The sequence below is a fragment of the Lolium perenne genome, chromosome 2 (assembly GCF_019359855.2).
Source record: "Lolium perenne isolate Kyuss_39 chromosome 2, Kyuss_2.0, whole genome shotgun sequence".
In the NCBI taxonomy this organism is placed as follows: domain Eukaryota; kingdom Viridiplantae; phylum Streptophyta; class Magnoliopsida; order Poales; family Poaceae; genus Lolium; species Lolium perenne.
In genome coordinates, this window is record NC_067245.2 from 104,496,335 (window position 1) to 104,568,423 (window position 72,089).

Below are 72,089 nucleotides of genomic sequence, written 5' to 3' on the forward strand. Positions count from 1 at the left end.
CAACAGACACGAGATTCCATGGTATCACACCAGAGAAGCCAAGTTAACCGTTGGGGAAGATTAATCTCGATTTTCAGTTTGGGACCCGAGAAAACTACAGAATCGAAAGGCTGGAGTTTGAAGTCGTAGATTTCCCATCACAGTATCACGCTTTGTTCGGACGACCAGCATACGCTAGGTTTATGGCGGTACCACATTACACGTACCTGTTGTGGAGGATGCCTGGACCTAAGGGACCAATCATAGTCAAAGGAAGCTTTGCCCTAGCCGATAAGTGTGATAAGGATTTTCATCGACTGTCAGAAACTTTCGGGATGCAAGCAGAGTATATGGCGTCAAGACTCACGACTGACTACGACGTGCTACCAGATGTTGGAAGGCCAAATAAAGAATCAACTTTCAACACTGAGAAAAATTCTAAGGAGGTGCAGATTCACCCGACAGACCCGAAAAAGATGACATCCATCGCAAACGACATGGACCTCGCATAGGAAAGCGCGCTCGTCGAGTTCCTCCGTGAGAACTGGAAAATCTTTGCATGGTGTCCAGCTGACATGCCAGGAGTACCCAGGGAACTTGCCGAGCACCACCTAAACTTGGATCCACTAGCGAGACCAATCAAACAACCTTTGCGGCGTTTTTCGGAGCCAAACCGCAAAGCTATGCTGTCAGAAATAGATCGACTACGAGAAGCTGGTTTTATAAAAGAGCTGCATACAGAGGCCACATGGGTAGCAAACCCAGTGTTGGTGCCGAAGAAAAACACTAAAGTCCTTCGCATGTGCGTCGATTTTACGTGTCTCAATAAACATTGCCCAAAGGATCACTTTCCCCTCCCGAGGATCGATCAAATTATCGACTCCACGGCAGGATGTGAACGTCTTTCCTTCTTGGATGCATATTCTGGTTATAACCAGATCAGATTGAAAGAAGAAGATGAGGTCAAAACAGCATTCATCACACCGTACGGCATATTTTGCTACAGAACAATGCCTTTCGGCTTGAAAAACGCGGGAGCAACATACCAGAGGATGATGCAGAAGTGTTTGGCGACACAGATTGGGAAAAACATACAAGTATACATCGATGATGTCGTCATAACATCAAAGAAGGGGACGACGTTAATCGAAGATCTGAAGGAAACTTTCGACAACCTCGACAAATTCTGCCTCAAATTGAACCCGACGAAGTGTTCCTTCGGCGTCCCAGCAGGAGAACTTCTTGGGTTTCTAGTTTCAGCAAGAGGGATTGAAGCAAATCCCGATAAAATACAAGCTATCGTAACAATGAGGAAGCTAACAAAGTTGAAAGAAATACAGCAGCTAACTGGGCGAGTCGCAGCTTTAAGCAGATTTGTCGCCAGGCTAGGAGAAAAAGCATTACCGTTCTATGCTCTAATCAAGCAAGGGGAGAAATTCCAGTGGAACGAAGAGGCTGATAGAGCCTTCGAGGATTTGAAGCGTACAATTTCGACACCACCAATCCTGGTGGCGCCGAAAGAGAAGGAACCTCTCCTGCTATACATCGCAGCCACACCCCAGGTGGTGAGCACGGTGCTAGTCGTTGAAAGAGAAGAAGAAGGAAAACTCCATGGAGTGCAAAGGCTGGTATATTTTATTAGTGAAGTCTTATCTCCTTCAAAACAGGGGTACCCGCAGTACCAGAAATTAGCATATGGAGTATTCACGACAGCAAGAAAATTGCGCCACTATTTTTCGGCACACCCGATCATAGTGGTCAATGAAGCACCTCTATCGCATATACTGAACAATCCAGAAGCCACAGGACGTGTCTCCCTTTGGGGAATAGAACTCTCTCCTCGGGACATCACGTATGAAAAAAGAAAAGCAATCAAGTCGCAAATTTTGCCAGATTTCATTGCAGAGTGGATGGAACTACAAAATACAGGACCCCCAGATTTGTCGAGAACCTGGACCATGAACTTCGATGGTTCCAAGAGAGTAGAAGGAGCTGGTGCAGGGGTGATACTCATATCACCTGAAGGCGACAAATTAAAGTACGTCCTGCGGATGACGTTCCCAAACGCATCTAACAATGAAGCAGAATATGAAGCCCTTATACACGGGATGAAGATGGCGAAAGCTTGTGGTGCAACTCGACTAAAAATCTTCGGTGACTCGCAATTAGTAGCTCAGCAGGTTATGAACCAATGTGATGCAGTCAACGACAGTATGGTGGCGTACAAGGAGGTATACAACGAACTCGAGAAGCTGTTTGATGGATGTGAAGTAAATCACATCAGTAGGATGAGCAACGATGAAGCCGATGTTCTTGCAAACATCGGGTCGCAGTGCCTTGCAATACCATCAGGAGTGTTTTGGGAAGAAATAGCTGAGAGATCCACAAAGCCAACGAAGGCGCAGAAGAAAACGAGGGAGGAGAAAACTTCAGCGCCTCTCAAAGAAGTTCCAGACGAAGAAGAGGACCAGGAGCTGGTGATGATGATAGAAGTTCCATGGATGCAAGCGTACATATCGTATATCCTAAGGAAAGAAATACCCGAAGATCCAGTTGAAGCAAGGCAAGTTATTCGACGATCCAAAGCCTTCACAGTGGTCAAAGGGGAATTATACAAGCGAAGTATTTCGGGCGTGCTGCAAAGATGCGTTACACCCGAAGAAGGAAGGAAAATCCTAAAAGACGTACACGAAGGAATATGCGGTCACCACGCAAGCAGTCGAGCTATCGCAGCTAAGGTCTTTCAGGCTGGATTTCAGTGGTTGTCAACAATTGAGGACGCAAAAGAGATCGTACGAACCTGCGATGTGTGCCAAAGATTTGCCGCAAAACCCCACTCTCCGGCGGCAGAGCTGATGCCAATACCATTGTCTTGGCCGTTTGCCCAATGGGGACTCGATATGGTGGGAAAATTGCATAAAGCTTCGCCAGGAGGATACGAGTACATGTTGGTTGTTGTCGATAAGTTCACCAAGTGGATAGAAGCAAAGCCGATAAATTCACCAGATGGAGAATCAGCAGTCAAATTCGTAAAGGGCATCGTTTTCCGGTTTGGGGTACCTCACAGCATCGTGACAGACAATGGCAGTAACTTTACGTCCAAGGAATTCAAGGAATACTGCGCAGAAGTAGGCATCAAATTGCACTTCGCGTCAGTTGGGCACCCGCAAACCAATGGCCAGGTCGAGAAAGCCAATGGTATCATCTGCAATGGTATCAAAAAGCATCTGCTGGGACCACTTGAAAAGGCTCGACATACTTGGCCAGAAGAATTTCTAAGTGTTTTGTGGAGTATCCGAACAACACCAAATACGGCGACACAAGAAACTCCGTTCTTCCTCGTCCACGGAGCTGAGGCATTATTGCCAATTGAGATAGAGCATGATTCTCCAAGAGTGACAGAGTATGACGAGGAAACTTCAAGAAAGGCTTTGGAGGACGACGTAGATGCACTCGATGAAGCTCGAGACGAAGTACTTTCACGAGTCACCAAGTACCAGCAGGACCTCAAAAACTACCACAGTCGACGGTTAAGGCCAAGATCTTTCCAGGTCGGAGATTTGGTCCTACGGCTAAATCAAAAAAGTACTGAAAAGCTTGAGTCGCCATGGCTAGGCCCTTACGTCGTCACAGAAGTAATCGAAGGAGGTGCATACAGGATCAAGGACAAGAAGACAGGGGTTCCCGAGAAAAACCCCTGGAACGTGGCGCAGCTCAGGCGGTTCTACGCCTAGAGTTGAAATATAGTCCTACTCTGTAAAAATACAATATACTGAAATGCCCGCGAGTTTTCAGACGCACTCTTTTCCTTTTCAGGGCACCGAGTGGGGCTGGAAAGGTTTTTAATGAGGCGGGCTCGCGGTGCTGCAATATAATAAAGATAGTGGAGATATACTTCTTGTTTTTCGACATGCTCGGGGGCTAAATGCCTTCAAGGGTACAAAATATACACAATATAGATGAACTAGACTTGCAAAAATATTTCGCCTTGGTACAGAATACCTCGCCAAATAGAAAACTAGGGGATTAACACCCATAAATGTAGTATACTCGTTCAAATTCTATTGCTTTGGCCTGAAAACCTCGCAACAAAAATATAGAATGTCGCCACCAAGACACTCGAGGGCTCATAACCCATCGACAGCAAGATATATGTATTCTCTCAGCAAAGAAAAATCTTTGAGATAACAAAATAGTATAAGCTCCAGCCAAAGGCTCGGGGGCTTCATAACATAGCCTACACCATGCAATATAAACAACTTCATCAATACAAAAGGGTTCGACAAAAAATATAGACATAATTCCTCGCAATATAGTACAACTCAGTCAAGTCCTAGTATACTATCTATGGATAAACCTTTGGTTGTCTTGTGTTCAGCATAGGTCCCCTTGACGAAGAATTCTGAATCCATCCGAAGAAGTTCATCCATCATCGCTTCAGCCACAGGAGTCACCATCTCATTGATTGAGTCAATGTTATTTTTTCGCCGCGATTTCTTGGCTAAGCAGTCAGCAACAATCTTCGTCAGGTCCAATTTGGGATGGCAAATATGTATCATGATCATGGCGAATCTCGCCCCAGCAGTTAACTGAGCTCGCACAAAGTTATGAATACGGGGGGCATCTCTGAATTTCTCCATCAATCCAAGAAGAGTTTCGGGAGCCTCGTCTCGAGGGAACAGAGTCTTGTAAAGAAGGGTCAAGGTTCTCGTACAGAAGTTAAGAAATTCGCGAACCTGACAGGCGCGATCTTGAAACCTGACAATCTGTTGGGTTCGCTCGGGAGTGGCCCAGAAAAGACAGCCATGGTTAAGTGAAAGATTGACGAGGAGGTTCGTTCTCACATTCACTCTCTCATCTTCAGCAGCAGCGTCGAGAACCGAACCTATTGAGCGACAGAGCAAGAAATTTAAGGAGAGATACAGCAAAAAGCAGAAGCAGTGCTAAGTTGGAAAAACATACCTAACATATCCACACTAGCTTCAGTCATTAGCTCGAGCATACTATTTTCTCGAGTCTTTGCTTTCTCAGCTTCTGAAACAGCAGCGTCCTTAGCAGCTATGGCTTCTTTCGCTTGTTGAAGAGCAACCTTTTCTCTTTCGGATGCTTTTCGAGATTGTTCCATCATTGTCAGAGTTTGTTTCTTCATGGATTGAAGTTGTTGGCGAAGTTCTTGCAAATCTTGCGACAAGTGTTTACTTGAAGAACCTTCGATAAGGTTATCATCGACAAGAGTTTTCTTCGAGAAAGAAGAAGCAGGCGAAGTGTCGGCAGGACAAGGATTGGCGGAGTAGTTATCAAATATCAACTGGAAAAGAAAATTTCAACATCAAATGATCGCGCAAGATAAGAATTCCATTGATCTTCAGGAAATTTACAAGGATATTATAGGAGTTCTTCAAAAGGATTACTATGACAATTATCGCCAAAGCTATTGTGGTAACAACGGCAAAAGAAACAGGAAAAACAAAAAAGAAAAAGAAGGGGCATTCAACTAGACCTCCGGCTTCGACGAGCTAGGAGTCGAAGTTGGCTTGATCCCGAGATAGGCTAAGATCTTCTTCGTGTTGGGTTTTGCCGCCCTGATCAGTGCTCGCCACTTCGTGGTCTCCATCTCTTCTATGTCGCCCACTTTTGTCCAGTCGATAGTTTATTGGCTGTCAGCAACCAATGTGACAGTGCTTTCGACAGCAATCTTCATATTTTCTTGGCGCATCTTCAGTCCAAGATCTTCTGGTGGATTGAAGTCCTTGGCAAGAGCAAGAAAAGTCTTGGGTTCTGTTTTCTTCGGGAAGAAGTAGGGGAACAGCCGTGACAACCCTGCGTCAGCCTGTTCAATGCCTTCATGAGTTTCTGTTCCATGAAACTCAAGGACAGAGAGTGCGTCGAGAAGAGGATCGTTGTCGGGATCTTCAAGCTCAAATTCTTGGTTTGTTTTACCTGTCGAAGAAAATATATGTTGGTCGACAAGCAAGTAAAGAAAAGTAAGTCTAAGGAGGACAGAATAGATCGAAAAACTTACTGACAAAGCGCCGATTCTGTGAGTTCAAGCGCTTGATGATCGCTTTTTCACGAGCAGCCTGTGCGGCCTTATGCTCGTTTAAAGAAGTTTCGGCATCATGAAGCCTTTTCTGCAGATCTTCGACACCAGCAGCTTCTGCCTTGGCCTTCTCAGCCTCTGCTTTAGCTTTGCCAGCATCAAGCTCGGCCTTCTTGCGAGTCGCCTCACTTTGCTCTAATTTCTGAGCAAGCGTGTCGGCAAGTTTGTTGGCCTCCGCAAGTTTTTCTGCCAAAATAGTTACAAATAGTCAAAATATCGATAAAATAGGAGTAACAAGTCATGAACAAAGGCAAGCAAGGAGTCAATACCTTCGGTTTTGCTGGCGTACTCACGGTACCCAATGAATTGGGCACCAATGCGAATAAGTTCTTTGATCATAGGCTATCAAAGAAGGATAAAGAAAGAGAACGTCGGTATGGGAAAAATATGATGGCACAAAGAAGCAAACAGAGGAAATATAGACAATGACAGCAAGAAATTAAAGACTTACATCATCCAGAAGAGGACTCGAGGAGCTGCCCAATTGTGGGGCAGGCTCCGTGATTGCGTATACCCTTGTCCTTTTTGGTGAAGGGACAAGGGGGCTTGAAGGAGGAGTAGGAGCGTCGAGGTTTTCTTGAGGAGGCGAACATTCTTCTCCTTCCACTTGCACCTCAGAAACAACCAGTGTGTGCGACGTACTCGTTCGAGCAGTCGCATCAAAAGCTGGTACTTCTTCCTCGTCACCACTACGATTAAATGGCGGCAGCATCAAAAGCAAGATAGACAAAAATCTTCGAGTACAAAAATAAGGGGAAGTAAAAGGTGACTTACGAGCTGATGAGGGCCTCAAGGTATGGATCAAAAGCTGCCTTCCAGCGTGAAGGAGCAGCTTCTTCGGCTTTGGAGGTGCCGGAATCTTCGACTTCAGTCCTCTTCCTTTTGTTCTTTGGAGAAACAGCAGGAGGAGGAGACTGTGCCGAGGTGGTACCCTCGGATTCCGCTTCCTTTTCAGAGGATCCCGCAGATTTTCGAGAACCTGCGGGATCACTATCAGGGACAGGAGCATCTTGGCTGTCTTCAATGACAATAGCTCGTTCTTCGACTTCTCCACCTTCAGGAAGGGGAGGAAGCGAGACAAGGTCTGGATGGTTCTATATGAAAACAAGGAGAAGCGTCAGTGTAACACCCCAACTTTTGCAACCTTGATTAGTTGTCCTTATTGCAAAAATTAGGGGGAACAAAAACTTTTTCTAAAGACTAATTAGATGAATTGCCTTGATCTGTTGGTCGATGAATTATCTTGATTTGCTTGTGAGTTTTGTCTTGAGCTACCTCATAGAACAACACCCCTGGTGGTTAAACAAGCAACTCACCAAATAAAACACATGTGTGACTTAGGAAAAATTGTTTTCCTTTTTACTACATAAAACTCTTCTCCTGATGACAACATGAGTGTGCCATCTTGATTTTTCTCTTTGTGGTACAAGATAGCTCAATCATCCTTAATTCAAAACTTGGGATCATCTACCCCTAGCTACATCCCTCTCTTATACCCACTCATCCTTGTTGGTTTTGAGGCCATGTCGACCATCTGTGTTGACAGGCTTAAAATGTCCAGGCTTTGGCAGTTAATTTCTAAGCAACCACCACTATTATTGTTGACTTCAATGCATGGATCTCACCTATGCAACATCCTCTTTGACCTCCACGTCCTGCATGTCTCAGTCAATCCTTGCAACTCATATATTCAACTTGATCTTGTATCCTATTCAATGATTCACCACTTGATCACTTCCTTCAATTTTACCTCTTGTTCTTATTCAAGTTTAATCTTCAAAAAACCAAGAATGGGAATGGTGGGTACATTTTGTAGCCACCATCTACCCTTGAGAACACTTCTCCCTAAGTTAGTTTTCTCTCTCAAAGATCCTATTGATTTTCCTTCTCTAGTTTTGATCACAAAACTACTTCTAATTCTACAAAATATTTTCAAGATTTTTCTTCAAGGAAAACAAGGAACTGAAATGGGTTTTGTTTTATCCCATTTCTACCAATTACTGATTTCTAAAACATTATTTTCTATCTTGCTTTCTTTTCAGCAAAAGGCTTGATTATGGTACCTATACCATTTCTTGTTTGCTTTAAATTTGAGAAAAACTCTACCTTACTTGAGAAAGTAAGTAGAATATTTTGAACTCCTATGTTCCAACTAGTTTCCTCTCAACCTTTTCAAATTCCATTCCACTTGGGTTCATCCCCCAATTGTCTCTAGACAATTGAGGTGTGTCCCATACCTTTCAATTAAACTCTTTTTCAAATGGCAACTCTTGCACATCTCTGATCCACCACATTGTATCCCCTCCATCCTCCAATTTTTGATCAAATGGATGATCATTTGATACTTTCAAATCACTCCCAATTGACCTCTTATTTGAAGAGCAAGTTATATTTCATCATACCCATCTCAATCATCTATTCTTTTCCATCACCACCTTGACCTCATGAATTGATGATTTGTGCCACCATATTCATCATTGTTATTGTATCATTATTTCCATCACTATCCTTCTAAACCTTAGACTCTTTATCCTTTGAAGAAACCTATTTTCTTTGCATAACACAAGTGGTGTCGTGTGTCTTGCATAGGCACTTGAGCACCATGTGTCTCATCTTGTTTGAAGTAGTCAAGTCTCAAAATCTTGTGGCGGCCATCTCCAAAATAGCTTGCACATGAAAACTTGTACACCACCATCACCATCACACTCTTCCTCCATCTCTAGATCTTTTATATTTTCATACACATCATATAAGCCACCATCTTGGCAAGAAATAATGTGGCCCCACTATACTCAACATGCATGTTGGAAACTCCCTTTGGTGATTCATTTTAGAGTGGCACATGAAGGAGCCGGCCATGGCAAGAATTTCGGCCAGCCATTGTGCTTCTCACTTTCTTCCTCCACAAGCCTTGACTCCCACCTAACCCAATCAATAAATGGGCAGCCACCCACCTTGGCCAATCAAAAAAGGAGGCAGCCACCCTTCCCCCTCTATAAATTGGCCCTAGCCGGCCACCTCCTCCCCTTTGCTTCATTTTTTCTCACTCACCACTCCTTCACACTCTCCTCCACATCTCCACCACGAGCTGCTGCTCCTCCCTAGCTCCATGGCCGGCCATGGCCATGGAAAGCCACCAAGATGAAGCTCCCCCCCTTCCTCAAGCTTCCCCTCACCATGAGAGCATCCCTCTCACTCTCTTCTCTCCTAATCTTTGATGAATCCAGCCCTATTTCTCATTTCTCCTCTCACAATATTGGATCTTGATGCAGGTGCATGTTGGTCCAAGCATGGAGAAGGTTGAGCGATCCTCAGATCTGAAGCTCTTGACCAAAGTTCGTCCAAAAACTTGCTGTAATTTCTGCTATCTTCTGTTTCAGATTCTGGTACGATCTTGTAAAATCCGCCAAATCTCGTGTGCAGATCCAAATCGAGTAATTCAAAGTTCCACAGATAGGAATTGAAAGGATCTACAACTTGGCGTTGGTCTCATCCTCAAATTCGTTACGGATTTTTCATGGTAAATAAAGTTCTGCAAACATGCAGAATCACTGTTTGTTAGATTTCTTCCGTTTTACAAAACCTTTTTGAGCAAACTCAACTGTGGGTGAAAGCCCTCTCCAGTACCTTCATTTTGGCGTTGGTTTCACTTCAAATGACCTCCTGAAATTGAAATGGTTCACAGATCAAGATCTGGTCAGATCTGACTTTGTCGAATTAAACCAGGAGCTTGGAAACGAATTTTTGAATGAAAACAATTGGGTAAGAAACACCTATTCAATACCTTTAAGATGCAGCTGACCTCATATTTTTGTGATTTGTGTATGATTTTTGGTGAATTAAACTTGTTCTGTGTGTTCTGCAGACATGGCTGTTAGCTTTTAAATCACCAAAAATCCATATTTGAACCTAATGGAGTGATTCTAATTCTGTAGGACTACTGAATGTTTTATTAATCATCTCAAACAAGTTTCAAACATTTATCTGTTGTGTAAATCCATAGAGAAAGAAAATGGTACAGACATGCAGTAAACTTGTCAATCCATTTGTGAGAGTTTCAGAAACAATTTGAACCCAAATCCAATTGTGTATGCTTCTCTGTTTAAATATATTTCAAATGCCGGTGGTCCCATATTTTTAGGATTTTTCTACGATTTATGGCTTACAGATCTTGTTTTCTGTACAGTCAGATTCAAAGAAATTCCTAAAATTGTAGGTTTAATATTTTTGGGTGATTCCAATTGGGTTAGTCTTGTATTAGTACTGGCTATATAGGAAAAATATTATTAGTCTCTGTTCATACATATTTGTTGCTGTTAGTAATGTTTATGTGTGACATGCATTGTTGAAGCAAAACTTTTCGGTTTATTTAAAACCCTTGACCAACTCTTTTTAGTAGAAATGGGCAACCTTTGTTTTATGCTTGCAAAACAAAACCTCTGCAACCTAACATTGGCTCTTTTGTTTTGCTTAAGTTTTCAAATGATGTGGTATATGGTTTGCTTCCTATTTTTGTATAGTGTTAAGTGAGCAAATTAAATTGGGAAAACTGATTTCTACTTTTCCAAAAATGTTTGAAAATGTTTTGTGAATGTTTGTGATGCCAAACTAATGCACTTCTCATGTTTATGATGTTATCTACCAGGGGATAATTGGTTTATACCATGGGGATAACCGAGAGAGGCAATTGCTAAGTTGTGATGCACTCATGCCTCTACTAGGTAAATAAATGGAGTTTTCTAGAATAAAACTCTTAAATTTGTTTTGTGGTGTCTATAAGTCCTTAGTATGTTATATCTTGGCTGCATGATTGATTGTTGAATGTTGTCTTGTTGATGCAAAGTGATTGATTGTGTTCCTTTTATATTTTCCGGCGATAGATGCGAACAATTCCGGAGAAGAAGAAGAAGTGGAATCGGACGAGGATTTTATTTATATATGTTGTTGGAATTCTTATATTGATGGAGTTGAAGAAGTCCGGGGACAAATTAAGCCAAGGCAAGCCATCTTTTGATCTCTGACTTGGTGTCTAGTTGGATGTCATTTGTTGATGTCCAAAGCACCTTAATTCTATGTGTGTTGTTCTCTCTATATATGTCGTCTATGTATGGTTGCAAGTGGGATACTCCCTAGTGGTGCTATTCCACCTTTGCTCACATGTTGGAGGGATGCATGGTATCATGGCCGTGTTGTCCCCTTTGGTCCACTTGAATGCTCAACTTGAGCATATTCTATTCCAAGATGGAAACTTACATCACACCCACCACTTTGGTGAATCTAGTGGTATCAAAGTCATGAATCTTGGTGTAATTCTCAACTTGAGAGAAGTACGCCGTGTACCCTTGTGATTATTGGTTGGATAGTGAATCTTCACCATCCAAGTGGTATAGTAGTACCCCAAATCTGAAAGTTTGATCCACCCTATGTTGTCTTTATACATGCTTACCTTAAGCAAGTATAATCCTCTTTGAGCCACTCACACATACCCCTCATGGCGTGATGACCCTCATCTCGGCCATGGTGTTGTATTAGTTCCTTCTCATGAAACTATAGGTTGGGAACCCCTCAAGGTTTACCTTGTTGTAAATGTTTATGAAAACCTTGGGTGAGTTAACCCAAGTGTATGGTTTGAGAAAACAAAGGATCTTGGTAAGAATGTTTGGGAAAGTGGTGTATGGCTGTTTGTTGAACAACCAAGGTGTTGTGGGAAAAATGGTTTTAAAAAGGAGCACTGCGTATAAGTGTACACCAGCCCAACTTTTATCGCGCAACCACTCTACCCTGGTGTGGGACGGGGCTTAGCCCGTAGTTCGTTGAAGCTGGCAGGAGCACCCTTCACAACTTTCTAGGGAGGGTCATGACGACCTCGGACGCCGGGTTGCGCTCTGGAGGAGGCAATACACTGTCTTAACTGATAGCCGGACGATTACTGAGGGTCTTCTGTCATGGCGCCGGAGATACGCTCAAAAGGAGGTATGCTGCCGGGGTGCCGGGAAGGGGTAAGCCCGCAGGGAAGGACTCGTGCCAGTGGAGATGGACGAAAGGTTATGTCCGGGTATCCGTCGTGGCATATGTTGTTATGCGCGGATGATGCCCACACGATAGGTATCCAGATAGTTGTGGGGAAAGTGTGCAAACTCTGCAGAGTCAAATCTATTCGAATAGCCGCGTCCGCGGTCATGGACGGGTTGCAAAGGTCTACCTTTACCGGGGCTTGTGTTTTGTTTTCGAACAAATGTTTTGCAAAGGAAGTGTTGTGTTTATGTGTACCGGAAGGGTACGGAAAAAGGGCGTGTGTTGACCATATGGAGATGGTCGTGGAAAAATGAAGGCTAAGTGGGGAACTCTTTCCTAAATGTTTCTTGAAGAGGAACTCTTCTTTAACAAAGATATAGAGATGTCATAAGTATCTTTTGAAGTATCTTCTTCAATAAAGATATAGGTATGTCATAGGAATCCTCTAGCATTTCCATCAACTGAGATGGACTTATGCTACCTCATCTCCAATAAAAATATAGATATGTCATAGAACTTCCTAAGCGTCCCCATCAATTGAGATGGCGGCATGCTATGTCCACAAGAGAAACTGACGCTCTTGTGCATGCTATATCCACGAGAGAAACTATGTCTCTTCCACATGCTATATCCACAAGAGAAACTGATTCTCTTCCTCATGCTATTTCCACTAGTGAAATTAGCTCTTCCCTCTTGTCATCTTAGATTAGCACTTGTTATCTTGCACTCTTGCAAAGTACCTTTCTTGATGGTTTGCGAGTACAATTCCAAATGTACTCACGGCTTTGTCCCTGGCTATTTACTTGGCCAGACTTGGAGGAACATGATGAATGAAGAAGGAGTTGGCGACGTCTATGCGAGCTAGGAACGTCTTCCCAGTCAGTTGCATGTAGGGTTATGGCAGATGACTTGGGTACTGCGCTGCTGAAGTGATGATGCTACTCTGATGTTTTAGTTAGGCCCTTCGAGGCTATTAGTAAGTATTGGTCATGTGACCATGTTGTAATTTTCTTATTCCGCTTTGTAATGGATGGTGTAATTTGATATCAGTTCAGTTATGTGTTCACGGCGCACTGATCATGGGATCGTGAACTGTATACATAACAGGGAATTTCGGACAGCTAGTTGATACGTCTCCAACGTATCCATAATTTCTGACGGTCCATGCTTGTTTTATTACAATACTTACATGTTTTGCTTGCACTTTATGATGATTTCATGCGTTTTCCGGAACTAACCTATTAACAAGATGCCACAGTGCCAGTTCCTGTTTTCTGCTGTTTTTGGTTCCAGAAAGGCTGTTCGGGCAATATTCTCAGAATTGGACGAAATCAACGCCAAACATCCTATTTTTCCCGGAAGCATCCAGAACACCGAAGGAGAGTCGGAGGAGAGCCAGGGGCCACCACACGGGTGGGCCGCGCGGGCCACACCCTGGCCGCACCCCCCTATGGGGAGGCCACCCTGTCGACCCTCCTACGCCGCCTCTTCGCCTATATAACCCCTTTCGACCTAAAAACGCAGTACCAATTGACGAAACTCCAGAAAGACTCCAGGGGCGCCGCCGCCATCGCGAAACTCCAATTCGGGGGACAGAAGTCTCTGTTCCGGCACCCTGCCGGGACGGGGAAGTGCCCCCGGAAGCCATCTCCATCAACGCCACCGCCTCCATCATGCTCCGTGAGTAGTTTACCCATGGACTACGGGTTCTAGCAGTAGCTAGTTGGTATTCTCTCCTCTATGTACTTCAATACAATGATCTCATGAGCTGCCTTACATGATTGAGATCCATCTGATGTAATCGGTGTTGTGTTTGTTGGGATCCGATGGATGATACATTATGATTAGTCTATCTATAAAGTTTGTGAAGTTATTGTTGCTGCAATCTTGTTATGCTTAATGCTTGTCATTAGGGCCCGAGTGGCATGATCTTAGATTTAAGCTCTATACTTATTGCTTAGATTGTATCTACAAGTTGTATGCACATGTCACTGTCCGGAACCAAAGGCCCCGAAGTGACAAGGACAACCGGAGGGGATGGCGGTGATGTGAGGGACACATGTTTTCACGGAGTGTTAATGCTTTGCTCCGGTGCTCTATTAAAAGGAGTACCTTAATATCCAGTAGATTCCCTTGAGGCCCGGCTGCCACCGGCTGGTAGGACAAAAGATGTTGTGCAAGTTTCTCATTGCGAGCACGTACGACTATATATGGAAAACATGCCTACATGATTAATGAATTGATGTTCTATCTTAATGCTTTATCAATCCTATCAATTGCCCAACTGTAATTTGTTCACCCAACACTTGTCACTTATTGGAGAGTTACCACTAGTGTAGATCGCTGGGAACCCCGGTCCATCTCTCATCATTATATACTCGTTCTATATGTCATTGGAAGTAGTATTAACTATTTTCCGGTGTCATCGCCTCTGTGTTACTATTACTGCTGCTGTGTTACTTTTACTATTGCTTTCATATTACAGCTGCTTTCACATCACCCCTGTTGCTAGTGCTTTTCCAGGTGCAGCTGAATTGACAACTCGGTTGTTAAGGCTTATAAGTATTCTTTACCTCCCCTTGTGTCGAATCAATAAATTTGGGTTTTACTTCCCTCGAAGACTATCGCGATCCCCTATACTTGTGGGTTATCAAGACTGTTTTTTGGCGCCGTTGCCGGGGAGGCATAGCTCTACTCATAAGTTCACCTGGGGAGTACACTCTACCTCTCTCTCTGTTTTTATTTTCTTTTATTTTGTTTTGCTTAGTTTACTTTTGTTTAGTTTATTTGTGCTTAGTTTATTTTTGTCTAGTATTATTTTTCTTAGTTTACTTTTGCTTAGTTTCTTTTTGTCTTGTTTTACTTTTCTCATATACCCAAAAATCCATAAAAATTTGAAAAACCAAAAAATTAAAAACTGCTGTTATGGGAGAACCTACAACTTACTTGGAGCTCATAGAATATTATAATAATTATAGAGAATCAAGAACTGGTAAAGTAATGAGTGCTGTGATAGAAAAATTGAATACAATTGCTAAAATTTTGCTTAAACGCCATGATATAAATTGTTGCTCTAAAGAGGACACTAAACATCTAAAATTTCAATGTGGCTTTAGTGAGGAATTTTTAATTAAGAACTATAATCGGAATAGCTATATTCATTTTGGGTTCGAAGAGGTAGAACAATTTGTCTTATTTATGGGAGCCTCTGAGATAGAATCCTTCATGGTTAAGAATTATGAAACTTGTGTTGTTTGTAAGGACCTTAAAGATTATGTCTCTTATATCCTTAATTGTTCCATAGAATGTTACAGTGATAATCCTTATATCATTGATTATAAAGAGAGACTCATTAATGCACAAGAAAGCACTCACAATTTGCAGGAACCTGTGGAAGAAGAAATTGATGAACCTGAAAGCTCATTGGATGAAAAAGAGGAGGAAATTGATGAACCTGAAAGCTCATTGGATGAAAAAGAAGAGGAGAGCGATGAACAAAAGGAGGAAGAATGGATTAGCTACCCATGCCAACCTTCTAATGAGAGTAACTCTTTATCTCTTACACTATTTGATTGTCCTCCATGCTTACCGAAGGAGGTTGAATGTTATGTTCCTGTGGATTCTCTTGAAATATTCCCTATGAGTAATACTTGTGAGAATAATTATGCTACTGTTATTTATGATAATCCATGCTACTTTGATAAATCTTATGATAATGCTTTGTTTGTGCCTGATGTCGAAATGCATGGTACTAAAGAATTTTGCTTAGCAAATGTTTATGATAAATCTTTAGATGATGGTCCTATGTTACTTGATAATATTAATTGTACTACTAATGAAAATGGGATTGGAGAGTTCTTGACTTTATCTATGAGTCCCATATCTCTTGAGATTGATCAATCATCTTGTCATATTATTGATAAAAGTGAGTTTGAAAGTTTTAATTCCACTATTTTTGAGCTTGATAAAAATTATATGTTTGTGGATCACGAAAAGTATGCTGCATGTGATAGTTATATTGTTGAGTTTATTCATGAAGCTACTGGAAATTATTATGAGAGAGGAAAATATGGTTGTAGAAATTTGCATGGTACTAAAACACCTCTCTATATGCTGAAAATTTTGAAGTTACTCTTGTTTTATCTTCTTATGCTTGTCAATTTGCTCTTCATGAATTTATTTGTGTACAAGATTCCTATGCATAGGAAGTGGGTTAGACTTAAATGTGTTATGGATTTGCTTTTTTATGCTCTCTTTTGCTTCAACTCTTATTTCTTGCGAGTGCATCATTAAAACTGCTGAGCCCATCTTAATGGCTATAAAGAAAGAACTTTTTGGGAGATAACCCATGTGCTTATTTTGCTACTGTTGTGTTGTGTTTTGGAAGTTGTTACTACTGTAGCAACCTCTCCTTATCTTTATTTTATTGCAATGTTGTGCCAAGTGAAGCCTCTAATCGAAGGTTGATACTAGATTTGGATTTCTGCGCAGAAACAGATTTCTATCTGTCACGAATCTGGGCTGTTTTCTCTGTAGGTAACTCAGAAAAATATGCTAATTTACGTGCGTGTTCCTCAGATATGTACGCAACTTTCATTAGTTTTGAGTTTTCTGATTTGAGCAACGGAAGTATTTCTTTAAAATTCGTCTTTACTGGCTGTTCTGTTTTGGCAGATTCTGTCTCTGTTTTTTTTTTTTTTGCATTGTCTCTTGTGGACTTTAAGCAAGGCTTTCTACACATGGAGAGCTGTAGCTAATGTTTTATTGAGTTCTTGCAATGTGTCACTACAGGACCAAGGTGGATTCAAATTTTTTGACTACTAACCCCTCTAATGAAGTTTATGAGAAGTTTGGTGTGAAGGAAGTTTTCAAGGGTCAAGAGAGGAGGATGATATATGATCAAGAAGATTGAAAAGTCTAAGCTTGGGGATGCCCCCGTGGTTCATCCCTGCATATTTCAAGAAGACTCAAGCGTCTAAGCTTGGGGATGCCCAAGGCATCCCCTTCTTCATCAACTTATCAGGTTTCTTCTATTGAAACTATATTTTTATTCGGTCACATCATATGTGCTTTACTTGGAGCGTCTGTGTGTTTATTTTCGTTTTTTTTGTGTTTGAATAAATTCGGATCCTAGCAATCCTTGTTTGGGAGAGAGACACGCTCCGCTTTTTCATATGAACACTTGTTCTTCGTTTTACTTTTAATGTTCAATGATAAAAGTTGGAAGCTACAATACTTATTTGGTTGGAAACAGAAAATGCCTCATAATGTCTCGGATAATTTGACACTTGGCAATTGTTTTGAGCTCTCAAGTAGATCATGATTAAGTTTTTTCATGTAGTTTAAACCTATTAGTGGAGAACTACTGTAGAGCTTGTTAAAATTGGTTTGCATGATTGGTCTCTCTTAAGATCTGGATATTTTCTGGTAAAAGTGTTTGAGCAACAAGGAAGACAATGTAGAGTATTATAATGCTTGCAATATGTTTTTATGTAAGTTTTTCTGTACTGGTTCATACTTGTGTTTGCTTCAAATAACCGTGCTAGCCTAAAGCCTTGTACTGAGAGGAAATTCTTCTCGTGCATCCAAAACCTTGAGCCAAAACCTATGCCATTTGTGTCCACCATACCTACCTACTATGTGGTATTTCCTGCCATTCCAAAGTAAATTGCTTGAGTGCTACCTTTAAACAATTCAAAATGCTTCTCAATTTGTGTCAATGTTTTATAGCTCATGAGGAAGTATGTGGTGTTTTATCTTTCAATCTTGTTGGGCAACTTTCACCAATGGACTAGTGGCTTCATCCGCTTATCCAATAATTTTGCAAAAAGAGCTGGCAATGGGATTCCCAGTCCCAAATTAATTAACAAAAATAGACACTCCTCCATGGTATGTGATTGTTGGACGGCACCCGAAGGATTCGGTTAGCCATGGCTTGTGTAAGCAAAGGTTGGGGAGGAGTGTCATCATAATAAAACTAAAATAAAAAGGCACTCCTTCATGGTATGAGATTGTTGGCAGGCACCCGAGGATTCGGTTAGCCATGGTTTGTGAAAGAAAGGTTGGAAGGAGTGCCACCCAAAAATAAAAATAATTCTTGGGAGCCGCTCTTTGAAGGTTTGTCTGGCGAGGGGGTTAGAGTGCCCACTACCATTCATTGACAACAACAAACACCTCTCAAAATTTTACTTTTTATGCTCTCTTTGTGTTTTCAAAACCAAAGCTCTAGCACAAATATAGCAATCAATGCTTCCCTCTGCGAAGGGCCTTTCTTTTACTTTATGTTGAGTCAGTTTACCTACTTCCTTCCATCTTAGAAGCAAACACTTGTGTTAACTGTGCATTGATTCTTACATACTTGCTTATTTGCATTCATCATATTACTTTGCGTTGACAATTATCCATAAGATATGCATGTTGAAAGTTGAAAGCAACAGCTGAAACTTTATCTTCCTTTGTGTTGCTTCGATGCCTTTACTTTGAATTTATTGCTTTATGAGTTAACTCTTGTGCAAGACTTTTGATGCTTGTCTTGAAAGTACTCTTCATGAAAAGTTTTGCTATATGTTGTCTATTTGTTAGCAACTATAGATCATTGCCTTGAGTCACTTCATTCATTTCATATGCTTTGTAATAGTATGATCAAGGTTATGTAAGTAGCATGTCACTACAGAAATTATTCTTTCTATCGTTTACCTACTCGAGGACGAGTAGGAACTAAGCTTGGGGATGCTGATACGTCTCCAACGTATCCATAATTTCTGACGTTCCATGCTTGTTTTATGACAATACTTACATGTTTTGCTTGCACTTTATGATGATTTCATGCGTTTTCCGGAACTAACCTATTAACAAGATGCCACAGTGCCAGTTCCTGTTTTCTGCTGTTTTTGGTTCCAGAAAGGCTGTTCGGGCAATATTCTCGGAATTGGACGAAATCAACGCCAAACATCCTATTTTTCCCGGAAGCATCCAGAACACCGAAGGAGAGTCGGAGGAGAGCCAGGGGCCACCACACGGGTGGGCCGCGCGGGCCACACCCTGGCCGCGCCCCCCTATGGGGAGGCCACCCTGTCGACCCTCCTGCGCCGCCTCTTCGCCTATATAACCCCTTTCGACCTAAAAACGCAGTACCAATTGACGAAACTCCAGAAAGACTCCAGGGGCGCCGCCGCCATCGCGAAACTCCAATTCGGGGGACAGAAGTCTCTGTTCCGGCACCCTGCTGGGACGGGGAAGTGGCCCCGGAAGCCATCTCCATCAACGCCACCGTCTCCATCATGCTCCGTGAGTAGTTCCCCCATGGACTACGGGTTCTAGCAGTAGCTAGTTGGTATTCTCTCCTCTATGTACTTCAATACAATGATCTCATGAGCTGCCTTACATGATTGAGATCCATCTGATGTAATCGGTGTTGTGTTTGTTGGGATCCGATGGATGATACATTATGATTAGTCTATCTATAAAGTTTGTGAAGTTATTGTTGCTGCAATCTTGTTATGCTTAATGCTTGTCATTAGGGCCCGTGTGGCATGATCTTAGATTTAAGCTCTATACTTATTGCTTAGATTGTATCTACAAGTTATATGCACATGTCACTATCCGGAACCAAAGGCCCCGAAGTGACAAGAATCGGGACAACCGGAGGGGATGGCGGTGATGTGAGGGACACATGTTTTCACGGAGTGTTAATGCTTTGCTCCGGTGCTCTATTAAAAGGAGTACCTTAATATCCAGTAGATTCCCTTGAGGCCCGGCTGCCACCGGCTGGTAGGACAAAAGATGTTGTGCAAGTTTCTCATTGCGAGCACGTACGACTATATATGGAAAACATGCCTACATGATTAATGAATTGATGTTCTATCTTAATGCTTTATCAATCCTATCAATTGCCCAACTGTAATTTGTTCACCCAACACTTGTCACTTATTGGAGAGTTACCACTAGTGTAGATCGCTGGGAACCCCGGTCCATCTCTCATCATTATATACTCGTTCTATATGTCATTGGAAGTAGTATTAACTATTTTCTGGTGTCATCGCATCTGTGTTACTATTACTGCTGATGTGTTACTTTTACTATTGCTTTCATATTACTGCTGCTTTCACATCACCCCTGTTGCTAGTGCTTTTCCAGGTGCAGCTGAATTGACAACTCAGTTGTTAAGGCTTATAAGTATTCTTTACCTCCCCTTGTGTCGAATCAATAAATTTGGGTTTTACTTCCCACGAAGACTATCGCGATCCCCTATACTTGTGGGTTATCACTAGTCCGGGGTCCCCACAGAGCTGGTATCAGAGCTATCCTGACTGTAGGAGACCTTAGTTAGCATGGACGTTAGTTAGGAAACAAGTACTTGGGAAAAACTATTTACGAAACAAATTCTTTCTTTAGTCGGAAGCATAGCATCTACTCCTCTTATTTCTTCAAAGCTTCTAAATTCTTATCTCTCCACTTTATTGAAAAGTTCAAAAATTCTTACTCTATCATCTCATTCACTTCAAACCAACATGTTGAACGATGCCCCCAACTCAGACCGGAGACTCGAACTCGAAGATGGCTCAATTCCTCAGGAAGACTCATATGTCTCCAACCGCAGCTATTGAAGATTGGAGGCCGACTTAGTGTGCCACAAAGGGATAATTAGATCATATCTTTGGTTGTCACCAAAGTATGTCAAGGAGCTGACGTTCTTCCTCCGTGGACTTGCACCTTTTTGCAGTTGTCTGGGATCAAGTCCTCAGTTTCTTGACTAGTAATTTTTAGGCCAGCCACGAGAAGGTATCGACTTCGAGAGCACCTCAACAGCTACCTCTTCGAAGACCTCATGTTTCCGGGATGTCGAGACTAGAAGTTCTACACAGTTTTCTCCTCCGCCTCAATATCAATGACTCAACACCCGGCCCCTTCACTACCAACTGCTACAAGGATCCAAGTTGAAGCTGATGCTGACGATATGAAGACGTCGACATATGTGACCAGCCCCCAAACCTATAGGATGGATAGGACAAACTCAATCGCTTTGATTGAGCTACCCCCGCGCATTAGGAATTTCTGGGTACTTAGAGTACCATGTCTGGTTTGATGATTGCTTGTAGTTCCCTAGTGTGCTGCCTTGAGTGTTTGAATCTGTTTGCTGTGTGCATGTATGTCTTGCTAATTAGACGTTCCCGCCCTTTTTAATTGTTTTAAATTTGTAAAATAGAAATTAAAAATGGAAATCTGCCAGTGTACTGTTTTGCTAATAAAAATAGTTTGGTAGCTCTGATTGATGTGATTCCAATTGCACTGGAACCAGAATGAAATTATCTTTCAGATGCCACTGACCTTGTATTTTTTGATTTTTGTGCATTTTTAATAAATAAAACTTGATCACTGTTTCTGGGTAGTATTTTGAGTCTCAAAAATTGAGAAATAAATATTTTTGAATGATTCCAATTGTGTTGATCTTGTTTTGCTACTGTGCATCTAGGAAAAATACCAGTAGCCTCTGTTAGTGGTATTTTGTCTCTGGTTATGGTTGTATGGGTGTCACCGGCAATGATAGGATTAAAGTTTGCCTCGCCGATGTATTGCTAACTGTTAGTTAGTTGGGTAGATTAACGAAAGACTCTAACTCTAAACCCGTTAGCAGTTGTTTTTCAACCGTCAGGGAAACTAACTCAGACCCCTATCTACGCCGACTACTTTCAAGGTCATCTGAAGCATCTCTACTACACCAACAAGGCAAAAGCCAATACCTTCAAGATCCGCTGAAGCATCTCCACTTCATCAAGAAAGCAGAAGCCCCTACCTTCAAGAGTGACTGCACCTCTACCAGAAGACTTACTAACTTGGTCTAACCTTGGTATATAATCGCTCTAACCTTGAGGATATCTTTTTGAAAACCACCCCCCCTAACACACCCTCTAACAAGCTGAGAGAATAATAGCGTCGAAGCCAAGCTACATCCCATGGTTCGTCTAGTCCTCCTCAAGTGAAGCTCCTGAAGATACCTCAAGAACTCAAGGCTAGGTGCGACTTACCCGCTCACCAACTGGTATAAGTCAGCACCGACCCGCCAGCTGATGATTGTCTTCGACGACCTCTGTTGCTGTTTCATATGGATACCAACTAGGTGTTTCATCAAATTACTAACTCATCGCGCATCCCATATGGTTTAGTTAACACGTGAGTGCCTCTTGAAGATGTGGTATGCACATCGCCCCGAAGATTCTACAACTGAATACGGAAGATCGACGACTTCTTCAGAAGCCCCAGGTAGGACCACAAGGCAGAAGCTCTGAGTTTTTCCGAAAGCCCGATGAAAAATCTTAAGGGTGGAAGGCTTCGCCTTCCACTAAAATGTGGAGCTAACCCTAAAATTTTCTACCTTTATAGAACACCGTTGAAAACTTGGGATTGCACTAACCCCTCTTGAAGCCATGGACTACACAACGCCCTCTGAAGATGTTTTCAACTCAAGACAGGAGATCAATGACTTCTCCAAGAAGCGCCTGACAAGACCCGTGGCTGAGGGTCTAAGTTTTCAGGAACCCCGCTGAACAATCTTAAGGGGTCTTCCACTAAAATCAAGCTAACTCTAAAAAGTTTTCAACCCTGCTCAAGCACCGTTGGGTGCACTACCCCTCCCACAGTCTTGAACCTCCGCTAGGATCGTGAAGAAGCTACAGATCCAACACCTGCATGGAGTAGTCAACCCTTCACGAAGCTTGCCCTCGGAAGAAATCTATCAAGTCTGATAGAAGATGAAGCAACGACCTTCTCTACAACGGCACATCTACTGAAGAATGGAGTCTAACTTGAGTTAAACTTTACAACCCCTCTAGCTCTACGCTCAGTAATCTCGGGACGAGATTATTTTAAGGGTGGAAGATCTGTAACACCCCAACTTTTGCAACCTTGATTAGTTGTCCTTATTGCAAAAATTAGGGGGAACAAAAACTTTTTCTAAAGACTAATTAGATGAATTGCCTTGATCTATTGGTCGATGAATTATCTTGATTTGCTTGTGAGTTTTGTCTTGAGCTACCTCATAGAACAACACCCCTGGTGGTTAAACAAGCAACTCACCAAATAAAACACATGTGTGACTTAGGAAAAATTGTTTTCCTTTTTACTACATAAAACTCTTCTCCTGATGACAACATGAGTGTGCCATCTTGATTTTTCTCTTTGTGGTACAAGATAGCTCAATCATCCTTAATTCAAAACTTGGGATCATCTACCCCTAGCTACATCCCTCTCTTATACCCACTCATCCTTGTTGGTTTTGAGGCCATGTCGACCATCTGTGTTGACAGGCTTAAAATGTCCAGGCTTTGGCAGTTAATTTCTAAGCAACCACCACTGTTATTGTTGACTTCAATGCATGGATCTCACCTATGCAACATCCTCTTTGACCTCCATGTCCTGCATGTCTCAGTCAATCCTTGCAACTCACATATTCAACTTGATCTTGTATCCTATTCAATGATTCACCACTTGATCACTTCCTTCAATTTTACCTCTTGTTCTTATTCAAGTTTAATCTTCACAAAACCAAGAATGGGAATGGTGGGTACATTTTGTAGCCATCATCTACCCTTGAGAACACTTCTCCCTAAGTTAGTTTTCTCTCTCAAAGATCCTATTGATTTTCCTTCTCTAGTTTTGATCACAAAACTACTTCTAATTCTACAAAATCTTTTCAAGATTTTTCTTCAAGGAAAACAAGGAACTGAAATGGGTTTTGTTTTATCCCATTTCTACCAATTACTGATTTCTAAAACATTATTTTCTATCTTGCTTTCTTTTCAGCAAAAGGCTTGATTATGGTACCTATACCATTTCTTGTTTGCTTTAAATTTGAGAAAAACTCTACCTTACTTGAGAAAGTAAGTAGAATATTTTGAACTCCTATGTTCCAACTAGTTTCCTCTCAACCTTTTCAAATTCCATTCCACTTGGGTTCATCCCCCAATTGTCTCTAGACAATTGAGGTGTGTCCCATACCTTTCAATTAAACTCTTTTTCGAATGGCAACTCTTGCACATCTTATGCACATCTCTGATCCACCACATTGTATCCCCTCCATCCTCCAATTTTTGATCAAATGGATGATCATTTGATACTTTCAAATCACTCCCAATTGACCTCTTATTTGAAGAGCAAGTTATATTTCATCATACCCATCTCAATCATCTATTCTTTTCCATCACCACCTTGACCTCATGAATTGATGATTTGTGCCACCATATTCATCATTGTTATTGTATCATTATTTCCATCACTATCCTTCTAAACCTTAGACTCTTTATCCCTTGAAGAAACCTATTTTCTTTGCATAACACAAGTGGTGTCGTGTGTCTTGCATAGGCACTTGAGCACCATGTGTCTCATCTTGTTTGAAGTAGTCAAGTCTCAAAATCTTGTGGCGGCCATCTCCAAAATAGCTTGCACATGAAAACTTGTACACCACCATCACCATCACACTCTTCCTCCATCTCTAGATCTTTTATATTTTCATACACATCATATAAGCCACCATCTTGGCAAGAAATAATGTGGCCCCACTATACTCAACATGCATGTTGGAAACTCCCTTTGGTGATTCATTTTAGAGTGGCACATGAAGGAGCCGGCCATGGCAAGAATTTCGGCCAGCCATTGTGCTTCTCACTTTCTTCCTCCACAAGCCTTGCCTCCCACCTAACCCAATCAATAAATGGGCAGCCACCCACCTTGGCCAATCAAAAAAGGAGGCAGCCACCCTTCTCCCTCTATAAATTGGCCCTAGCCGGCCACCTCCTCCCCTTTGCTTCATTTTTTCTCACTCACCACTCCTTCACACTCTCCTCCACATCTCCACCACGAGCTGCTGCTCCTCCCTAGCTCCATGGCCGGCCATGGCCATGGAAAGCCACCAAGATGAAGCTCCCCTCCTTCCTCAAGCTTCCCCTCACCATGAGAGCATCCCTCTCACTCTCTTCTCTCCTAATCTTTGATGAATCCAGCCCTATTTCTCATTTCTCCTCTCACAATATTGGATCTTGATGCAGGTGCATGTTGGTCCAAGCATGGAGAAGGTTGAGCGATCCTCAGATCTGAAGCTCTTGACCAAAGTTCGTCCAAAAACTTGCTGTAATTTCTGCTATCTTCTGTTTCAGATTCTGGTACGATCTTGTAAAATCCGCCAAATCTCGTGTGCAGATCCAAATCGAGTGATTCAAAGTTCCGCAGATAGGTATTGAAAGGATCTACGACTTGGCGTTGGTATCATCCTCAAATTCTTTACGGATTTTGCATGGTAAATAAAGTTCTGCAAACATGCAGAATCACTGTTTGTTAGATTTCTTCCGTTTTACAAAATCTTTTTGAGCAAACTCAACTGTGGGTGAAAGCCCTCTCCAGTACCTTCATTTTGGCGTTGGTTTCACTTCAAATGACCTCCTGAAATTGAAATGGTTCACAGATCAAGATCTGGTCAGATCTGACTTTGTCGAATTAAACCAGGAGCTTGGAAACGAATTTTTGAATGAAAACAATTGGGTAAGAAACACCTATTCAATACCTTTCGGATGCAGCTGACCTCATATTTTTGTGATTTGTGTATGATTTTTGGTGAATTAAACTTGTTCTGTGTGTTCTGCAGACATGGCTGTTAGCTTTTAAATCACCAAAAATCCATATTTGAACCTAATGGAGTGATTCCAATTCTGTAGGACTACTGAATATTTTATTAATCATCTCAAACAAGTTTAAAACATTTATCTGTTGTGTAAATCCATAGAGAAAGAAAATGGTACAGACATGCAGTAAACTTGTCAATCCATTTGTGAGAGTTTCAGAAACAATTTGAACCCAAATCCAATTGTGTATGCTTCTCTGTTTAAATATATTTCAAATGCCGGTGGTCCCATATTTTTAGGATTTTTCTACGATTTATGGCTTACAGATCTTGTTTTCTGTACAGTCAGATTCAAAGAAATTCCTAAAATTGTAGGTTTAATATTTTTGGGTGATTCCAATTGGATTAGTCTTGTATTAGTACTGGCTATATAGGAAAAATATTATTAGTCTCTGTTCATACATATTTGTTGCTGTTAGTAATGTTTATGTGTGACATGCATTGTTGAAGCAAAACTTTTCGGTTTATTTAAAACCCTTGACCAACTCTTTTTAGTAGAAATGGGCAACCTTTGTTTTATGCTTGCAAAAAAAAACCTCTGCAACCTAACATTGGCTCTTTTGTTTTGCTTAAGTTTTCAAATGATGTGGTATATGGTTTGCTTCCTATTTTTGTATAGTGTTAAGTGAGCAAATTAAATTGGGAAAACTGATTTCTACTTTTCCAAAAATGTTTGAAAATGTTTTGTGAATGTTTGTGATGCCAAACTAATGCACTTCTCATCTTTATGATGTTATCTACCAGGGGATAATTGGTTTACACCATGGGGATAACCGAGAGAGGCAATTGCTAAGTTGTGATGCACTCATGCCTCTACTAGGTAAATAAATGGGGTTTTCTAGAATAAAACTCTTAAATTTGTTTTGTGGTGTCTATAAGTCCTTAGTATGTTATACCTTGGCTGCATGATTGATTGTTGAATGTTGTCTTGTTGATGCAAAGTGATTGATTGTGTTCCTTTTATATTTTCCGGCGATAGATGCGAACAATTCCGGAGAAGAAGAAGAAGTGGAATCGGACGAGGATTTTATTTATATATGTTGTTGGAATTCTTATATTGATGGAGTTGAAGAAGTCCGGGGACAAATTAAGCCAAGGCAAGCCATCTTTTGATCTCTGACTTGGTGTCTAGTTGGATGTCATTTGTTGATGTCCAAAGCACCTTAATTCTATGTGTGTTGTTCTCTCTATATATGTCGTCTATGTATGGTTGCAAGTGGGATACTCCCTAGTGGTGCTATTCCACCTTTGCTCACATGTTGGAGGGATGCATGGTATCATGGCCGTGTTGTCCCCTTTGGTCCACTTGAATGCTCAACTTGAGCATATTCTATTCCAAGATGGAAGCTTACATCACACCCACCACTTTGGTGAATCTAGTGGTATCAAAGTCATGAATCTTGGTGTAATTCTCAACTTGAGAGAAGTATGCCGTGTACCCTTGTGATTATTGGTTGGATAGTGAATCTTCACCATCCAAGTGGTATAGTAGTACCCCAAATCTGAAAGTTTGATCCACCCTATGTTGTCTTTATACATGCTTACCTTAAGCAAGTATAATCCTCTTTGAGCCACTCACACATACCCCTCATGGCGTGATGACCCTCATCTCGGCCATGGTGTTGTATTAGTTCCTTCTCATGAAACTATAGGTTGGGAACCCCTCAAGGTTTACCTTGTTGTAAATGTTTATGAAAACCTTGGGTGAGTTAACCCAAGTGTATGGTTTGAGAAAACAAAGGATCTTGGTAAGAATGTTTGGGAAAGTGGTGTATGGCTGTTTGTTGAACAACCAAGGTGTTGTGGGAAAATGGTTTTAAAAAGGAGCACTGCGTATAAGTGTACACCAGCCCAACTTTTATCGCGCAACCACTCTACCCTGGTGTGGGACGGGGCTTAGCCCGTAGTTCGTTGAAGCTGGCAGGAGCACCCTTCACAACTTTCTAGGGAGGGTCATGACGACCTCCGACGCCGGGTTGCGCTCTGGAGGAGGCAATACACTGTCTTAACTGATAGCCGGACGATTACTGAGGGTCTTCTGTCATGGCGACGGAGATACGCTCAAAAGGAGGTATGCTGCCGGGGTGCCGGGAAGGGGTAAGCCCGCAGGGAAGGACTCGTGCCAGTGGAGATGGGCGAAAGGTTATGTCCGGGTATCCGTCGTGGCATATGTTGTTATGCGCGGATGATGCCCACACGATAGGTATCCGGATAGTTGTGGGGAAAGTGTGCAAACTCTGCAGAGTCAAATCTATTCGAATAGCCGCGTCCGCGGTCATGGACGGGTTGCAAAGGTCTACCTTTACCGGGGCTTGTGTTTTGTTTTCGAACAAATGTTTTGCAAAGGAAGTGTTGTGTTTATGTGTACCGGAAGGGTACGGAAAAAGGGCGTGTGTTGACCATATGGAGATGGTCGTGGAAAAATGAAGGCTAAGTGGGGAACTCTTTCCTAAATGTTTCTTGAAGAGGAACTCTTCTTTAACAAAGATATAGAGATGTCATAAGTATCTTTTGAAGTATCTTCTTCAATAAAGATATAGGTATGTCATAGGAATCCTCTAGCATTTCCATCAACTGAGATGGACTTATGCTACCTCATCTCCAATAAAAATATAGATATGTCATAGAACTTCCTAAGCGTCCCCATCAATTGAGATGGCGGCATGCTATGTCCACAAGAGAAACTGACGCTCTTGTGCATGCTATATCCACGAGAGAAACTATGTCTCTTCCACATGCTATATCCACAAGAGAAACTGATTCTCTTCCTCATGCTATTTCCACTAGTGAAATTAGCTCTTCCCTCTTGTCATCTTAGATTAGCACTTGTTATCTTGCACTCTTGCAAAGTACCTTTCTTGATGGTTTGCGAGTACAATTCTAAATGTACTCACGGCTTTGTCCCTGGCTATTTACTTGGCCAGACTTGGAGGAACATGATGGATGAAGAAGGAGTTGGCGATGTCTATGCGAGCTAGGAACGTCTTCCCAGTCAGTTGCCTGTAGGGTTATGGCAGATGACTTGGGTACTGCGCTGCTGAAGTGATGATGCTACTCTGATGTTTTAGTTAGGCCCTTCGAGGCTATTATGTAAGTATTGGTCATGTGACCATGTTGTAATTTTCTTATTCTGCTTTGTAATGGATGGTGTAATTTGATATCAGTTCAGTTATGTGTTCACGGCGCACTAATCATGGGATCGTGAACTGTATACATAACAGGGAATTTCGGACAGCTAGTCCGGGGTCCCCACAGTCAGCAAAAGAATTGTGCAAAGGATGGTAAATGAAAATGAGCAAAGTCGACAAAGGTTACCTCGGGGAGCGCATTGGTGGCGCTGTATGGTTTTACGCGACAAGAAGAAGGGACAGGATCTTTTTTGCTGAGGGAGGAGATTTTTCGGACAAGTTTCTCTAAGTCCTTGACCTCTAAATTCACCGACAACCGATCCGCATCCTTGTCGCCAGCATACTTCCAGAGAGGGTATTTGCGAGCCTGAAGAGGCTGCACTCTGATTCTAAGAAAATAGGCTGTGATTTGGATACCTGATAGCTCTTTGCCGCGAGTGTTTTGCAACTCGTGGATGCGAGTCATCAATGCCTCTGTCGCCGTTTTTCCTCTTCGGTAGCCTCTGCGTCCCAAGAGCGGCGACCATAAATTTTCTCGGCACCGTCAAAAGGAGGAATATTGTCTTCAGCACATCCATTGTTCTCCTCATGGATGTACAACCACTTCTTGCGCCACCCTTGAACTGAATCAGGGAATTTGACGTCGAAATACTCGACATCGGGGCGAACGCAGATAACAACGCCGCCTATGTTATAGGCGACATTGGGAGAGCCATTACGGCGACAGAAGAAAATGCGCTTCCATAGCGCCCAGTTGGGCTGGACGCCAAGGAAGGCTTCGCAGAGGGTGATAAAAATGGAAAAGTGGAGGATCGAATTGGGCGTGAGGTGACGAAGTTGCAGACCATAAACAAAAAGCAACCCTCGAAGGAAAGGGTGAATGGGGGCAGAAAGGCCGTGGATGAGATGGTCGACAAAACTAACTCGATACTCCATTGGAGGGGTTGGGTAGCTTTCTTCGCTGGGGAAGCACAGCGCTTTGGGCTTCTTGCTGATCCCCAGTTTCTTCAGGAGATCGATGTCTTGGGTGGATATTTTAGATCTCTCCCACTCGGCGCTTCCCATATCCGCAGAGGCCATCGTCGATTCCGGCGTACTGTGTCTGGTCAATCTACGCGGTGGCATGAACAATGGCGCAGGAATGCAGTTTGGGAGAAGATGAGCTCAGGGAGTTGTGGGCGCAGGAGGAGGTTTTGCAGAGGAGAGCAGGAGAACGGCGCGAGCGGAAGTGCTCGAGGAAGAAGAAGGGGATCTTATATAGAGGTGCGGCGAAGCGGCGGACCGTTGGATGGAAAAAGTATGTGCCAGATGATGACCACGTGGAACAGGGGTAAAAAAGTACTTTAACATTGGAGAAGTTACAGTGCGTGCGCCAGGAAAAGCGGAGGACGTGTGTCCCCCACTTGCACGACGTGTCAAGATAATGGGTAATTTGGGCCCGCAAGGCAGCGGGAGAGGACTTCTCACAATTTCAGGACTCGCAATCGTGGCTATCGTCAGCAGTAACGCCATTTAGCAGGAGAAAAATTCGACGCAATAGTTTCACAAAAAACGCGACAGGGAAAAATATTGGAGAGCCTTTGATCAAATACAAGTTTTTGATCAAATGCTCGGGGGCTACTTTGGAAAAATGAAAAGATCAAGAAATACAAAATAGAAATGGTGTGAGCCTATGATCAAATACAAATATTTGCTCATAGCCTCGGGGGCTACTCCCATCGGGAGCGCTGTTCGCGCACCCGAGAGATTTTGACAAAATATGTGACAGGAGAAAATATAGCGACATAAGGCGTGGAGCCTACACCCAAGCACAAATCCTTGGTTGTAGCCTCGGGGGCTACTCCCATCGGGAACGCTGTTCGCGTGCCCGATGAAATTATAGAAGAAAGAGAGATGGAGAAAAACAAGAAGAAAAAGTGAGCATATTTCGAGTTATAACTAACTCTACATATACTCCCATCGGGAGAGCAATATAAGTCATCCGTTGACTCAATAAAATGTGCCATTCCAATAGCCGAATAAGCACTCGACAATATATTCTCAGAACGCCAAAGTTGCGATCAATTTCTGAATGCCGCAAATTTGCGAAGGTAAGACCCCAGATCCGTTCTGTGTGGCGTGGCGCTGTCTCTCATATCGGTTTGCTGCTTTTATCCGTATCAACAGATACGAAGAAAAATCCTAACGGACGCGTTAGGTACCCGATAAATATGACTGGGACTCGACAGAATGGTAAGACCTTAAGCGGCACCTGTCGAAGTTTACACCAGTATCCCGAGATCATGTCCAGGGACGTGATCTTGAAGTAGGTTTTTGCGGATTGCCACTAGAGCAGTTAACTAGTACCTGATCCGTCAGATGAACTAGCCCCAATTACCATTATCCCTGTACAATATAGAAATTCATAAGAAGAAATATAGAGAAGTTTTAAAGTTGTCGAGTAAAAATAAACAGTGGAGATTTTCCCTGACTCTGCGATTCAAGCAAAATCTCGGGGGCTACTGACATAGGCATCCCCAATGGGCCTGCCGAAGATAGTACCCTGGGTTTACTGAAGGCCCACGACCCGAAGAATATGAAGATTCGGAAGCCCAAGTTGATATTAAGGAAAGTTAGAATTGTAATAGAGGTGGTGTTTGTAATCTTGCGGGATGAGTTGTAAACCTTCCCGGACTCTGTAACTTGTACAACACGAATCCCTCGGCTCCACCTCCTATATAAGGGGGAGTCGAGGGACAAAGAAAGCATCGAATCATTGTCTCTCAAACCCTAGTTTTCATAATCGTCGAGTACTTTTCGGCTGAAACCTTCGAGATCTACTTGCCCTCTACTTCCAACGAAACCCTAGTCTACAACCCGTAGGCATTGACAAGTTAATCCCTTGTCAGCGGTGTCGATGGAGAAGCCTTCCAGAGGCACTTCCCCGTCCCGGCGGCGTGCCGGAACAGAGACTCCTGTCCCCCAGATCTTGGCTTTGCGATGGCGGCGGCTCTGGAAGGTTTCTCGTACCGTGGCTTTTTCGTATCGAAGATTTAGGTCATGGACCTTTAAATAGGCGAAGAGGCGGAGTCGGAGGGCTGACGAGGCGACGACACACTAGGGGGGCGCAGCCCACCCCTGGCCGCGCCAGCCTGGTGTGTGGGGCCCCCAGGGCTCCCTTCTGGCGGCTCTCAGGTGTTCTGGAAGCTTCGTCCAATTCTAAGACTCTGGGCGTTGATTTCGTCCAATTCCGAGAATATTTCCTTACTAGGATTTCTGAAACCAAAAACAGCAGAAAACAGGAACGGGCACTTCGGCATCTCGTCAATAGGTTAGTTCCGAAAAACACATAAAATCATCATAAAGTATGTATAAAACATGTAGGTATTGTCATAAAACAAGCATGGAACATAAGAAATTATCGATACGTCGGAGACGTATCAGGATCCCCAAGCTTAGTTCCTACTCGTCCTCGAGTAGGTAAACGATAACAAAGATAATTTCTGAAGTGACATGCTACTTACATAATCTTGATCATACTATTGTAAACACATGTAATGAATGCAGCGATTCGAAGCAATGTTAATGCAATGAGTAAACAATTGAATCATATAGCAAGGACTTTTCATGAATAGTACTTTCAAGACAAACATCAATAAGTCTTGCATAAGAGTTAACTCATAAAGCAATAAATTCATAGTAGAGGTATTGAAGCAACACAAAGGAAGATTAAGTTTGAGCGGTTGCTTTCAACTTATAACATGTATATCTCATGGATATTGTCAACATAAAGAAATATAACAAGTGCAACAAGCAAGTATGTAAGAATCAATGCACAGTTAACACAAGTGTTTGCTTCTTGAGGTGGGAGGAAATAGGTAAACTGACTCAACATAAAAGTAGAAGAATGGCCCTTCGCAGAGGGAAGCATCGATTGCTATATTTGTGCTAGAGCTTTATTTTGAAAACATAGAGAGCATAAAAGTAAAATTTTGAGAGGTGTTTGTTGTTGTCAACGAATGGTAGTGGGCACTCTAACCCCCTTGCCAGACAAACCTTCAAAGAGCGGCTCCCACGAAACATTTTTATTTTTGGGTGGCACTCCTTCCAACCTTTACTTTCACAAACCATGGCGAACCGAATCCTCGGGTGCCCCCAACAATCTCATACCATCAAGGAGTGCCTTTAATTTTAGTTTTCTTTAGATGACACTCCTCCCCACCTTTGCTTTCTCAAGCCATGGCTAACCGAATCCTCGGGTTCCGTCCATCAATCACATACCATGGAGGAGTGTCTATTTTTGTAAAATTATGAAGGTTAATTAATTTGGGACTGGGAATCCCATTGCCAGCTCTTTTTGCAAAATTATTGAATAAGCGGATGAAGCCACTAGTCCATTGGTGAAAGTTGCCCAACAAGATTGAAAGATAAACACCACATACTTCCTCATGAGCTATAAAACATTGACACAAATAAGAGGTAATAACTTTTGAAGTGTTTAAAGATAGCACTCAAGCAATTTACTTTGGAATGGCGGAGAAATACCATGTAGTAGGTAGGTATGGTGGACACAATTGGCATAGTTTTTGGCTCAAGGATTTGGATGCATGAGAAGTAATCCCTCTCAATACAAGGCTTAGGCTAGCAAGGTTGTTTGAAGCAAACACAAGTATGAACCGGTACAGCAAAACTTACATAAGAACATATTGCAAGCATTATAAGACTCTACACTGTCTTCCTTGTTGCTCAAACACCTTACTAGAAAATATCTAGACCTTAGAGAGACCAATCATGCAAACCAAATTTTAGCCAGCTCTATGTATTTCTTCACTAATAGGTGCAAAGTATATGATGCAAGAGATTAATCATGAGTACAACAATTTCCAAGTATCACATTGTTCAAGACATTATACCAATTACTACATGTAGCATTTCCCGTTTCCAACCATATAACAATTAACGAAGCAGTTTCAACCTTCGCCATGAAAATTAAAAGCTAAGAACACATGTGTTCATATGAATCAGCGGAGCGTGTCTCTCTCCCACACAAGCATTTATTCAAACAAAAACAAAAACAAAAACAAACAGACGCTCCAAGTAAAGTACATAAGATGTGGCCGAATAAAAATATAGTTTCAAGGGAGGAACCTGATACTTTGTCGATGAAGAAGGGGATGCCTTGGGCATCCCCAAGCTTAGATGCTTGAGTCTTCTTGAAATATGCAGGGATGAACCACCGGGGCATCCCCAAGCTTAGAGCTTTCACTCTTCTTGATCATATTGTATCATCCTCCTCTCTTGACCCTTGAAAACTTCCTCCACACCAAACTCAAAACAACTCATTAGAGGGTTAGTGCATAATCAAAAATTCACATGTTCAGAGGTGACACAATCATTCTTAACACTTCTGGACATTGCTCAAAGCTACTGGAAGTTAATGGAACAAAGAAATCCATCCAACATAGCAAAAGAGGCAATGCGAATAAAAGGCAGAATCTGTCAAAACAGAACAGTCCGTAAAGACAAATTTCTAAGAGGCACCAGACTTGCTCAAATGAAAATGCTCAAATTGAATGAAAGTTGCGTACATATCTGAAGATCACTCACGTAAATTGGCAGAATTTTCTGAGTTACCTACAGAGAATTAGACCCAGATTCGTGACAGACAGAAATCTGTTTCTGCGCAGTAATCCAAATCTAGTATGAACCTTGCTATCAAAGACTTTACTTGGCACAACAATGCAATAAAACTAAGATAAGGAGAGGTTGCTACAGTAGTAACAACTTCCAAGACACAAATATAAAACAAAATTACTGTAGCAAAATAAACACATGGGTTATCTCCCAAGAAGTGCTTTCTTTATAGCCATTAAAATGGGCTCAGCAGTTTTAATGATGCACTCGCAAGAAATAGTAGTTGAAGCAAAAGAGAGCATCAAGAAGCAAATTCAAAACACACTTAAGTCTAACATGCTTCCTATGCATAGGAATCTTGTAAATAAACAAGTTCATGAAGAGCAAAGTGACAAGCATAGGAAGATAAAACAAGTATAGCTTCAAGATTTTAAGCATATAGAGAGGTGTTTTAGTCACATGAAAATTTCTACAACCATATTTTCCTCTCTCATAATAACTTTCAGTAGCATCATGAGCAAACTCAACAATATAACTATCACATAAATCATTCTTATCATGAGTCTCATGCATAAAATTATTACTACCCACATAAGCATAGTCATTCTTATTAATTGTAGTGGGAGCAAATTCAACAAAGTAGCTATCATTATTATTCTCATCATCAAATATAGGAGGCATATTGTAATCATAATTAAATTTATCCTCCATAGTAGGTGGCACCAAAAGAGTACTATCATTATAATCATCATAAATAGGAGGCAAAGTATCATCAAAGTAGATTTCCTCCTCAATGCTTGGGGGACTAAAAAGATCATGCTCATCAAAACCAGCTTCCCCAAGCTTAGAATTTTCCATACCATTAGCAACAATGGTGTTCAAAGTGTTCATACTAATATGTTCCATGGGTTTTTTAATTTTTGCATCAAACCATCCATGTCTTAACTCAGGAAATAATTTTAAAAGCTCACTGTTGCTTTCCATTATGCCAAACTAGTGTAAAACAAGAAACAAAAAGATGCAATTGCAGGATCTAAAGGAAATAGCTTCGAGCACTTACAATGGCGCCGGAAAATAGCTTAGTAGCCGAGATCCGGAGTGTGAGTACCTTTTACCTTTCCTCCCCGGCAACGGCGCCACAAAATATGCTTGATGTCTACTCACGCTTCTTTTCCTGTAGACAGTGTTGGGCCTCCAAGAGCAGAAGTTTGTAGAACAGCAGCAAGTTTTCCCTTAAGTGGATCACCCAAGGTTTATCGAACTCAGGGAGGAAGAGGTCAAAGATATCCCTCTCATGCAACCCTGCAACCACAAAGCAAGAAGTCTCTTGTGTCCCCAACACACCTAATACACTTGTCAGGTGTATAGGTGCACTAGTTCGGCGAAGAGATAGTGAAATACAAGTTGTATGAATGTATATGAGCAGTAGTAACGGCACCAGAAAATAGCTTGATGCTACAACTGGCGTGTGGTTGATGGTGGTAATATTGCAGGTAGTACAGATGCAGTATAACAGTAAACAAGCGATTTCAGTATTTGGGAACAAGGCCTAGGGATTATACTTTCGCTAGTGGACACTCTCAACATTGATCACATAATAAAACCACTCTACACTTTGTTGTTGGATGATGAACACCACTAATTGTGTAGGATTACACGAACCCTCAATGCCGGAGTTAACAAGCTCCACAATATTCGATATTCATGTTTAAATAACCTTAGAGTGCATGATAGATTAATAGTGATACAAAACACATTGTAATCATAAAGGGATATAAATAAGCACTTCACTATGCTATTCATAACAGTGAATAAGTATTCTGTGAAATATAGCCTAAGAGACCCACACGGTGCACACACTGTCACCTTTACACACGTGGGACAAGGAGTCTCCGGAGATCACATAAGTAAAATCCACTTGGCTAGCATAATGACATCTAGATTACAAGCATCATCATATGAATCTCAATCATGTAAGGCAGCTCATGAGATCATTGTATTGAAGTACATAGCAGAGAGATTAACCACATAGCTACCGGTACAGCCCCTTAGCCTCGATGGAGAACTACTCCCGCCTCATGGGAGACAGCAGCGTTGATGAAGATGGCGGTGGAGATGGCAGCGGTGTCGATGGAGAAGCCTTCCGGGGGCACTTCCCCGTCCCGGCGGCGTGCCGGAACAGAGACTCCTGTCCCCCAGATCTTGGCTTTGTGATGGCGGCGGCTCTGGAAGGTTTCTCGTACCGTGGCTTTTTCGTATCGAAGATTTAGGTCAGGGACCTTTAAATAGGCGAAGAGGCGGAGTCGGAGGGCTGACGAGGCGACGACACACTAGGGAGGCGCGGCCCACCCCCTGGCCGCGCCAGCCTAGTGTGTGGGGCCCCCAGGGCTCCCCTCTGGCGGCTCTCGGGTGTTCTGGAAGCTTCGTCCAATTCTAAGACACTGGGCGTTGATTTCGTCCAATTCCGAGAATATTTCCTTACTAGGATTTCTGAAACCAAAAACAGCAGAAAACAGGAACTGGCACTTCGGCATCTCGTCAATAGGTTAGTTCCGGAAAACACATAAAATCATCATAAAGTATGTATAAAACATGTAGGTATTGTCATAAAACAAGCATGGAACATAAGAAATTATCGATACGTCGGAGACGTATCAACGAGGCGCCGCCACAACAGGGCTGCGCGGCCAAGAGTGGGGCCGCGCCGCCCTGGCATGTGGGGCCCTCGTGTTGCCCCTAAACCTACCCTTCCGCCTACTTAAAGCCTTCGTTGAGAAAACCCCAGTACTGAGAGCCACGATACGGAAAACCTTCCAGAGATGACGCCGCCGCCAATCCCATCTCGGGTGATTCAGGAGATCGCCTCCGGCACCCTGCCGGAGAGGGGAACCATCTCCCGGAGGACTCTTCATCGCCATGATCGCCTCCGGAGTGATGTGTGAGTAGTTCACCCCTGGACTATGGGTCCGTAGCAGTAGCTAGATGGTGGTCTTCTCCTCATTGTGCTATCATTGTTAGATCTTGTGAGCTGCCTATCATGATCAAGATCATCTATATGTAATGCTACATGTTGCGTTTGTTGGGATCCGATGAATATGGAATACTATGTTATGTTGATTATCAATCTATCATATATGTGTTGTTTATGATCTTGCATGCTCTCCGTTGCTAGTAGAGGCTCTGGCCAAGTTGATACTTGTAACTCCAAGAGGGAGTATTTATGCTCGATAGTGGGTTCATGCCTCCATTTAACTGGGACGATGTGAGAAAGTTCTAAGGTTGTGGATGTGCTGTTGCCAATAGGGATAAAACATCAATGCTTTGTCTAAGGATATTTGTGTTGATTACATTACACACCATACTTAATGCAATTGTCTGTTGTTTGCAACTTAATACTGGAAGGGGTGCGGATGCTAACCCGAAGGTGGACTTTTTAGGCATAGATGCATGCTGGATAGCGGTCTATGTACTTTGTCGTAATGCCCAATTGAATTTCACACTACTCATCATGATATGTATGTACATTGTTATGCCCTCTTTATTTGTCAATTGCCCAACTGTAATTTTTTCACCCAACATGCTATTTCTTATTGGAGAGACACCACTAGTGAACTGTGGACCCCGGTCCATTCTTTTACATCGAATACAATCTACTGCAAACATTGTTCTTACTGTTCTTCGCAAACATCATCTTCCACACTATACATCTAATCCTTTGTTACAGCAAGCCGGTGAGATTGACAACCTCACTGTTACGTTGGGGCAAAGTACTTTGATTGTGTTGTGCAGGTTCCACGTTGGCGCCGGAATCCCTGGTGTTGCGCCGCACTACACTCCGCCACCATCAACCTTCACGTGCTTCTTGACTCCTACTGGTTCGATAACATTGGTTTCTTACTGGGGGAAAACTTACTGCTGTACGCATCACAACTTCCTCTTGAGGTTCCCAACGGACGTGTGCTTTACGCGTATCAAGCACGTTTTCTGGCGCCGTTGCCTGGGAGATCAAGACACGCTGCAAGGGGAGTCTCCCACTTAACCGAACTGATATCAAATTACATCCTTCATTACAAAATGGAATAAGAAAATTACAATAAGGTCAAATGACCAACCTTTACATAATAGCCTCGAAGGGCCTAATCTAATCATCAGAGTCGCGGAATCACTTCAGCAGCGCAGAGCCCAAGTCATCTGCCTTAACCCTATAGGCAACTGACTGGGAAGACGTTCCTAGCTCGCATAGACGTCGTCAACTCCTTCTTCATCTGTCGAACTCCTTCAAGTCTGGCCAAGTAAATAGCCAGGGACAAAGCCGTGAGTACATTGGAATTGTACTCGCAAACCATCAAGAAGGTGGTAAAAATTCTAACTAGAGAAGACAATAGAGGAAGAATAGTTTCTCTTGTGGATATAGCATGTGGAAGAGAAATAGTTTCTCTTGTGGATAAAGCATGAAGAAGAGAAGTAGTTTCTCCTGTGGATATAGCGTCCCAACATCGCAGTTGAGGGGGACACTAAGAGGGTTCTATGACATCTCTATATCTTTGTTGAAGAAGATACTTCAAAGAGTTCCACAACATAAAACACTAGGATGGGAGTAGCCCTTTTTATTTCTTTTCCGACCATCTCCATATGGTCGTCCACCTTTCTAGTACCCTTCCGGTACTCCGAGAACAACTTTATCTTTTCCTTTGGAAAACATTTCTTAAACAAAACTAGCCCCGGTTAAGTATGGCCATTTCAACCGTCCATGACCGTGGACGCGGCTATTCGAATAGTTTTAACTCTGCAGAGTATGCGCACTTTCCCCACAAGAACCGATAAATCCGCCGGGATCATCCCCGGATCGTCATACGAAAGTATGGGAGACTCGGATAATCAGTCATAGCCTTTCGCCTGTCTCCATTGTCATGAGTCCTTCCCTGCGGGCTTACCCCTTCCCGGCACCCCGGCAGCATACCTCCTTTTGAGTGTATCTCCGGCGCCATGACAGAAGACCCTCAGTAATCGTCCGGCTGCAAGTTAATGCAGTGTATTGCCTCCTTCAGAGCGCAACCCGGTGTCAGAGGTCATCGTGACCCTCCTAGAGAGTTGTGAAGGTGTCTCAAGTCAATTTCAACAGACTACGGACTAAGCCTGTGCCCACTTTGGATAGTGTGGTTGCGCTAGTAAAGTTGAGACGGCGAACACTTATACACAGTGCTCTTTTAAAAACATTTTACCCACACTTCTTTTGTTTGTCCACAACCAACCATACACCATTTTTCCGAATTCTCAAGACCCTTTTTCTTGAAACACACTTTGGCAAGACCGCGTCTTCCCAAAGTTTTCAAAGTCTTTCCAAAACATAAAACATCGGGGTTTCCCAACCTAAGGTTTTATGTAAGAGCTAAGATAAATCGATGGCACGATGCTAGCCATCATACCACTAAGGAGATGATAACTGAGGTGTCAAGGGGATCATACATACTTAAAATAAGTATGCATAGGGACAACATAAGTAAGATGGTTCAGCAAGGGTCATGATGTTAATCATCATACCGCTAAGAAGAGGATAATATAGGTGGTCAAGGGGGCATACATGCTTAGGGTAAGCATGCATAGGATCGACAAGGGGTTTCAACATACTCGAGAGTAAGTATGCATAACATCAACAATAGGGAATGATGCCAACCATCATACCTCTAAGGGGTGCAAGAAGGGTGTCAAGAGGTCGACACACACAAGATAAGTGGGCATACCCATCACACTTAGAGGGGTACACCAAGATCATGAAAATTACCACCATTTCCCCGAAGGGGATGGTAGGTGAGGTGACAAAGAGAATTCAACATGCTCACAGTGAGCATGATCCATCAACATAAGTAGATACCACACAAAAATAGATCGAAAGACAAGAATAACAACAAAGTAACCATAATATGTGATTCAACATTCAGAGATCAAGAGATGGCTTGCCTTGGCTTATTTGTCCCTGGACTTCTTCAACTTCATCAGATAAGAATTCCAACAATATAAATAAAATCCTCGTCCGAACCACTTCTTCTTCTTCTCCGAATTGTTCGCATCTATCGCCGGAAAAATATAAAAGGAACACAATCAACACCTTGTACCAACAAAGCAACATTCAACAATCAACAAACAATAGCTAACCACTCTACTAAGGCTAACATATTAAGGACTTATAGATACTACAAGGCAACTAAAAGAAAACCCATTTTATTTACCTAGTAAAGGTATGAGAATATCACAACTTAGCAATTGCCTCTCTCGGTTATCACCATGGTATAAACCAAACATCCCCTGGTAGATAACATCATAAAGAGGACAAGAGCATGAGTTTGGCATCAAATACATTCACAATACATTTTCAAACATTTTTGGAAAAGTAGAAAGCAGTTCTCCTGAGTTAGTTTGCTCTCATAACACTACATCCAAAATAGGAAGCAAACCATATACCACATCATTTGAAAACTTAAGAAAAACAATAGAGCTAATGTTAAGTTGTAGAGGTTTTGTTTTGCAAGCATAAAACAAAGGTTGGCCAATCCTAATAAAAAGAATTGGTCAAGGGTTTTAATTAAACCAAAAAGTTTTGGACCAACAATTCAAGTAGCACATACATGTTAATATCGGTAACCAATATGCATGAACAGAGACTAACAGTATTTTTCCTAGATGGCCAATACTAATACAAGACTAACCCAATTGGAATCACTCAAAAAGTTTGAACCTACAATTTTAGGACTTTGCTTGAATCTGACTGTACAGAAAACAAGATCTGTATGCCAAAAATCTTAGAAAAATCCAAAAAATATGAGGTCAGTTGCATCGGAAAGGTACTGACAATACGGTTCTAGTGCAATTGGTTTCACTCGCAAATTCGTCTCCAAGCTCCTGGTCTAAACAGACAAATTCAGATTTGACCAGAAATTGATCTGTGAACCATTAAAATTTTATGTGGCCAGTTGAGGTGAGACCAACTGCAAAATGAAGCTACTGGAGAGGGCTTTCATCCCCAGTTTAGTTTGCTCAAAAAGGTTTTGTAAAACAAATCAAATCTAACAAACAGTGAATCTGCATGTTTTCAGAACTTTATTAACTAAGGAAAATCTGTTACGAATTTTAGGATTAAACCAACTCCAAGTTGTATATATTTTCATTAGCTAACCGTGGAACTTTGAATCACTCGATTCGGAGCTGTACACAAGTTTTGGTGAATTTTACAAGTTCGTACCAGAATCTGAAACAGCGAGATGGAAGAAATTACTGCAAGGATTTGGACGAACTTTGGTCAAACACTTCAGATCTGAGGATAGGTGAAGCTTCTCCATGCTTGGACCAACATGCACCTGAATCAAGATCCAATCTTGTGAGAGGGGAAAAGAGAAAGAGAGCTGGATTCATCTAGAGTTAGGGGAGAAGAGAGTGAGAGGGATGCTCTCATGGTGAGGAGGAGCTTGAGGGAGGAAGAGAGCTTCATCTTGGAGAGCTTTTCATGGCCATGGCCGGCCAAGGTAGCTAGAAGGAGCAGCATTTTCGTGGGAGAGAGGTAGGAGAGGGATGGGAGGGAGTGGAGGAAGGAGTGGAGAGTGGAAAAGTGAGAGCGCGGCTGCAGCGGACAGCGGCGAAGGCGGGCGGGAATGCAGCGAGTAGAGGTGACCCCCAGGACGAGCTTGGCAGTTATCCTAGCTCCAGCATCAGCTTCTCCCGATGCGGGTCCGAGTGGTGCTCCACCCGGACTGACGGCGGCGGCTACCGACAGCTGCTGGCGGTCCTGGACGTCGCGGAGACATGCGTTAGAACCAGCAGAGGAAGGATAGCATGATGGGAAAGAGAGGAAGAGGCGAGAACGTCGGGGGCGAGCTCCATCTGCCCGTTACGCTCATGGTGACCACGGGCGGGAGGGCTCCCTCCGGCGAGCAGCAAGGAAAAAGGAAATGCTACGGAGTCTCGTTGTGGCTCAGTGGGGAGGGAGGGAAGTGGTGTGAGGCGAATGGATGAGCGGAGGTCATAGGGTTCCCTTTTATAGCCGGGCATGGGCTTACTGTGGACACGGTGTAGGGAGAGGAAGCCACGTCGGGGACGAGCGTGGTTGGACGGGCAAGCGGTACCATTGAGTAGTGAATCCAAAGCCGGTTCCAGTGCTGCAGAACTCGAGGAGAAACGCGTGCTGAGTCTCCCGAAACGAGGTGATATATGTGCGTGCACGAAGGTGTTTGATACATACAGAAGGAAAAAGGGGGCACGCGGATGGGAAGTGATCATTGCATCATGGTCAAGACACGGTGCCTTTGCAGTGTGTAGCTGGGCACGGCTGCTGATGCTCCTGAAATTCGGGAACGCGATGGCATCCAAAATGGAGGTGACCACGTCCAATGGCGAGCATGGCGTGGCTTCTGCAAGGTAGGGCGGGCCTCGGGAGCATGCAAGTTGGGTAGAGGGATGACAGGGCACCATCATGGCGCAGCCTCGAGGGTTGGGGTTCTGGCTTCCTTGTTGACCAAGAATGGGTGACCACCCAAGGATGGCTAGAAGAGAGGGAGAGGCTAGGGCTAGCTAGGTAGGCTTTCATGATGTCTTGGGGTAGTGTGAGGGCTGGCTGCTTGCTGGCATTGAGTGGAGGGAGGAGGGGTAGGTTGCAAGCAAGGATCTCCTCAAGATTTTGTCCAAGTGCATGTGCATGTGTCCCTCCTCTCTTCTACTACCATGCAAAAATGACCAAGGGGCACTCTAGCACTTCATGTGGTCGACCAGAGAGAGAGATAGAGAGAGAGGGTGGGGTGCAGGTCATGGTTGCCCATTGGAGGAGCAAGATAAGAGAGAGAGGGAATGGTATGTGCATGAGCAAAAGTTGGCATGGCCGGCCTCCTCTTTTTGTCAAGCCCATGTGGAGATCAAAAGAGCAAAACCAAACCTGCATGTTGACCAAGGATGAGTGCGGTGGATGTTTTGCTAGAATGGTGGCTTGATGATTTCCAAAGTTGAGGTAGGAAGATAGAGGTGAAGGTGGAGATTTATGATGCTATGGATCATGAGTACACAGTACCACCTTTTTATTTTTGGTAAGAACAAAAAAAGAGTGGTAGATGTGTGTTTGAAGCAAAGAAGATTTCATGCCAAAAGGAATTCATTTGGTAAAGTTTTGGATTACCTAAGAAAAGTATGTCCATAATTGAAGAAATTTTATTAGAACTTGTATTTGAAAACTTTGTAAATATCAAGAAGAAATTTTGAGTTAAAGAGGTTCTAATAGCTAAACTAGTACATGTATATTTTTCTCATACTTAAGATAAGATAAAGAAATAGTTGCATAAGTGCCATAAACAAGCATTTTGTTAAAAGAAAGGATAACTAAGAAGATAGTTTTATAGAACCATTTTTGGGTTGAGAAGAGATGGTATGAAGTAAAACACCACCCACATTACACTTTTATAAAGATTTGAAAGGCTTTGATAAAACTAAGATTAGTTTTGTAGTGAAAATAGAGAAGAATCTTAAATAGGGTTTTTGGTAAATAAAATATTTTGGGAGAAGTTATTTCAAGGGTAGAGAATGGCTACATAATGTAGCTACCATCTTCACTCTTGGTTTTTGCGAAGATTTAAAATTGGATTAAAAATACAAATAAAAGGTAAAACAGGAGGAAGTGATCTAGTGCTGAAACAGTGAGAAGGGTGCAAGATCAAGTGAAAAAATATAGGTGGCAAAGGCGTTAAGGTACATGCAATACGTGGAAGTTGTAAAGGGTGTTGTATAGATGAGATCCATGCATTGAGGTCACCAATAACAGTTGTGGGTGCTTAGATATCAACTGCCAAAGTTTGAACATTTTAAGCCCGCCAAAAACAGATTTTTGACTTGGCCTCAAAACCGACAAGGATAAATGAGTATAAGAGGGATTTGGTTCAAGGAAAGGACATGGTTGGGAAGTGCTCATGACAAGGTAGGTCTAGGGCCAGGAGCATTGCCTTAGATGGCAAGAGGTAGCTTAATCCAGGGGTTCCAAAATGGAACCTTTAACAGATTTTGGGACCTAGCCAAATTTATGATGCCATAGGGTTTTTGACTAGGGTAAGAGAGAAGGATGTATTAAGGGGTAGATGATCCCAAGGTTTGAATTCAAGGATGATTTTACCACTAGAGGTGTTCTTCTTTGAGGTAGCTCAGACAAAACTCAACAATCAAATCAAGACAATTCATCTACCAACAGGTCAAAGCAACTCATCTTAACAGATAGATCAAGGCAATTAATCTAATTATTCTTTAAAAAAAGTTTTTGTTCCCCCTGATTTTTGCATTATGGACAACTAATCAAGGTTGCAAAAGTTGGGGTGTGACATTCCAGAGACGCCGCTGCCGCCAATCCCATCTCGGGGGATTCAGGAGATCGCCTCCGGCACCCTGCCAGAGAGGGGCATCATCACCAGAGGACTCTACATCACCATGCCCGCCTCCAGACTGATGCGTGAGTAGTTCATCCTTGGACTATGGGTCCATAGCAGTAGCTAGATGGTTGTCTTCTCCTCTTGTGCTATCATGTTTAGATCTCGTGAGCTGCCTATCATGATCAAGATCATCTATTTGTAATGCTACATGTTGTGTTTGTTGGGATCCGATGAATATGGAATACTATGTCAAGTTGATTATTGATCTATCATATATGTGTTGTTTATGATCTTGCATGCTCTCCGTTGCTAGTAGAGGCTCTGGCCAAGTTGATACTTGTGACTCCAAGATGGAGTATTTATGCTCGATAGTGGGTTCATGCCTCCATTGAATCTGGGACAGTGACAGCAAGTTCTAAGGTTATGGATGTGTTGTTGCCACTAGGGATAAAACAACAATGCTTTGTCTAAGGATATTTGTATTGTTTACATTACGCATAGTACTTAATGCAATTGTATGTTGTTTGCAACTTAATACTGGAAGGGGTGCGGACGCTAACCCGAAGGTGGACTTGATAAGGGCTAAGCCCAAGGATGTGCCCGATCTTCACGGATTTGGGTGGAACTCGTGGGGGTAGGTGGATGAACGCGATGAACACGAAGAACGCGAGGGGGGATCGTGGGGATACAACACACACACGCACACAAATCCGTTTTCCCTCGTTGGCCCGAACCACCAACTCGATAGAGGTTGCGAGAAAAGACCTTCCGGTAGAAGTCCCGCAAAGAGATCGACAAATCGAAGCTCGCAAGATCTAGAAGGGTGAAAAGACCGGAAGGTTGATAGAAGTGCAAGCAAAAGACCAAATAGGTAGAAGTGCAAGCAAAAGATCAAACAAACGGTAGAAGTCACCAAAGAGATCTTCACGAGTCGATAAGGAGCCCGGGTGGGTACAAGATCAAAGATCTAGGTAGGGTTCCCACAAGGGTGAGCTAAGCTCAGGTTTAATTTCACATCAAGTCTAATCCCAGATCTGAGCCAACTAGGCTATTTATAGTAGGTGGGGCGAAGGGATAAGTTACAAGCTGAATCTGCCAGTTTTGGTGCTGAAACGCGTATGGGCGGAAGTTCCGGTTCTGAGGGGCGGAAGTTCCGGTCGGGCGGAAGTTCCGGTCGTCCTGGGCGGAAGTTCCGGCTGGATTCCTTTTAGACAGCATCTTCGAAGCATCTTGGTGGAAGTTCCGGTCCTGGAGGCCGGAAGTTCCGGTCGGGCCGGAAGTTCCGGCCAAGTTCCGGCCTTGTTCCGGAATTCGGCCATTTCCTCACAGTAACATCCAGTATGGTTTTGACGGACTTTCGGAACTTGGGCGGAAGTTCCGGCGGGCGGAAGTTCCGGTCCTCCGAGGCGGAAGTTCCGGCCATCCTGGGCGGAAGTTTCGGCCATCAGGGGCGGAAGTTTCGGCCGCAGCTCTTCAGCATGAGCACCTTCAGTCTTGGATGGAATCTGGGCGGAAGTTCCGGCTGTGTCGGGCGGAAGTTCCGGCCTGGAGCGTCCAGCTCCTCTTTCTCCTTCTCTTCCATGTTTCCGTGACATCGGCCTTGCGTCCTCGGGTCTCCATGGCATCCTCTCTTCCCTCCGTACTTGTCGTCGAGTTCCTATCATCAAGGTATGACGGAGTATGAAGTAGTATATCGTCCCAAATAGGCGATTCGAGGCACGCGTAAAGGAGAAGATTCACCTTAGCGTGCCGTCTTGGCGATGAAGCACATGATGCGGTGAAGACCGAAGGTCGGGCTGCATCATCTCCCCCCACTTGAAAAAGAGTCGTCCTCGACGATAAATCTTCATGAATGTGTAGAGGAGGTAGATGACACCAACGCTTGAATGACGCTTAACTTGTCAAGAGCACTATCAATAGCACAAGAAAATCCAAACAACACTCAAAGCATAGCCAATGTTCCACGGGTTTAGCAAGAGAGCGCAAGTAGAAGGAGGTCACCTTTGCATAATGTAGGTGTGCTCTCATCGATAGATCTTGTGTCGTCGAAGTATGTGGGCGGAACCACTCATTGATGCTCATCCACAAGTCACATGTACCTTCACACAACAAAGACCAAGCAAGGTATATGTGTGCGTGATAGAGGAGCATATCATCAATGAGATGTCCATTCATTTTCACAACACCGTTAGCACAACACAAATATATCAAGAATAAGGCATGTGCAAGGTCAATGTGTAAGAACTCCTTATGAACATCTTCCAAATGTGGAAACACAAAAACTCCAAATTGTGAGATGACCATGGTGTCCATCTCATGTATAAACTCATTTTCATTGTTGCGCTCAAGGCATCGGAAAGAGAAATTGTTCAACATCCTTGAAGCAACAAGTGGAGAATTTGGCAAAAACACATACGGAAAAGTGTCCCACATATCATCAATATGTGTGCACACAAACCATTGGAAAGAGAAATTGGTCCTCATATTTGGTGCAACACACGACATATCATCCAAAAAGTTCACCAAGTAGAAATTTGCACAACCGTGTGTGCCAACAAACCAAAGGAAAGAGAAATTGCTCAACTTGTTTGAGGCAACACCAACGGTAAGAATCACATCATCATGCTTGCAAAAGAACCAAGAGAAAGAGAAATTGTTCGGCATGTTCAATGCAAAGCATGGGAAATGTATTAGAGCCGGGTTCGATCTTGAACTTACTTGTATTATGCTCTCAAGAGCTCTCTTTGTCAACTCGTGCTCAATCGAGGTTGACATTGTCATTATTGTACCTACACACACAATAGGCAAAGCAAAGAACGTGTGGGCATGGTATATGAACACATCATCCATCATGATGGTCCATTTCTTTTGCACATCACCATTAGCGTTAAGCAAAGCATCATAGTAGATATGGTGAATATGCGGGGTAAACACATGAACATGCTCATAATGGATATAGGCAAAGTCTCCAAAATTTGAGAGAGCTATGGGGGCAATCTCATTTACAAGCATATTAACATTATGGCAAACCAAGCATTGGAAAGAACAATTGTTCAACATTTTGGTTGCATTAATGGGAGAGTATTGCAAGCATGTAGCACAAAACATGTTCAACATTTTATCATTGTTGTCGACAAACCTAGGGAAAGAGCAATTGTTCGGCAAGGTTGTCACAACACAAGCATCATTATCATTATCATTGCAAGCAATACATTGGAAAGAGCAATTGTTCGACATATTGCAAGCAATAGGAGAGAAAGTGAAACTCTCATAGCATGGCATGACCATATTGTCACAAGCAAGTAATTCCACATGATCAACAATGCTATCAAGCAAAGCATCACATGGGAAAACGAAAGAAGCATATGACATAGCAATTGTATCATCAAGATCATGCATGTACTCATAAGTTATCATGTCCACTAGTGGGATCATGGCATCATCAACACCCATATAGGTACCTTTATAGTCCGACTCATTTGAAGTGGGTGTTGTGGAAGAGGTAGGCTCCATGTGGCCTCCATGTTCATCTTCAATCAAGCATGGTGTGATAGCATCATCTTCATGCACCATGTACATCTTCTCCATGATCGGGAACTCGTCCTCCATGGAACCTATTGCAACATGAGAAAACACACTAGAGGTAGAGGTCAAGTTGTTAGAATGTGAAATGGCCTCCATAGACCTATCAACTACCTCTCTCAACTCACTCGGTGTATCACTCATGTCCTCCAAATGGAAGCACTCAAACTCACATATGGGGTGGAAGTCACTCAACTCACTATCACTCTCACTCAAGTGGGCTAAGTGGCTCTCATGCTCACATGGGATTGGTACTATATCATCATTCAAGCATATAGGAGTAGGCTCGATTTTCTCATCTCCATGCGCCTCCATTGGTGAAGGGATCATCCCATGCTCACCATTCTCAACTCCATTCGCCTCCTTGGTTGAAGGGAAAATCCCATGCTCAACCTTCTCAACTCCATCGCCTCCCATGTTGACACCATTTGATGACGCTATGGTGTTGTTGAGAGCTAGGCTCGAATCAACGTCACTCTTGGCTTGGCCTTCTCGTGCTCCATCTTGAAGTGTGGTCTTCATAGTCATCATCTTGTCCATTTCCTTGCACCATTCTTTGAAGATAATGGTATCTTGAAGTGTCTTGTTGGCGATTTTGGCATCCAATTGGGCGAAGTAGAGCTTGTGGGCTTGTGGTGTGTTGCATTCCCACGTCATGTGCTCGTTGGATGTGCACACATCACAATGGAGATTGGGGCATTCCCAAAGATGGCCGTCTTGTTTGCAACGAAAGCATTGGGAGCTACTTGATTTTGTTGGATAACGCATTGTCATGTTGGCATAAAGATGGGTAGATCGTCCTTCATCTTGAAGTGTAGACTCCACGGTCTTCATCTTGGGGCTTGAGCTTCTTGTAGGCGCCATTATGGTGGTGGCAGTAGGAGGGGGAAGCACCATGATATGTGGTTCCTCTTTCTTTGTACTTGGCACCATCTTGCTTGTTGGTGTAGCGCCTTGTCTTGCACCATTGGAGATCTTCTCATGTGTAGGAGGTCTTGGAGATGCCATTTTGGTGGTGGCGTTAGGCTTTGTGGACACCATATGGTTGGTGTTGTTGTTCTTTGTAGCCTTGGCCGCTTCATGTCGAGGCTCTCGTCTTCTTGCATCATCACCATGTCTTGGGGGGTGTCGTCGAAGATCCTTGGTAGGTGTTGGTCGATGGCGAACATGAGGTGACTTGTGTCGGTGACGGTCATGTGGTGATGTATGTCGATGGTGGTCATGAGGTGGTGATTGTTGACGATGATCATGAGGTGACTTGTGTCGTTGATGGTCATGTGGTGATGCATGTCGATGGTGGTCATGACGTGGTGATGGTCGACGATGATCATGAGGTGACTTGTGTCGGCGACGGTCATGAGGCGACGTGTGTCGGTGACGCTCATGTGGTGATGCATGTCGATGGTGGTCATGAGGTGGTGATGGTCGACGACGATCATGAGGCGACGTGTGTTGATGACGATCCTTGGCATGCCTAGATGATGGTTCATGAGGCTTGGCACTTTGCTTGTGGCGCCTTCTTGAGTTCGGAGGAGAGTGTCGATGGCGATCATGGTGGTGGCTCTCTTGGTGTTCCCTAGGACGAGCTCGGTGTAGATGATCATGTGCATAAGCACTCTCTTGGTTGCACCGTCTTGGAGGTCCTCTATCTTCATATGTAGTTCCATTGGCCAAGATGGGGAACTTGTAGGCACCGGTCTTGTTCAAGGTGGAGTCGAAGCTAGATTCCACCATGGTGTCGAAGTCATGGTCGAGGTAGTGCTCGGTGCGATGCTCCATCATGGTGTCGTAGTCGTAGTCGAGGTAGTGCTCAACCATGTCGTCGTGGTCGTAGTCGTGGTCGAGGATGTGCTCAACCATGTCGTCGTGGTCGTAGTCGTGGTCGAGGTAGTGCTCAACCATGTCGTCGTGGTCGTAGTCGTGGTCGAGGTAGTGCTCAACCATGTCGTCGTGGTCGTAGTCGTACTCGGAACGGTGGTCCACCATGTTTGCCATGCTTGGCGAGTCATGGTCGGTGTAGAGATGCTCGATGTCGTGGACGTCGCCAATGCTTGTGGAGCCATAGTCGGTGTCGGGCTCCCCATGGTCCTCCATATCCGCGGTGCTTGCGGAGCTATCACCCTCATCGGACTCCATGTCGTCCTCCGTAGGTTCATCCTCACTATCCATGTTAGTCTATAGGATTGGTGTATATATGGTGGAAGGAAAACTACCAAAAGGGTCAAAACTTGCAAACAAAATCGAAAAGGTGTTTCAAGGCGGAGGGCAACCGATATGTATGCACACACACAAAAACAAAACTCTATATGGTGTTAGGTATTGATGTGGAAAGCCAAATGGAAGAACCAAACGAAAAGTCTATTGTCAAAAGTGGGTAAGATCCAAAAGTCACAAGTCAAAGGTGGTGATCACAAAAGGCATACACAAGGAGGAACACACGCGTGGGACAAAATGGGGTTAGCGCGACTTGGAAAATGAGCAAGAACAAAATGGTCCTAACGAAGACTACTAGCTCGGTGTCACGCTAACACAAGAGAGACCGTGGCTTGGTTGCAAAATTGAGAAGCAACAAGATTTGCGCAAGACGCCTCTCTTCTCTTTTCTCTCTTTTGCTTATAAGCTTTGGACTCTTTTGTGTATAGGTGTCACTCACACACTTTTTCTTTTTCTTTTTGTATTTTTCTTTCTTTTTCTCACTATGTAAGGATACTACTATCTATGTAAGTATGTCACACTTCTTTTGCTTATCTTTTCACACGAGCTTGCTTCGTAGCTTTGCTCAACACACGCACACCCTCACGGTCGGGACGCTTGCGCAATGCTTCGCAACACTAGAAAGCCACTCTCGATAGGGAAGGTACGCAAAAGAGGTTAGGGTTACAAGTTAGGAGCAAGTTATACCACTTGATGATGGTGGCCGACGATCTTGAACTTGCTATGGTGGAGGTGTCAAATGAACCACTTGGATCCTCGGGGTGCCCTCGTCGTTGTCGATGTTGCGGAAGCTTTGTGGTAGCTGAAATGGCACTCAAACCGAAGTCCAAACACAAGGGGGTTAGTACCAAAACGAAAAACGAAGGTTGCTGTCAAAATTTCGGCCAGCCGGAACTTCCGGTCCTGAGGGGCGGAACTTCCGGTCCCTGGGCGGAACTTCCGGTCCTGTTGTTGCGGTCAGAAACCCACCGGCGAGCAGCGACGGGCAACACAGTAGAGCCGGGAGGCTCCCAGGACTGCGGCTGGCCCTGGTCCCTCCGAGCGATGGCTCGCAAAGACTCGGCACACACGTCCGATGCTGGTGCAAGGGCGTGCCACCTGACCTATACTTGGTCAGGAAGGTGATGGATGTGCCTCGCTTAGTTTCCTGCATGGCATACACGTAAACATTAAATACGAGCCTCGATCGACTCTCAGGTTGTCCTGTGAATCGGCTCAAAGAGCCGATCCGCCCATGATCCGTACGAGGTGTACGAATATATGGTGGTCCTGCTTGATCAAAATAAAGCTAAAACGACCTACTACGATTTAGGGTTTTCACCACATAATCGGAACATCCTACTCGTGATTGAGTCTGGCGGCCACGCACGGTGATCGTAAACCGACCCTAGACAAGGCCTAAAAAACCAACACGAGGTTGATCCCCGGAACATCCTGTCTAGGGCTAGCAAACTACACCCTACGCGCCACTGGATCCTTCAACCCGTTTGTAAGGCCTAACTATGCGGATATTAAACTAATCCTTGAAGAACAAGGAGCAATCATAACGGATCGGATCTACTAAATAATGATCAAGCGGGGTGCCGCCCTTACACCTAAGATAGGCGTAAGGGCGGCTAGACGTCTCAGGGTTACACGACGATAGCATATGATACGATGAACAATGCTAACCCTAACACGTCTAAGATAACTACGTTGCTCGCCATCAAAAAGGCTTCAGTACGAGCAACGCATGAACAACGGATAAACATGTACTGCCTAGATCGCAAGATGCGATCTAGGCAGCATGATGCTTACCCGGAAGAAACCCTCGAGACAAGGGAGTTGGCGATGCGCCTAGATTGGTTTGTGGTGAACGTGATTGTTGTTTATTTCATAAACCCTAGATACATATTTATAGTCCGTAGACTTTCTAACGTGGGAATAATCCCAACCGTGCACGAGCCAAACTCTAACTAACCGACACGTATCCTATCATATTTACAGATACAAGGGCAAACTAGCCCAAACTTCGTGTACAAGGCCGGTTCGCGTATTCTTCCATGTATATTCTTCAAGCCCATCTTGATCGCGGCCCACCTCTGACTCGGTCAAATTCTGGTGATAACACATGCCCCCCTGGTTTTGGAATTGATAATTCCAAAATCACTCTGCTTTTTCTTCGTCGGGTCATGTCGTGGCAGAACCGTCGCAGTATCCTCCATCATGATGCCTTGCCTCTTCCACTTCTGCGTGCCCTGGCAATTTTTTTTTCCGTTGGGCACCACTTCCTCGGAAACTGCTATGGCATTGAATTTCCACTATATCCCCTTTTATTTAACCGCTCCAAACAGTTTGCTTCTTCATCCCCTTCGCATTAGCACTCCAAAAGCCCTCCTACGCCACCATGTCTTCTTCCTCCTCTGCCTCATCGGGTCCTTCCACCCAATCCTCCTCCTCCCGCGAGCCGACGCCGGAGTGGAACCCGGAGGAGGCCCATGCGGCCAACATCCGCCGCGCCATCGAAGCCGGGGAGGAATCTAGTCACGATTTCTCCGTCTGGTCTGAGGACGACAAGTCCTCGACCGACGGGGAAAGTGACCTCCGCTTCCTCGCCGACGGGGAAACGGAGGAGGAGAGCGATGACGATCGCTTCTCCTGTGATGACTTCACCTCCCCCGAGGAGGAGGAGGAGGAGGAGAAGGAGGAGGAGGACGACACCTCCTCCGACGAACCGCCGGCCAAGCGCTTCTGCCCCTGGCCGGGGAACCTCAGCGACTTCGACAGCGACGATGACGACGCTGACGAGGAGGATGAGGACAACGAGGGCCCGGCCGGCGGCCGCTGCTGCAGCGACGACGAGCCCGCCGGGAGTAGCGCCGACAGCGGCGACGACGGCGACGACGAGGGCAGCGACGGCCTGTAGATAGGACCCTTAGCATAGGATCAGCAGTAGTAGATGGGGCAATGTACCCCCTAGTATTTCCTTTTGAGAGCAATCAGCTCTTTATGTAAGAAATCCTATTTATCAATGAAGAATTTCCCCCAGTTTGATTTTGCCGATTTCCTTTAAGCTAATTTAGCCGATTCCCCCTCATACTGACTTTGCCGATTGTTCACTTAGCCAATGCTCAATGAGCCGATGGCAACGCATCGGTTCTTCACAATCTATCCTTCAACTCTTCAACTGATGACTTTGAGATCTGGTGGATAATGTGGAAGACCCTTGCCTTCAAGAGAGCCCTTAAATTCCTCCCACCAGCTCCAGTGATCCTCTTCTGCGCGAACTCCCATTTTTTAAGAAGGTTGCGACGAAGGACCAGCCGATGACACCCCAATCGGCTTCTAAAACAGAGCATCTACCAGGCCAGCTGCCCCCCGAGCCTCAGTCAAGGCGAGAATAGCGGTGAGGATGCACAGATCAGACAAAGGGCTTTGAACTCAGGTAATTTTGAGACAGCCACCATGCCGAGCCAGCCAAACTTGCCCCCATCGATCGCCTCTTCTTCCGTTGAAAGCCGATATTGTAGACGAAACACCAACGGCTTAATGAGCAAAAGGCTGCCTTGCATGCCAAAACTGACGCTTCTGACAGTACTGCTGAACTGGCGTAAAGGGTTGGAAGTCCTCGAAGAGAAAGTTCGGGCACCAAAATCGGCTCATTGCAGCTGAGGAAGCTCTCATTGTTCACTCCCTCAAGGGAGCAGAAGGCCTTGAAGCTGAACTGAAGACCGACTTGGTGAAAATCCGTGTCTTGAACACGCAGCGGGTAGATCCTGTGTAATCGTACTAGAGTCGATGGCTGTGCATCGGCTTTGTTTCTTAGCTCTAAAGTCGATGTCCGTGCATCGGCTGTATACCATGAGAAAAATTTTACTGGCCGATTTTTCTATCGGCCCCCAATATTTCGCTGCACATGTATCGCACATGTTCATCTGATTAGGTGTGTATCGCTGATACGTCCCCGACGTATCCATAATTTCTGTCGTTCCATGCTTGTTTTATGACAATACTTACATGTTTTGCTTGCACTTTATGATGATTTCATGCATTTTCCGGAACTAACCTATTAACGAGATGCCACAGTGCCAGTTCCTGTTTTCTGCTTTTGGTTCCGTAAAGGCTGTTCGGGCAATATTCTCGGAATTGGACGAAATCAACGCCAAACCTCCTATTTTTCCCGGAAGGCTCCAGAACACCGAAGAAGAGTCGGAGAGGGGCCAGGGGGCCACCACACCACATGGCGGCGCGGGCCAGACCCTGGCCGCGCCGGCCTAGGGTGTGGCGCCCCCAGGTGCCCCCCTGCGCCGCCTCTTCGCCTATAAAATCCCTTTCGACCTAAAAACGCAGTACCAATTGACGAAACTCCAGAAAGACTCCAGGGGCGCCGCCGCCATCGCGAAACTCCAATTCGGGGGACAGAAGTCTCTGTCCCGGCACCCTGCCGGGACGGGGAAGTGCCCCCGGAAGCCATCTCCATCGACGCCACCGCCTCCATCATGCTCCGTGAGTAGTTCCCCCATGGACTACGGGTTCTAGCAGTAGCTATGTCGGTATACTCTCCCCATGTACTTCAATACAATGGTCTCATGAGCTGCCTTACATGATTGAGATTCATCTGATGTAATCGGTGTTGTGTTTGTTGGGATCCGATGGATGATACATTATGATTAGTCTATCTATAAAGTTTGTGAAGTTATTGTTGCTGCAATCTTGTTATGCTTAATGCTTGTCACTAGGGCCCGAGTGGCATGATCTTAGATTTGAGCTCTATACTTATTGCTTAGATTGTATCTACAAGTTGTATGCACATGTCACTGTCCGGAACCAATGGCCCCGAAGTGACAGAAATCGGGACAACCGGAGGGGATGGTAGTGATGTGAGGATCACATGTTTTCACGGTGTGTTAATGCTTTGCTCCGGTACTCTATTAAAAGGAGTACCTTAATATCCAGTAGTTTCCCTTGAGGCCCGGCTGCCACCGGCTGGTAGGACAAAAGATGTTGTGCAAGTTTCTCATTGCGAGCACGTACGACTATATACGGAAAACATGCCTACATAATTAATAAGCCTGATGTTCTATCTTAATGCTTTGATTCCTATCAATTGCCCAACTGTAATTTGTTCACCCAACACTTGTCACTTATTGGAGAGTTACCACTAGTGTAGATCGCTGGGAACCCCGGTCCATCTCTCATCATAATATACTTGTTCTCTATGTCATTGGAAGTAGTATCAACTATTTTCCGGTGCCATTGTTCCCATATTGCTATTACCTTTCTTTGTTATTCGTTACTATTGCTCTCATATTACTGCTACTTTCACATCACCCCTGTTGCTAGTGCTTTTCCAGGTGCAGCTGAATTGACAACTCAGTTGTTAAGGCTTATAAGTATTCTTTACCTCCCCTTGTGTCGAATCAATAAATTTGGGTTTTACTTCCCTCGAAGACTATCGCGATCCCCTATACTTGTGGGTCATCAAGACTGTTTTCTGGCGCCGTTGCCGGGGAGGCATAGCTCTACTCATAAGTTCACCTGGGGAGTACACTCTAGCTCTCTCTCTGTTTTATTTTATTTTGTTTTGCTTAGTTTACTTTTGCCTAGTTTATTTGTGCTTAGTTTATTTCTGTTTAGTATTAGTTTGCGTAGTTTACTTTTGCTTAGTTTATTTTTGTCTTGTTTTATTTGTCTCATATACCCAAAAATCCATAAAAATTTGAAAAACCGAAAAATTAAAAACTGCTGTTATGGGAGAACCTACAACCTACTTGGAGCTTATGGAATGTTATAATTGTCATAGAGAATCAAGAACTGGGAAAATAATGAGTGCTATGATAGAAAAATTAAATACAATTGCTAGAATCTTGCTTAGACGCCATGACATAAACTGTTGCTCTCAACAGGATACTAAACATCTTAAATTTCAATGTGGCTTTAGTGAGGAATATTTTATTAAGAGCTATAATCGGAATTGCTATATTCATTATGGGTTCGAAGAGGTAGAACAATTTGTCTTATTTATGGGAGCCTCCGAGATAGAATCCTTCATGGTTGAGAATTATGAAACTTGTGCTATTTGTAAGGACCTTAAAGATTATGTCTCTACTATCCTTAATTCTTGCATAGAATGCTACAGTAGGAATCCTTATATCCTTGATTTTAAAGAGAGACACATTAATGCACAAGAATGCACTCACAATTTGCAGGAACCGGTGGAAGAAGAAACTGATGAACCTGAAAGCGCATTGGATGAAAAAGAGGAGGAAATTGATGAACTTGAAAGCTCATTGGATGAAAAAGAAGAGGAGAGCGACGAACAAAAGGGGGAAGAATGGATTAGCTACCCATGCCAACCTTCTAATGAGAGTAACTCTTCATCTCTTACACTATTTGATTGTCCTCCATGCTTACCGAAAGAGGTTGAATGTTATGTTCCTGTGGATTCTCTTGAAATAGTACCTATGAGTAATACTTGTGAGAATAATTATACTACTGTTATTTATGATAATCCATGCTACTTTGATAAATCTTATGATAATGCTTTGTTTGTGCCTGATGTCGAAATGCATGGTACTAAAGAATTTTGCTTAGCAAATGTTTATGATAAAGCTCTAGATGATGGTCCTATGTTACTTGATACTATTAATTGTACTACTAATGAAAATGGGATTGGAGAGTCCTTGACTTATTCTATGAGTCCCATATCTCTTGAGATTGATCAACTACCTTGTTATATTATTAATAAAAGTAAGTTTGAAAGTTTTTATTCCACTATTCTTGAACTTGATAAAAATTATGAGTTTGTGGATCATGAAAAGTATGCTGCATGTGATAGTTATATTGTTGAGTTTGTTCATGAAGCTACTGAAAATTATTATGAGAGAGGAAAATATGGTTGTAGAAATTTTCATGGTACTAATACACCTCTCTATATGCTTAAAATTTCGATGTTACACTTGTTCTATCTTCTTATGCTTGTTACTTTGCTTTTCATGAACTTGTTTATTTACAAGATTCCTTTGCATAGGAAGCATGTTAGACTTAAATTTGTTTTGGATTTGCTTTTTGATGCTCTCTTTTGCCTCCAATACTATTTCTTGCGAGTGCATCATTAAAACTGCTGAGCCCATCTTAACGGCTATAAAGAAAGCAACTTCTTGGGAGATAACCCATGTGTTATTTTGCTACAGTACCTTGTTTTACATTTGTGTCTTGGAAGTTGTTTACTACTGTAGCAACATCTCCTTATCTTAGTTTTGTGTTTGGTTGTGCCAAGTGAAGCCTCTAATCGAAGGTTGATACTAGATTTGAATTTCTGCACAGAAACAGATTTCTATCTGTCACGAATCTGGGCTGTTTTCTCTGTAGGAAAATCAGAAAAATATGCCAATTTACGTGCGTGTTCCTCAGATATGTACGCAACTTTCATTAGTTTTGAGTTTTCTGATTTGAGCAACGGAAGTATTTTATTAAAATTCGTCTTTACTGGCTGTTCTGTTTTGGCAGATTCTGTCTCTGTTTTTTGCATTGTCTCTTGTGGACTTTAAGCGAGCTTTTCTAGACATAGAGAGCTGTAGCTAATGTTTTATTGAGTTCTTGCAATGTGCCACTACAGGACCAAGGTGGATTCAAATTTTTTGAGTACTAACCCCTCTAATGAAGTTTATGAGAAGTTTGTTGTGAAGGAAGTTTTCAAGGGTCAAGAGAGGAGGATGATATATGATCAAGAAGAGTGAAAAGTCTAAGCTTGGGGATGCCCCCGTGGTTCATCCCTGCATATTTCAAGGAGACTCAAGCGTCTAAGCTTGGGGATGCCCAAGGCATCCCCTTCTTCATCAACTTATCAGGTTCCTCCCCTGAAACTATATTTTTATTCGGTCACATCATATGTGCTTTACTTGGAGCGTCTGTGTGCTTTTATTTTTGTTTTTGTTTGAATAAGATCGGATCCTAGCAATCCTTGATTGGGAGAGAGACACGCTCCGCTTTTTCATATGAACACTTGTTCTTCGTTTTACTTCTAATGTTCAATGATAAAAGTTGGAAGCTACAATACTTATGGTTATTTGGTTGGAAAAAGAAAATGCCTCATATGTCTTGGATAATTTGACACTTGGCAATTGTTTTGAGCTCTCAAGTAGATCATAAGTTTTTTTTCATGTAGTTTAAACCTATTAGTGGAGAACTACTGTAGAGCTTGTTGAAATTGGTTTGCATAATTGATCTCTCTTAAGGTCTAGATATTTTCTGGTAAAAGTGTTTGAGCAACAAGGAAGACAGTGTAGAGTATTATAATGCTTGCAATATGTTTTTATGTAAGTTTTGTCAGACCGGTTCATACTTGTGTTTGCTTCAAACAACCTTGCTAGCCTAAGCCTTGTATCGAGAGGGAATACTTCTCATGCATCCAAAATCCTTTAGCCAACCACTATGCCAATTGTGTCCACCATACCTACCTACTATGTGGTATTTCCTGCCATTCCAAAGTAAATTGCTTGAGTGCTACCTTTAAACAATTCAAAATGCTTCTCAATTTGTGTTAATTTTTTATAGCTCATGAGGAAGTATGTGGTGTTTAGCTTTCAACCTTGTCATTTACTTTTGACGGACTCTCATATGGACTAGTGGCACATCCGCTTATCCAATAATTTTGCAAAAAGAGCTGGCAATGGGATTCCCAGTCCCAAATTAATTAACTTAAATAGACACTCCTCCATGGTTTGTGATTGTTGGACGGCACCCGAAGGATTCGGTTAGCCATGGCTTGTGTAAGCAAAGGTTGGGGGGAGTGTCATCATCATAATAAAAATAAAATAAAAAGGCACTCCTTCATGGTATGAGATTGTTGGCAGGCACCCGAGGATTCGGTTAGCCATGGTTTGTGTAAGAAAGGTTGGAAGGAGTGCCACATAAATATGCAAATAATTCATGGGAGCCGCTCTTGAGAATCCGGTTGGCGAGGTAGTTAGTGTACCCATTACCATTCGTTGACAACAACAAACACCTCTCAAAACTTTACTTTTATGCTCTCTTTATGTTTTCAAAACCAAAGCTCTAGCACAAATATAGCAATCGATGCTTTCCTCTTTGAAGGACCATTCTTTTACTTTTATGTTGAGTCAGTTACCTACTTCTTTCCACCTTAGAAGCAAACACTTGTGTCAACTGTGCATTGATTCTTACATACTTGCATATTTGCATTCATCATATTACTTTGTGTTGACAATTATCCATGAGATATGCATGTTGAAAGTTGAAAGCAACCGCTGAAACTTATATCTTCCTTTGTGTTGCTTCGATGCCTTTACTTTGAATCTATTGCTTTATGAGTTAACTCTTGTGCAAGACTTTTGATGCTTGTCTTGAAAGTACTATTCATGAAAAGTTTTGCTATATGTTATCTATTTGTTAGCAACTATAAATCATTGCCTTGAGTCACTTCATTCATTTCATATGCTTTGTAATAGTATGATCAAGGTTATGTAAGTAGCATGTCACTACAGAAATTATTCTTTTTATCGTTTACCTGCTCGGGACGAGCAGGAACTAAGCTTGGGGATGCTGATACGTCCCCGACGTATCCATAATTTCTGTCGTTCCATGCTTGTTTTATGACAATACTTACATGTTTTGCTTGCACTTTATGATGATTTCATGCATTTTCCAGAACTAACCTATTAACGAGATGCCACAGTGCCAGTTCCTGTTTTCTGCTGTTTTTGGTTCCAGAAAGGCTGTTCGGGCAATATTCTCGGAATTGGACGAAATCAACGCCAAACCTCCTATTTTTCTCGGAAGGCTCCAGAACACCGAAGAAGAGTCGGAGAGGGGCCAGGGGGCCACCACACCACATGGCGGCGCGGGCCAGACCCTGGTCGCGCCGGCCTAGGGTGTGGCGCCCCCAGGTGCCCCCCTGCGCCGCCTCTTCGCCTATAAAATCCCTTTCGACCTAAAAACGCAGTACCAATTGACGAAACTCCAGAAAGACTCCAGGGGTGCCGCCGCCATCGCGAAACTCCAATTCGGGGGACAGAAGTCTCTGTCCCGGCACCCTGCCGGGACGGGGAAGTGCCCCCGGAAGCCATCTCCATCGACGCCACCGCCTCCATCATGCTCCGTGAGTAGTTCCCCCATGGACTACGGGTTCTAGAAGTAGCTATGTCGGTATACTCTCCCCATGTACTTCAATACAATGGTCTCATGAGCTGCCTTACATGATTGAGATTCATCTGATGTAATCGGTGTTGTGTTTGTTGGGATCCGATGGATGATACATTATGATTAGTCTATCTATAAAGTTTGTGAAGTTATTGTTGCTGCAATCTTGTTATGCTTAATGCTTGTCACTAGGGCCCGAGTGGCATGATCTTAGATTTGAGCTCTATACTTATTGCTTAGATTGTATCTACAAGTTGTATGCACATGTCACTGTCCGGAACCAATGGCCCCGAAGTGACAGAAATCGGGACAACCGGAGGGGATGGTAGTGATGTGAGGATCACATGTTTTCACGGTGTGTTAATGCTTTGCTCCGGTACTCTATTAAAAGGAGTACCTTAATATCCAGTAGTTTCCCTTGAGGCCCGGCTGCCACCGGCTGGTAGGACAAAAGATGTTGTGCAAGTTTCTCATTGCGAGCACGTACGACTATATACGGAAAACATGCCTACATAATTAATAAGCCTGATGTTCTATCTTAATGCTTTGATTCCTATCAATTTCCCAACTGTAATTTGTTCACCCAACACTTGTCACTTATTGGAGAGTTACCACTAGTGTAGATCGCTGGGAACCCCGGTCCATCTCTCATCATAATATACTTGTTCTCTATGTCATTGGAAGTAGTATCAACTATTTTCCGGTGCCATTGTTCCCATATTGCTATTACTGCTGCTGTGTTACTGTTACTATTGCTCTCATATTACTGCTACTTTCACATCACCCCTGTTGCTAGTGCTTTTCCAGGTGCAGCTGAATTGACAACTCAGTTGTTAAGGCTTATAAGTATTCTTTACCTCCCCTTGTGTCGAATCAATAAATTTGGGTTTTACTTCCCTCGAAGACTATCGCGATCCCCTATACTTGTGGGTCATCAATCGCACATGTTCATCTGATTAGGTGCCCCCCCGAGCCGAATCTGTCAGGTAACTGCGGATATCGGCTCTGTAGTTAGCCAAGGCACTGTATTTGAACGTCGGCTCCGTTAGGACTAATGTTGACTCTCATCAGCCGACGTAAAACCGCTGCTCATTAGATCGACGTTGAACACAGGCAGAACGTGTGGTGAAGATAATTTTGGCCGATTGCTGGAATCGGCCTCCACGTTGATTGAATCGCTCAATGAAGGTTTTGCAATGTTCCTCCATAGATCTTTGGGGCCGATCCCACGGATCGGCCTTGCCACGTTTGTCCATAGGTTTGTTCTTGCTATACGGTCAGGCCGGTGGATAAGACCAGCCTAACCCCGTCCTTCGTCACGTCGATGCGCTCGCAGTTGTCCAAATTGATGCCTGAGAGTGGCTCTTGGCCTGTTGTCTCCCAAGCGTTCATGCCAGCCGTTGAAATCTCGGCTGAGTCATCTGCATGGACGACCTCTACTTCATCTCCATCCCACTGTATTACACATTGGTGCATCGTGGATGAAATGCAACAGTTGGCGTGGATCCAATCTCTTCCTAGCAGGACAGCATAGGTGCTCTTGCTATCGACAATAAAGAACGTCGTAGGGATGGTTTTCCTTCCTACGGTCAGATCCACGTTCAGAACACCTTGTGCGTCAGACGCTTGGCCGTTGAAATCGCTCAGTGTCACGTTAGTCTTGATCAGATCCGAGCTAGAGTGTCCGAACAGACATAGCATGGAGTATGGCATAATGTTGACTGCCGCTCCGGTGTCCACCAGCATCTTGTTGACAGGCTGCCCATCGATATAACCTCGCAAGTACAGGGCCTTCAGATGTCTGTAGCTTCTTTCTCGTGGCTTCTCAAAGATAACTGGCCGTGGGCCGCATCAAGTTGTGCCACATGTGCTTCGTCTAATCTCGGAGCACTAAACTCCGTCGGAAGGATGAACACCATGTTTGTGCCAGCCGATGTTTCATCATCGGCTTTCTTTTGTCTGGGGCGCCACTCTTTCCTTTGTGGCCGACCTTCTTCGTCCAGGGTTCGCTGAATTTTAGCGGCCAGATCAGGCCGCGCCTTCCTCAACGTGTGCAGGTATAACCTTTCGGCTTTCTCCAAACCACGTAGTCGCTGAACCCTACGCTTTTGGGAACGGCTGAGTCCATCAGGGCACCACCTTGGCCGGTGGTACTTATCTTCTTCTTCTTCATCGTCTTCCAATTCCTTGAGGTCTTCCACCCGAGAGGACTCAGCGTGCTTGTTCCGAGGCGGGAGAGGCCCTAGACGTTTGAACACGGACACGTTAGCTGCATCCTTCCTCTTCTGTCTACATTCTGGGCAGTTGCCGATTGTAGGCAATCGGCTCATTCCTGAATCCCAGCAGTGTCTGAAGAAGGGACAGTCCCAATGCCTATCCTCGTCATCTTGCTCTCTTGACTTTTCCTTGGCATGGCGCTCATATCTCTCCTCGTCGCGATCATGCCGACGATGTCTCCTGGCGTCCCCAGCCAGACAATCTCTTTCACCATCGTCGTTGGGTCGTCGGCGTTGGTCATATTGACTCACATACTTGTTGAGGAGGTGATCAGAGAGAGGTCGCTGATATCTCACATTCCTCACTTCTCCCTCTGTGATGTAGCGCTTGCCATCGTGACGGAGCCGATCACGTGGAACGGCTTCCTCTGTGTCCTTGCTACGAGAGCAGCTGCCCTCGTCTCCGTCCTTACCAGAGTGGTGTCCAGGTCCTACCATGTTGATATTGAACGAGAATCCTGGCTGGCACCCTCCAGGGTAAGTGCACTCCACCATGTTAACGGCGGGGAAATGGTGTGTGTCGACTTTCATGGCGTACTGGCTGAAAATTAGACGCTCTTGTTCTATCGCCATTTGGACTTGCTGCTGCCACACCCTGCAGTCGTTGGTGGCATGGGTGAACGTGTTATGCCACTTGCAGTATGGCTTTCCATTCAGCTCCTGCGCCGTGGGGATCTTGTGGCCTTCGGGTACCTTTAGCTGCTTCTCCTTAAGTAAGAGGTCGAAAATCTGCTCAGCTTTGGTAACGTCGAAGTCAAACCCTCTGGGAGGACCTTGTGGCTTAACCCACTTGCAGGACACGGGGCTTGCCCCCCGAGTCCATTCAGCCACTGCTACCTCTTGATCTCCCGCAGAGCCTTCGTCTTCATCTGCCTCAACCAGGACCACCGCACGCTTGAATTTATCCTGGTATACATCTGGGTGGCGCTGTTCATATACTGACAGCTTCTGCACCATGTGCGCCAGTGAAGGGTAGTCTGCTTGGGAGGCCACGTCCTTGATCGGTGATGCGAGACCCACCACCGCCAACTCGACTGCTTCTTTTTCAGTCACACGAGCCGAATAGCATCGGTTCCTAACGGTCCTGAAGCGCTGGACGTATTCTGACACTGTTTCTCCGCGCTTCTGACGTACTTGTGCTAAATCGGCAATGCCAGCCTCGGAAGCCTCTGAGTGATACTGCATGTGGAACTGCTCTTCCAACTGCTTCCAAGTCCGGATTGAGTCTGGTGGCAGCGATGTGTACCACCCGAAAGCCGATCCTGTGAGGGACTGTGCGAAGAACCTCACACGCAGCTCATCTGATGCTGAGATCGTGCCCAGCTGTGCCAAATATCGGCTCACATGCTCGATGGAGCTGGACCATCTGATCCATTAAACTTGGAGAAATCAGGGAGTCGATATTTGGGTGGTAGCGGGATCAACTCATACTCGTTGGGGTACGGCTTGGAATAGCCGATTGTCCTCCTTTTCGGCACCATGCCGAACTGGTCTCTCAGGATGGTACTGATCTGATCCGCGGTGCTGGCTGCAGGAGTCGAACTCTGAAGATTCGCCGGAGTGGTATACTTAGCTAGCCATGCTTGCTTTTCCAAAGATCGAGCCAACTGCAGGAGCTGAGCTCTCGGAGGTTTGTTGGAGTGGCATACTTAGCTAGCCACGTCTCGCTTCTCAAGATCTGTTCCCGAAGTTCCTCCCGTTGTTCCGTAAGTCCCTCTGTTGCGGTCTGGTTTGTGAGTGCCCAAGCATCGCAGTCTGGCACGTATGTGCACGTGTATCCATGAGGGATCTCCTTAGGCGCCTCATGCAAGAACTGGTAGTCACTAGGGTCACCACCGATCTTGTAGACGACGTATGCCGGTGAATTCGGCACTTCTGGTGCTGCCAACGCGAATGGCAGCGGTGGACGGGACTGGAGTGGCATTTCTCCTTGGTAAGTCCCGAGAGCTGGTCCTGACGGAGAGTACCGATGCCTCATTATTTCCTGGATCACCCGAAGAGCGACACGCTCCAAAGTGTTCACCAGGCTCTCAGAATGGCGGTGCAGCGAGTGAGCTACCATGAAGTTAATCTCCTGACGCAGGGACCTGGTGCGTTCTTCTGACGGGGCGGACAGGTCCACTCCATCGAGCGCGCCTTCAGGTGAGAACCCTTTCCACCAGATGCCATGTGAGCGGGTTCTGTGAAAAGAGCCGATGAGGTCGGCTTCGAGGATTGCTTTGACCTCGTCATACTTCTTCTTGAGCTCCTCGGTCAGATCCTCGTACGTGACTGGGGTGCCTTCCGCCATCTCAGATGTAGATGGCGATGCGGTTGATGTCGAAGATTGTCCCACCGGGCGTGCCGTAATGTGTTGCGGTCGAAACCCACCGGCGAGCAGCGACGGGCAACACAAAGAGAGCCGGGAGGCTCCCAGGACTGCGGCTGGCCCTGGTCCCTCCGAGCGACGGCCCGCAAAGACTCGGCACGCACGTCCGATGCTGGTGCAAGGGCGTGCCACCTGACCTATACCTGGTCAGGAAGGTGATGGATGTGCCTCGCTTAGTTTCCTGCATGGCATACACGTAAACATTAAATACGAGCCTCGATCGGCTCTCAGGTTGTCCTGTGAATCGGCTCAAAGAGCCGATCCGCCCATGATCCGTACGAGGTGTACGAATATATGGTGGTCCTGCTTGATCAAAATAAAGCTAAAACGACCTACTACGATTTAGGGTTTTCACCACATAATCGGAACATCCTACTCGTAATTGAGCCTGGCGGCCACGCACGGTGATCGTAAACCGACCCTAGACAAGGCCTAAAAAACCAACACGAGGTTGATCCCCGGAACATCCTGTCTAGGGCTAGCAAACTACACCCTACGCGCCACTGGATCCTTCAACCCGTTTGTAAGGCCTAACTATGCGGATATTAAACTAATCCTTGAAGAACAAGGAGCAATCATAACGGATCGGATCTACTAAATAATGATCAAGCGGGGTGCCGCCCTTACACCTAAGATAGGCGTAAGGGCGGCTAGACGTCTCAGGGTTGCACGACGACAGCATATGATACGATGAACAATGCTAACCCTAACACGTCTAAGATAACTACGTTGCTCGCCATCAAAAAGGCTTCAGTACGAGCAACGCATGAACAGCGGATAAACGTGTACTGCCTAGATCGCAAGATGCGATCTAGGCAGCATGATGCTTACCCGGAAGAAACCCTCGAGACAAGGGAGTTGGCGATGCGCCTAGATTGGTTTGTGGTGAACGTGATTGTTGTTTATTTCATAAACCCTAGATACATATTTATAGTCCGTAGACTTTCTAACGTGGGAATAATCCCAACCGTGCACGAGCCAAACTCTAACTAACCGACACGTATCCTATCATATTTACAGATACAAGGGCAAACTAGCCCAAACTTCGTGTACAAGGCCGGTTCGCGTATTCTTCCATGTATATTCTTCAAGCCCATCTTGATCGCGGCCCACCTCTAACTCGGTCAAATTCTGGTGATAACACCTGCCGGGCGGAACTTCCGGTCGCAATCAGATCTGCGGGATGTTCGTCGATTTGGGCGGAAATCCGGGCCGAAATCCTTCGAATTCGAGGAAAATTTGGCACTAGAAGCTGTGGGAAGGTGGGGGAATTGCAGATCAACACCAAAGACAAGTTTCTATTGGAGCAAAACCACAAATAACTCAACCAATCGCGAGATCGATCCAAGGCCAATTTGGGGCTATTTTTTGGGAAATTATTTTTGGAAATTTTTTGGGCGAAATTGGTGGAATTGGGGGATGTGGGGGTCAAATCCGTGGCAACAAAAGAGGTTCTGATACCATATGATAAAGGCTAAGCCCAAGGATGTGCCCGATCTTCACGGATTTGGGTGGAACTCGTGGGGGTAGGTGGATGAACGCGATGAACACGAAGAACGCGAGGGGGAATCGTGGGGATACAACACACACGCACACAAATCGGTTTTCCCTCGTTGGCCCGAACCACCAACTCGATAGAGGTTGCAAGAAAAGACCTTCCGGTAGAAGTCCCGCAAAGAGATCGACAAATCGAAGCTCGCAAGATCTAGAAGGGTGAAAAGACCGAAAGGTTGATAGAAGTGCAAGCAAAAGACCAAATAGGTAGAAGTGCAAGCAAAAGATCAAACAAACGGTAGAAGTCACCAAAGAGATCTTCACGAGTCAATAAGGAGCCCGGGTGGGTACAAGATCAAAGATCTAGGTAGGGTTCCCACAAGGGTGAGCTAAGCTCAAGTTTAATTTCACATCAAGTCTAATCCCAGATCTGAGCCAACTAGGCTATTTATAGTAGGTGGGGCGAAGGGATAAGTTACAAGCTGAATTTGCCAGTTTTGGTGCTGAAACGCGTATGGGCGGAAGTTCCGGTCCTGAGGGGCGGAAGTTCCGGTCGTCCTGGGCGGAAGTTCCGGCTGGATTCCTTTTAGACAGCATCTTCGAAGCATCTTGGCGGAAGTTCCGGTCCTGGAGGCCGGAAGTTCCGGTCGATCCGGAAGTTCCGGCCAAGTTCCGGCCTTGTTCCGGAATTCGGCCATTTCCTCGCAGTAACATCCAGTATGGTTTTGACGGACTTTCGGAACTTGGGCGGAACTTGGGCGGAAGTTCCGGCGGGCGGAAGTTCCGGTCCTCCGAGGCGGAAGTTCCGGCCATCCTGGGCGGAAGTTCCGGCCATCAGGGGTGGAAGTTTCGGCCGCAGCTCTTCAGCATGAGCATCTTCAGTCTTGGATGGAATCTGGGAGGAAGTTCCGGCTATGTCGGGCGGAAGTTCCGGCCTGGAGCGTCCAGCTCCTCTTTCTCCTTCTCTTCCATGTTTCCGTGACATCGGCCTTGCGTCCTCGGGTCTCCATGGCATCCTCTCTTCCCTCCGTACTTGTCGTCGATTTCCTATCATCAAGGTATGACGGAGTATGAAGTAGTATATCGTCCCAAATAGGCGATTCGAGGCACGCGTAAAGGAGAAGATTCACCTTAGCGTGCCGCCTTGGCGATGAAGCACATGATGCGGTGAAGACCGAAGGTCGGGCTGCATCAGGACTTTTTACGCATAGATGCATGCTGGATAGCGGTCTATGTTCTTTGTCGTAATGCCCTAAGTAAATCTCATATTAGTCATCATGATATGTATGTGCATTGTTATGCTCTCTCTATTTGTCAATTGCCCAACTGTAATTTGTTCACCCAACATGCTATTTATCTTATTGGAGACACCACTAGTGAACTGTGGACCCCGGTCCATTCTTTTACATCTGAAATACAACCTACTGCAATCATTGTTCTCTACTGTTCTTTGCAAACAAACATCATTCTCCACACCATACGTTTAATCCTTTGTTTACAGCAAGCCGGTGAGATTGACAACCTCACTGTTAAGTTGGGGCAAAGTATTTTGATTGTGTTGTGCAGGTTCCAGGTTGGCGCCGGAATCCCTGGTGTTGCGCCGCACTACACTCCTTCACCAACAACCTTCACATGGCCTTCATCTCCTACTGGTTCGATAACCTTGGTTTCTTACTGAGGGAAAACTTGTTGATGTACGCATCACACCTTCCTCTTGGGGTTCCCAACGGACGTGTGCTTCACGCGTTATCAAGCTTTTTTCTGGCGCCGTTGCTGGGGACGTAAAGGAAATTACACCACAGAGATTTCTAACTTTCTAACTCCCACGTCAACTGCACGCCAGTAGTCTTCTCGGCTAAACCTCAGGTAATCTTTGTTTCCGAAATCAAATCCTCTAAAGTCAGTTCCATCGATCTAAATGCTAGGTTTAATATGGCTGATAGTTTCGTAGTGCCCTCTCGAAGACGCTCGGGCGGTCTTTTGGTTGATGTGGAATGATGACCTCCAAGTTACTATCCATAGTTCTAGCCTCCATATTATCCTAGCTTCGGTTGTTCATACTACTACTAATCTTAAGTTTGGGCTAGTTTGTATTTATGGAGACCCTTACCATCGTCAAACTAGTGTTATCTGGAATGATGTGGCTGCTTTTGTGTATGATAATGCAAGCCTTCCTATGCTATGTTTAGGTGACATGAATGATCTTTTGTATGATATGGATAAGAACTCTCCGAATATAAACCGTTATCGTATGTTTGCTTTTCGTACTTTTGTTAAACAATGTGGCTTGTTTGATTTGGGTTACAGTGGGCCTGCTTATACATGGACAAATAGACGTTTTTCTTCTAAGCCTACTTTTGAAAGATTGGATCGTTGCTTAGTTAACGCAGAATGGTGTGCTGCTTTTCCTGTCTACAACATGCCTATTATTCATATACTATGAGCGACCATGCTGCTATTCTTCTCTCAACTGATGGGCCTGTTCGTAGAATGAAACGTTCCTTCAAATTTGAGAATTGGTGGTTAAAAGAAGATGATTTTCAGAACTGTGCTAAAAATGACTGGCTCTCAACAAAATATAAATCTTTTTCGGCAAGGACTAACCATCTTGCAGGAACTCTCAAAATTTGGTGTAAGAAAAAGAAGCCTTTGCATCTTGAGCTCAAAAGCCTCGAAGAACAAAAAAAGCAAAACCAGATGAAACCTGTTGATGACCAAGACCATGCTCTCCAAATGTCCTTATCTACAAGGTATGAGCAATCTATGACAAAACTCACTGATTTCTACATGCAAAGAGCCAAGAAGCAATGGATAAAAGATGGAGATAGAAACACTTCTTACTTCCATAATGCAGTGGTTAAAAGAAAATGAAGGAATACAATTGTCTCTGTTAAGGATGAGAATAACGTGCTGCACTTTATGCCTGATAGAATAAGTAACACTTTCGTCACATATTTTAGATCCATTTTTGCTTCTTCAAATGCTAACAATGGCAGGCCTCACATTGGTACGTCTATTCCACAAGATAATCAAGACTATACTTACAACATACCAGATGAAAATGAAATTTTACAAACCCTCAAGAAGATGAAAAGAAATGCCTCACCAGGTCCAGATAGTTTCAATGTGGAGTTTTACTTAGAGACTTGGGAATGGATTGGGAGTGATGTTGTTAATTTGGTAAGTAGTTTATTCCAAACAAGTACTATGCCTTCTCACATAAATGAAACTCATATTGCTCTCATTCCAAAAAAGCTTGTTCCTTTAGTTCCGTCTGATTATAGACCTATTAGCCTTTGCAATTTCATCTATAAAATTATAGCTAAATGCCTTGCTAATAGACTAAAGCCTCATTTACCAGACTACATACACCCCTCTCAACAAGCTTTTATACAAGGAAGGCGTATTAGCAATAACATTATCATTGCGCAAGAAATTACTCATTCTTTTCATTTAAGCTCCTGGAAAAACAAGTCTTTCATGCTTAAGATTGATCTTGCAAAAGCATTCAACAGATTAGAGTGGGATTTTATAGTTACAGCTCTCGCTCGTAAAAGGTTGCATGGTCATTTCATTAATTTAATCCACTCTTGTGTTTCTTCACCAACCTTCTATGTAGTAATTAATGGTCAACCGTTTGCGAAATTCTGAGGTAATAGGGGCATCAGACAAGGTTGTCCACTGTCTCCTTACCTGTTTGTTCTTGCAATCAATGAATTATCTATTGCTATGCAACAGGCCATGTCCCAAAGCTGTCTCACATGCATCACTCTCGGACCAAGTTGCCCTCCCATTCATTCTCTCCTTTTTGCAGATGATTTGTTGGTTTGTGGAAATGCTTCACTGCAGGAGGCGGAGAAAATAAAAGATATCCTTCAGCATTTCTGCAATCGCTCTGGTCAAACGCCAAATTGGGTAAAGTCTGGTATTATTTTTAGTAAACATGTTACCCATGAGATTTCCAAGCAATCACTCATATTTTTCCTGTCCCTCTAATCGACAACACTTTCATTCATCTAGGACATCCTTTCATTTTGCCTTCAAAGGATAGAACCTCAGCTTACAACTTTGTGATTGATAAATTCAAAGCAAAACTTAGCACTTATAAAGCGGATAAGCTTTCCCATGCTGCCATATTAGAACTTATCAAATATGTTCTTGCCTCTATTTCAGTTTATTATATGTCAAACATTCTCTTCTATAAAAAGTTTGTTTCAAAGCTCACTGCTATTATTAGAAATTTTTGGTGGACAGGAGTTAGGGAAGAAACATGTTCTAGATCTCTTTGTCTCGGAGCTTGGAAGGACATCTGCTCTCCAAAGAATGAAGGAGGCTTAGGTATACGAAACTTGCAAGCCATGAATCAAGCTCTTATCCTTATGGCTGCCTGGAGGATTGCGGAACAACCCAATGATTTTCTTCACTCCATTCTTAAATCAAAATATTTCACAAACTCCTCTGTTTAGTGCCCAAATTCCAATGCTCCTAAATCTGCCTTCTGGGCCTCCATTCTCAAGATGCTCCCGATTCTAAAAACACATTCGTTCTACCAGATCACCAAAGGTCATATGTCTATTTAGAGCACACCTTGGTGCAATGATTGGGCCAACCTGTATGACACTCTCATCATTCAGCTATCAAATTATTCCTATCCAGCTCAAGTCAAAGATCTCTGGCTTCCCAATGAACAAACTTGGAACACTCAGCTAATTGACACTCTTTTCCAAAATCCCACATCTGAAATTATAAAATCCACTCCTATTATTCCCACGTCGGATGAAGACATGCTTTGCTGGAAACTCACTCCCACAGGTAAATGCAATACTAAAAGTGCATATAAGGCTTGTCTTCAAAATTTGCAGGAAAATTGTGAGCCGACGCCAAGAGAAGTAGACCAAGCTACAGTTCAATTATTAAAAAAGATATGGCAGAGCAAGCAAATCTCACCAAGGATTCAAGCTTTCGGTTGGAGATTTTTTTGAAAGGCCCTTCCTACAGGGGCACGAGCAGGTAAGTATTCTAAACATATAAGCAAATTGTGCTGCAGATGTAATTTAGAGGAGACATATTTCCATCTTTTCTTTACATGCAATTATGCTAGGGCTGCTTGGTTTTCAAATCCT

The 72,089-nt window shown here is 43.9% G+C and overlaps 2 long non-coding RNA genes across 3 annotated transcripts; both read left to right on the plus strand.

The window, feature by feature from the left end:
* The first annotated feature begins 9,138 nt into the window (after positions 1–9,138).
* On the plus strand, positions 9,139–11,071 carry LOC127333757 (uncharacterized). Of its 2 annotated transcripts, none has more exons than XR_007871494.2 (5): positions 9,139–9,414; positions 9,503–9,599; positions 9,765–9,841; positions 10,725–10,800; positions 10,960–11,071. It is a non-coding gene; the product is annotated as an uncharacterized lncRNA (long non-coding RNA). The 2 variants fall into 2 exon arrangements; XR_007871492.2 differs by having other exon boundaries at positions 9,139–9,378; positions 9,460–9,599.
* Positions 11,072–25,546: 14,475 nt separating this feature from the next.
* On the plus strand, positions 25,547–26,854 carry LOC139830132 (uncharacterized). The gene is made up of 3 exons (XR_011750937.1): positions 25,547–25,624; positions 26,508–26,583; positions 26,743–26,854. It is a non-coding gene; the product is annotated as an uncharacterized lncRNA (long non-coding RNA).
* Positions 26,855–72,089: the final 45,235 nt, after the last annotated feature.